The sequence below is a fragment of the Spinacia oleracea genome, chromosome 6 (genome assembly GCF_020520425.1).
Source record: "Spinacia oleracea cultivar Varoflay chromosome 6, BTI_SOV_V1, whole genome shotgun sequence".
NCBI lineage: Eukaryota > Viridiplantae > Streptophyta > Magnoliopsida > Caryophyllales > Amaranthaceae > Spinacia > Spinacia oleracea.
Window position 1 is genome coordinate 41,791,068 of NC_079492.1, and position 72,089 is coordinate 41,863,156.

General features: G+C 37.1%; 3 protein-coding genes, 1 long non-coding RNA gene and 1 other non-coding gene across 7 annotated transcripts; 3 read left to right on the top strand and 2 right to left on the bottom strand.

Moving 5' to 3' along the window:
- Positions 1-22,313: 22,313 nt before the first annotated feature.
- Positions 22,314-24,078, bottom strand: LOC110796846 (uncharacterized). Its single transcript, XR_002535685.2, has 3 exons — positions 23,567-24,078; positions 23,175-23,247; positions 22,314-22,583 (listed from the first exon to the last, which is right to left on the bottom strand). It is a non-coding gene; the product is annotated as an uncharacterized lncRNA (long non-coding RNA).
- A 1,338-nt stretch (positions 24,079-25,416) lies between these two features.
- Positions 25,417-35,513, top strand: LOC110796840 (general transcription and DNA repair factor IIH subunit TFB2). 3 transcript variants are annotated; one of them, XM_022001927.2, is made up of 15 exons: positions 25,421-25,737; positions 26,657-26,824; positions 28,692-28,760; positions 29,593-29,683; positions 29,887-29,987; positions 30,497-30,542; positions 30,624-30,683; positions 31,624-31,692; positions 31,933-32,016; positions 32,098-32,181; positions 32,512-32,597; positions 32,892-32,982; positions 34,366-34,446; positions 34,880-34,954; positions 35,040-35,513. In XM_022001927.2, exons 1-15 carry the CDS (start codon positions 25,625-25,627, stop codon positions 35,175-35,177), a joined length of 1,356 nt encoding a protein of 451 aa, XP_021857619.1. In that variant the 5' UTR covers positions 25,421-25,624; the 3' UTR covers positions 35,178-35,513. The 3 variants fall into 3 exon arrangements, with proteins under 3 accessions (XP_056689593.1, XP_021857619.1, XP_056689592.1); XM_056833614.1 differs by lacking the exon at positions 25,421-25,737 and adding an exon at positions 27,137-28,597 and having other exon boundaries at positions 26,707-26,824; XM_056833615.1 differs by lacking the exons at positions 34,880-34,954; positions 35,040-35,513 and having other exon boundaries at positions 25,417-25,737; positions 32,892-33,052.
- Positions 35,514-36,273: 760 nt separating this feature from the next.
- LOC110796842 (tetraspanin-19) lies at positions 36,274-38,701 on the top strand. The gene is made up of 5 exons (XM_022001929.2): positions 36,274-36,504; positions 37,219-37,318; positions 37,419-37,499; positions 37,581-37,685; positions 38,284-38,701. The coding sequence occupies exons 1-5, from the start codon at positions 36,326-36,328 to the stop codon at positions 38,551-38,553; spliced, it is 735 nt and encodes a 244-aa protein (XP_021857621.1). The 5' UTR covers positions 36,274-36,325; the 3' UTR covers positions 38,554-38,701.
- A 1,367-nt stretch (positions 38,702-40,068) lies between these two features.
- Positions 40,069-58,110, bottom strand: LOC130463097 (uncharacterized). Its single transcript, XM_056832134.1, has 14 exons — positions 56,136-58,110; positions 50,530-50,836; positions 50,205-50,435; positions 49,799-50,098; positions 49,252-49,674; positions 48,874-49,149; positions 48,562-48,774; positions 48,129-48,475; positions 47,839-48,042; positions 47,639-47,746; positions 47,480-47,561; positions 47,295-47,396; positions 47,045-47,189; positions 40,069-40,475 (listed from the first exon to the last, which is right to left on the bottom strand). Exons 1-13 carry the CDS (start codon positions 56,402-56,404, stop codon positions 47,091-47,093), a joined length of 2,961 nt encoding a protein of 986 aa, XP_056688112.1. The 5' UTR covers positions 56,405-58,110; the 3' UTR covers positions 40,069-40,475; positions 47,045-47,090.
- A 13,398-nt stretch (positions 58,111-71,508) lies between these two features.
- On the top strand, positions 71,509-71,611 carry LOC130464690 (small nucleolar RNA R71). The gene has a single exon (XR_008925048.1). It is a non-coding gene; the product is annotated as a small nucleolar RNA R71 (small nucleolar RNA).
- Positions 71,612-72,089: the final 478 nt, after the last annotated feature.

Here is a 72,089-nt window from a genome sequence, read left to right on the forward strand (position 1 = left end):
CAAGTACCTTGTCACGGAGTTTATCCTAAAGTTTATTCCCGAAAATTGGAGAGGGAGGTTCATTACTTTTGAGCCTCATTCTCTCCTAAGTCGCCTTGGGGATAGATGTCGTGCGGGGTTTCAACCCAAGGGCCAAACTGGTGGCAAAAGGGTTGATGAATTGGCTAATTCAATGAGCAATCTCAAACTCATTACCCCCACACAGGTCGTGTCTAGAGAACGAGCTTCTAGAGGCACAAAAGCGCATTTACTCAACTAACATGGACAGAAACACACCAATTCGGTCTCATGTGGATATGATATATGGATTATTTTTCACAATTGAGAGACTTGGTGGTTCTGTCAAAGAGTCGATAGCTATTGCACTAGTGCTGAATTCTCTTCATAGGGATTATGAAGGGTTTAAGATGCATTATCTCTTTAATCAGAAAGAGAGCAAATTCTGTGAACTTGTGGAATTGCTCGAGAAATTCGAGAGAATGCTTAAGTTCAAACAAGACCCTTTGAATGTGAGGTGCACTAAATTCAAGAAAGTATGCAAGGGGAAGAAAAGCAAGGCTGGATCTCCATCCACTCCCGGAGGGCAACTGGCGTCTTCCAAGAGCAAGATGAAGAAATATGCTTATCCTTCAACATCGCAATGCTTCAATTGTAATGAAATTGGTCATTATAAGCGAGATAGCCCCAAACTAAAGGAAGAGAAGAAGGACGGAAACGTTGCTTCTCCTTCAGGTATGTATGTTATACATTGTAATCTTGCTAATTCTACTTCTTGGGTATTAGATACTGGTTGTAGCTCACACTTACGTTCCAATTCGCAGGGACTAAGGAGAAGTAGAAGGCTTGATAAAGGCGAGATGGATCTACGCGTGGGAAATGGAGAATGGATTGCTGCATTAGCCATAGGATCTTATTTTATTTCTTTGCCTAGTGGTTTTGTTTTGGAACTAGAAAACTGTTACTATGTTCCTAGTATCACCAGAAGCATTATTTCCGTTTCAAGTTTGGATTCTAAAGGTTTTAGTTTTCAATTTAAAGACAATAGTTGTTCTTTTACTTTGAATGGAATGTTTTATGGTTCAGCACAACAAGAAAATGGTCTATGTGTGCTAGATACGAGCAATCACATTTATAACATAAATACTAAAAAGGCTAAAACTAGTGATTCCGATCTCACATTTCTGTGGCATTGTCGATTAGGCCATATAAACACAAAGCGCGTGGAATTACTTCAACGGAAGGGAATTCTAGAATCATTCGACTTAGAGAAGATTGATCAATGCGAATCTTGTTTACTTGGCAAAATGACAAAGCAACCTTTCTCAAAGGTGGGAGAAAGAGCAAGCGAACTACTAGGGCTAATACATACAGACGTGTGTGGGCCTATGAGTACGAAAGCTAGAGGTGATTTCAGCTATTTCATAACGTTTACGGAAGATTTCAGTAGATATGGCTATATTTACTTAATGAAACATAAGTCTGAATCGTTTGAGAAATTCCGAGAATTTCAAAATGAAGTAGAGAATCAACATGGCAAGAAAATCAAAGCTCTAAGATCAGATCGAGGAGGTGAATATCTTAGCCACGAGTTTGATGACCATCTAAAAGAATGCGGTATTCTTTCTGAATTGACTGCTCCGGGGACACCTCAATGGAATGGAGTGTCGGAACGGAGAAACAGGACCTTACTCGATATGGTCAGGTCAATGATGGGTCAAGCCGAACTTCCTTTACAATTTTAGGGACATGCGTTACAAACAGCAGCGCGCACTCACACTGAATCGTGCTCCGTCAAAAGCTGTTGAAAAGACTCAATACGAATTATGGACTGGGTAACTTCCAAAGTTGTATTTTCTAAAGATTTGGGGTTGCGAAGCATGTGTCAAGCGATTAATTTCGGACAAGCTCGAACCAAAAATCTTACAAATGTTTCTTCGTTGGGTATCCAAAAGAAACAAAGGCCTTGTACAACAAGTCAGACAACAAGGTATTCGTTGCTCGTGACGGTGTCTTTTTTGGAAAGAAATCATATTTCCAAATTGACAAGTGGGAGAATAATAGACCTCGAAGAGATTCGAGACGAACAACGAACAAAGAACTCTTTAGAAGCAGTTCAGGATGAAGAACCTCCAAGGTCTTTAGAAGATCTAGTGGGAGTAGTTCCTCAAAATGTTGTTGCCACTCGTAAGTCAAATAGAACTAAGGTTCAGCCGGACGGATGGACAGGCGTCCTCTTGAGTGAAAACTTAGACGTTCTCATATTAGATAGTGACGAACCTATGACTTACAAGCAATATATGACGAACCCAAGCTGTAATACCTCGTATTTTTATAATATTTATAAGTATATTTTATTATATTTATAAAGCATTTTACGATTTATTAGCATTTAAATAATATTTAAATGTATTTTATTTACCGTATTTCAATTAATTAGAATATTTATTATTTTAATTAATTACGAAACGAATTTAATTCTTGAGTCGCGAAATTAAATGGGTTGCAAATGATTTTTAAAGGTTTCGGGTTTTAAATGAAAAGTCCAATTCGTTTTATTAAACGAGCCCAATCTAAAGAATTTAATTCAAGTCCTAAGCTAGCCCAATCATTTAATTCCCTAAGCCCAATTCAAATTCCCTAAGCCTAGCCCATTAGAAATAGGGAGCCTATAAATAGGACTCCCCCATCATTAAATGAACCCCTAAAATCTCATAAACCCTCCCTTTTATTTCTTGCACCTCACTCCTCTCCTCTCTTTTCTCGGCTCACACACGACCGCCCAGCACTTGGGTGCTCGTGCCGTGTGCTCGCCTTCGCCTTCCCTCGTGCCCTCGCGCCCTCGCGTGCTGTGTACCTTGCTGTCCCTCTTGCTCGCTGCTGCTCGTGCTCCTCGCACGGCACAGCCCTTCGCCCCCGGCCCCCTTGTTCCTTCCTTGCGTCGAGTGTGTGTGTGTGCCGTGTGGTGTGTTGCTGCCCCTGGCACACCCACACCCTTGCTCTCTGCTGCGTCGAGTGCTGTGTGCCGTGTGGTGTGCTGCTTCTCCTCGCACACCCACACTCTCCTTCTCGTCTCTCGCGCACACGCTGCGCCCAGCCCGCGCGCGGCCCTGCCGTGTCCCCCTTCGTCGCTGCGCACACACGCACACGAGTTGTGCGTTGTGTGTGTGTGTGTGTTCGTTCTTGTTCAATCTTTCGCCCAATCACTCTAATTCTTGGTTGTTCCGTGCTATAGGCCGGATTGGTATAATTCTCTTCTTCCTTACCTATTCTATTTAAATTCCGTATTTTAAATTATAATATTAATATTGTTTTGAGTAATTAAAATGCTGGGAACCGGTTATGAATACCGTGGTTTGAGGATTTGCGTGTTGTGATTCATTAGGCTTGTTTTAATTATCAAAGGATGAATTTTCAGATTTGTTTATTGAATAAAGAATTGATTTTTATGATAATAAATTAGTTTTATTGGGATTTTCAAGTTAGGGTTTTAACCTAGACCTAATGAGTCAATTGATTAGCATAATTACGTGATGATTTTAATTATGATAATCAATTATAATTTCAAATTTGAATAAAGGCTTAAAGTGTTGATTTTTATTGATTTTAAAGGCGGAAAAAGTATATTTTCGTACTAGGGATTGATTTTGCAAATTGAGACGATTATATTATTGAAAAACGATTGAATTCTAAAGTTTAAATGAGGTTTTAAATTTTATAAAGTTGCTGGAAATTTAATGAACATGGAAATTATTTAAGTTTCATTATTTTGATGATAGGAGGTGATTTCTAGTTGAGTGCTCGTTATTGCAAAGTGGCCCCTACGCTTAGGTATTCAAGGTACGTACAAGTCTAGGGCGACCACACCAATTGTCAAGAGAATTCCATGATTGTTGTTGATGTGAATTATATTATGTGGAATCATGTTTATTTTGGTGAACGAGCATGTGATTTATGATGTTGGATTTATTGGATTAATTGTTGAACAAGCATGTTGAAATTATTATGAGCAAGGATTTCATTGTCAATCATGTTATGCATGTATGGTTTGGTTCACATACAAGGGATGGATTATTTATTTGTATGCTATCGTACGGGATATCTAGCATACTTTGAGCCAATTATTCGTACCTCGTTGTACTATTTATTTTACCACATGTGAAGGGTTAGCTCGTGTAAGCCACCGCACATGTAGGGTTCAGTTGGGAATATTATGTATGAAATGAATTAGGATTTGTCGTGCAAGGGCACAACCCTCATATTAATGTGCATGATGTGGAGTCTCGCTTTGGTGAGGAGGAACATGGTATTAATTTCACAAGAGTCTTGCTTGGTTGATCACAAGTCCTAAAGCATTAAAATAAATTACTTTGGTTGTCGTTTATTAATTGTATGTGTGTACATTGTTGAGTCTTGAGTTCACCTTTAATAAAATATTAATAAACGTAAAGTGCAACCAGAACAAGCTTCAAAACTCTTGGAACGTATATACCTTGAGTATGAACAATGGGGGGAGTCTTGCCGGAAAGCTCGTACTCCTACTAATGATACAAGACGTTGTTTCATTTATAATATGCGCGACACTCGGTATGGACCGAATTTATTATTTATTATTTGGTGTATGGTTGGCTCCCATCACCTTTTTCCTTTATGGAATATTCTTTTGGCCCGTTCGAAGCTTATTCTAATTTAATTGTGAGTCAAGAGTCGAGTCAAAGGTCGAGTCTTGTATTCATGATTGATTGTTATTATTATATGGCTTTTCCATGATGGTTAGTACTTAGAGAGTTATGCATGTTTTAGTTTCATTCACTCTATTCTTGTAAGTACTCAGCTTTTGCTGACCATGTGCTTTGTGTGTTTTTGGTCATGGCCTTTGCCTTAATGACCCTATGATGATCTATTATTTGCACTTGCATTGATGGGGAGTAGAATAATATAGCAGGTTGGTAGATCGGAATCATGTGGCTTGGGATGATCGAGAGAGTTGCACGTTTTCGTATTTTGAACTATTTAATAATACTTTAATTATGTTTGAAAGGTTTGAATTATTTATACTTTGGGTTTTGGGCCATTATGGTTCCAAATTGTAGGAGGCCTCGACATTTCATTAATTATGTTTTTAAAAGTTAGTTGACATTAAATTCCGCTGCGTAATTCTGGTAATAGCCTTAACCGTTATCACGGTGGCGGTAATGCTTTAGTAATTCCTTTATTTTAAAGTTGGAAAATGGTTTTATAAAAGCAAGGAATTATTAGGGTGTTACAAAGTGGTATACTAGAGCTTAGTTTCATTCCTTCTTTGTAGTAATCAATACTACAAAGTGGTAATCGGAGACAAATGCGGAACTTTAGGATTTTTAAATATTATTTTCCTAAAGTCAAAACGTATTATTTTGAGTACTCAATATTTTAAAGATCAAATATCAATTATTTTGGGTCGTTTGAAATGAGTTGAAAATTTGGGTTATTATTTAATTAAATTAAATTTTCCGAAATAATTTTTTTTATTTCACTCGAAAATTTCGAACTAAATTCGAATAAATTTCATTATTTTTGGATTTTCTTTAAATATCCGAATTATTTATTTATTTTATTTTATTATTTATTTATTTATTATTATTCGAATATCTTTTTTTTCGAATTTATATTTTAAATTTTTTTTTCGGATTTCTTTTTTATTTTTAATTATCCGAAATTTATTTATTTATTTAATTAATCAATAATTCTTATTAATTTTCGATTTTAATTTAAATAATTTCAACTATGTTAGGAGTTATTTCTTAATTAATTTCAAAAATTAATTTTATTTTCACGTAAGAAATGGGTAGACTAAGAAGGGCATATTAGCTTAAGTATGCATTTTATGTGATTATGTGGATTATTAATTGCCATGTATATGTTCTAACCATGTTTTATCTTGCTTTATGTGATTAAGTGCATCATATTTCATGTTGAGCATATATTTGTGCATTGAAAATTGTATGGCTCCACGAACTATTTATTGTATCCTTTTGGGGTTGGAATTTCTATGGAAACGCGTTAGTAAGACTTTTGAGTTGTGAATTTTCAGGAATTAAGGATGCTACCTTCTAAGTTCACCAGTCTAGGATACTTAGAGAAAATGGATAATGAGACTCCTCGCATGTATGTTCAGAAGATCGTGTTTGCTTGTGACTATTTGGCTTCGACCAAGAATATGCCCCACCTTAGGCACAAAGATATGATGGCTAGTATGGTTATTCATTGTTTGCCCCATAAGAACCCTTACATAGACCTCAAGAACAAGTTCAGTGACATGCATTTTGGTGATGGTACCCCTAATTGGTACAAATATGGGACTAGTGATGGTAGGTGGAAGTATGATTCTGAGGTTCTTGCTACTATCTTAGAGGTTGCGAAAAATAGCTATGAGGATGGGAAGTATTCTGCGGGTCTAGGTATGGGCTATGGAGGAATAGAAAGTGATGGTGAGGATGGCATGATCCATGATGAGCAAGCTAGTGAGGTTGAGGAGGATAGTGATGATGATGTGGTAGAGATTAAAAATCCTAACCCTATAGTTCCTGAACCAACCATTGAGATATCCAGTGGATCTGAAGATGAGCTTGAAGAGAACAATGTGGTTGATAGTGAGCCACAGCAAATTGATGAGGCTATGGATGAAGACTCGGATCCGGAAGAAGACTTAGATGATCCTAATGATCAAGACTTTACTCCAGAGCAATACAAGGAAAGAAATGATCGTCGTGATGACATTAGTCTTTAAAGAACTGTAATCCTTAGTTATTTATTTTGTTGATTAATAAAGTAGCAAAGCTACTATTTATGGTTATTAGTCCAATTATGGTTTGGAGAAATAAAAGCAAAGTTATTGATGGATGTAAGGCCTTTTCATTGAAGTATTAGTAAAAGCTTCAAATTTCCTTTTCGTTATCTCTTAAGTTCAACTCTCAATTCTAAGTCTTGTGGGCATCGCAAAGGGATTAATTGTTATTTCTTCATTGAAATTTTATGTGCAAGGTGGTCTAGTAGCAACCATCTAAATTTACTTGCATCAAATAGTGGGGTGATAAGGCCCAAAAATGGCGCCAACTCTTCCCCTAGGGTGCGCCTAAACGTGTTCTTGTTGTGAGTAGGTTCGTTGTCGAACTAGTGCCTTAGTAATGTCATGTCCAACCAATATTAAAGTTAACCTTTTTATTTTATTCGGGAGAAGGGATATGGCTAACCAAGAGATTTCTGAAGTGGTTAGACAACTAGCTGAGGTAGTTCGAGACCTAGCTCAAACTAGAGCCAACCCAATGCATAATCCGGCTGGGGAAATGTTTAAGAAAATATCTCAAAGCAAGCCTCCACTGTATAGCCGAGAGATTGAACCAAGTGTGCTTGAAAACTGGTTGAGAGAGTTTGATAAGCTCATTGTAGCCGTGAATTGCCCCGAAAACCTTAGGGTGAACAGTGCTGTGTATTACCTGAGAGGTGAAGCTGATTTATGGTGGCAACGATGTGAGAATACCCTTAGGGCCACACTTAACTTTGGGTGGGAAGCATTCAAAACTGCACTAAGGAACAAGTTTTATCCACCTTATCTGAAGAAGCAAAAGGCGTCGGAGTTCATTGAACTCAAAATGGGGGGTCTGTCTGTGACGGAATACTATTCTAAGTTTATAGAGTTGTCTAGGTTTGCACCTAAAGTGGTGGCAACGGAAGAGCTCAAGGCTCAAATATTTGAGAATGGTTTGACCATGGACTTACAGCTGTTGTTGTCTGGAGAGACCTTTACCTCATTAGACACCCTGTACGGAAAAGCTGCTCACCTGTATGGGTTACAACAAAGGAAGATTGGTAGTGCTGAAAAGAGAAAGGATGGCGGAAGCTCGAATCAAGGGAATAACCATCAGAATCAGGGGAATTTTAAGAAGCACAAAGGAAATGGGAATTTCCAGTTTAGGGCTAACAATGGGGTAATCGCAACAACCAAGGTGGTGGAAATCGGTCTGGAAGAAATGGAGTACGGACCTACGACTGTAGGCGCTGTAACATGAATCACCCTGGAAAGGATTGTGATGGAAACTTAGTGACTTGTAGATTCTGCCAGAAGTTAGGCTATAGGGAGTATGAATGCTATTCTAAGAATGGGAAGCCTAACCAAGGTAACCAACAAGGCAATAATCGGAACAGTCAGAACCGAAATGGGGGAAATGGAGGTGGAAACCAAAGGAACCACCAAGGTGGTACCAATGGCAACAGCAATGGCAACCACTAGAACCATGGAAAGCCTGGAGGAAACCAACAGCAGAATGAGAACCGAAACAACAATGGGAACACCAATGGAGGTGGCTATAACAAAGGAGTTGCCCAAGGAAAGTTGAATGTGATATCTAGGCAAGAAGCGGAAACTTCCTCTGACTTCATAGCGGGTACTTTTTCTATTAATTCCGTTTTAGTTAAAGTTCTATTTGATTCTGGTGCGACTTATTCTTTTATATCAGTAAATGCTTTGGGGAAACTAGGGTTGAAAGAGCCTGAAACAATTGAAGTACCTATAGTCATACCTACTGGTAGTATAGTGAAGTGTACCAAAATCCATAGAGATGTGCCTTTGACCATAGCCAAGACCGTGTTCTTATCTAACCTAATCGATTTTGAGTTAGGAGAGCTAGATATAATTCTAGGAATGGATTGGTTGGCCATGTTCAAAGCCAAAATAGATTGTGAGAAGCAGAAGGTTCACTTGAGGTCTAGCCTAGGCAAAGTAGTGTCATATCGTCGTTTTGGTAAGCCTAAGAACATAGGAATCATCACGGCAATGGAACTCGTGAAGCTAGTCGGTAAAGGGAACCCAGCCTTCTTATGTAATGTGAGAAACCTAGAGCATGTGGTCAAGGATCAGCCTGAAGATATTGCAGTAGTCAATGAATTCCTTGATGTATTTCCAGAAGAGATCCCGGGGATGCCTCCCAATCGACCTATTGACTTTACCATAGATTTAGTGCCTGGAACCGCCCCTATTTCAAAAGAACCTTATCGAATGGCTCCAGCAGAAATGAATGAGTTAAAAGGCCAACTAGAGGATCTATTGGAGAAAGGTTACATTAGGCCAAGTGCATCGCCTTGGGGAGCACCAGTTTTGTTTTTGAAGAAAAAGGATGGAAGTATGAGGCTCTGTATAGACTACAGGGAGCTCAATAAGGTCACGATCAAGAACAAGTATCCTTTACCTAGGATAGAAGACCTATTTGACCAACTGAAAGGAGCTGGAATCTTTTCAAAGATCGATTTGCGTTCGGGTTATCATCAATTGAGAATCGCTGATCACGACATACCAAAGACCGCATTCAGGACTAGATACGGACATTATGAGTTCATTGTTATGACTTTTGGGTTAACCAATTCCCCTGCAATATTTATGGACTTAATGAACCGTGTATTCCATGCCTATTTGGACAAGTTTGTAGTGGTTTTCATAGATGACATCCTAGTGTATTCAAGGAGTGAAGAGGATCACGCGGAACACTTGAGATCTGTGTTGAGTACCTTGAGAGATAACTAGTTGTATGCCAAGTTCTCAAAGTGTGAGTTTGGTTGGAAAGAGTTGCATTTTTGGGACATTTTGTATCTAAAGAAGGAGTGGTAGTTGACCTTGCTAAGATCAAAGCTGTTAGTGAATGGCCTACACCCAAGAGTGTGACTGACATTCGTAGTTTCTGGGATTAGCTGGCTACTATAGGCGCTTTGTGCAAGACTTCTCTAGGATATCCAAGCCCATGAATACCTTGATGAAGAAGGAAGCAAAGTTTGAATGGAGTGACCATTGTGAGGAAGCATTCCAAGCCTTAAAGACGCGATTGACAACCGCGCCAGTGTTAACCTTACCAGATGAGAGTGGTGCATATGATGTGTATAGTGATGCCTCTAAGAATGGTTTAGGGTGTGTATTGATGCAGAACGGGAAGGTTATTGCATATGCGTCAAGGCAATTGAAGCCATATGAATCCAATTACCCTACCCATGATTTAGAGCTAGCTGCTATAGTGTTTGCATTGAAGATATGGAGACACTATCTGTATGGTGTGAAGTGTAGGATATTTACGGATCACAAGAGTTTAAAGTACATCTTCATACAGAAGGACCTAAATATGCGCCAACGAAGGTGGTTGGAGTTAATTAAGGACTATGATTTGGATATCCAGTACCATAAAGGAAAATCCAATGTAGTCGCGGATGCTTTGAGTAGGAAATCAAGTCATAGTGTTAATGCGTTAGTAGTTGCTAACGAGTTGTGTAAGGATATGTAGCGTTTGAACCTTGAAATAGTGAGTGGTGAAAGCCTTGAGGGAATGATGAATGCCTTAACCATCCAGCCGTCAATATTTGATGAGATTAGGGAGAATCAAGCTGGTGATGTAAAATTGGAGCGAATCAAGGAAAAGATTTCGCAAGGTAAGGAGTTAGAATTCCGAATCCATGATGATGGAAGTTTGAGGTACAAAGGCAGGTGGTGCGTACCTCAAAAGTGTGGAGAATTGAAAGAGAAATTGATGAAAGAAGGGCATAATACGCCATATTCTATGCACCCAGGTGGTGACAAGTTGTATAAGGTCTATTGGTGGCAAAGGATGAAGAACGAAGTGGCTGAATTTGTGGCTAGATGTCTGACTTGTCAGAAGGTTAAAAAAGAGCACAGGAGACCTCAAGGAAAGGTCCAACCTTTAGTGATTCCAAGCTGGAAATGGGACTGTATTTCTATGGACTTCGTCACTTGTTTACCTAAGTCAAAGACTGGGAATGATACAATTTGGGTTGTGGTAGATAGGTTGACTAAGTCAGCAGTGTTTATACCAATGAAGGAAACCTGGAAAATGGAACAACTTGCTAAAGCTTACATTAAGAATGTTGTGAGGTTACATGGAGTTCCTAAGGATATCGTGTCAGATAGGGATTCAAGGTTTCTTTCGAATTTCTGGAAAAGTGTGCAGAAGAGCTTTAGTACGACATTGAAAATGAGTACAGCCTTCCACCTAGCCACAGATGGACAAACCGAAAGGACTATCCAAACCCTGGAGGACAAGCTTCGGGCATGCGTTATTGATTTCCAAGGAAGTTGGGAAGATAGCCTAGATTTGATTGAGTTTTCCTATAACAATAGCTATCATGCTAGCATTGGAATGGCACCATTTGAGGCTTTGTATGGACGAAAGTGTAGAAGTCCACTTTGCTGGAACGTTATTAGTGAAACCGTAGTGTTGGGACCTCAAATGATAGAAGACACCATGAACCAAATCCGAACCATCCAATCGAAGATTCAAGGTGCGCAAGATCGCCAAAAGAGTTATGCAGACTTGAAACGTAGGGATGAAGAGTTCAATATAGGTGATAAAGTGTTACTCAAAGTGTCACCAATGAAAGGTGTCATGAGATTTGGAAAGAAAGGGAAGTTAAGCCCTAAGTACATAGGCCCATATGAAATCTTAGAAAGAATCGGAAAGGTAGCTTATAGACTAGCCTTGCCTATGGACTTGCATAGAGTGCATAATGTGTTCCACATATCTCAGTTAAGGAAATATATCCCGGACCAAATCGCATGTGTTGCAACCGGAGACCATAGAATTAGACCAAAGTCTAACCTTTGAGGAAAGACCTGTCAAAATCCTTGATAGCAAAGTGCGTAGTACGCGTACTAAAGATGTGAAAATTGTCAAAGTGTTGTGGTCTAATCAAGAATCTGAGGAAGCTACTTGGGAAGCGGAGGACGAAATGAGAAAGAAATATCCCGAGCTTTTTCCCGAGGTTAGTTGAGTTACGGGGTCGTAACTCGTGTCTTTTAAGGGGGGTAGAGTGCGGTAGAATTTCGCGCTTTTTACCTTGTTTTCCCCTATTTTATGCTCAATTTAGTGCTTTCTATTGAATTTGCATTTATTATTGTCCTGTTTAATCATGTAAAGAGTACAGCAACTTAAAATTTTTGCAAATGAACGCATTGAAAGTCACGTGAAGTCTCAAGTTTTGAGTTGAATTTTGATTTCCGAACCCAAGTTTCGGGACGAAACTTCTTTTGAGGGTAGACTGTAATACCTCGTATTTTTATAATATTTTTAAGTATATTTTATTATATTTATAAAGCATTTTACAATTAATTAGCATTTAAATAATATTTAAATGTATTTTATTTAACGTATTTCAATTAATTAGAATATTTATTATTTTAATTAATTACGAAACGAATTTAATTCTTGAGTCGGGAAATTAAATGGGTTGCAAATGATTTTTAAAGGTTTCGGGTTTTAAATGAAAAGTCCAATTCGTTTTATTAAACGAGCCCAATCTAAAGAATTTAATTCAAGTCCTAAGCTAGCCCAATCATTTCATTCCCTAAGCCCAACTCAAATTCCCTAACCCTAGCCCATTAGAAATAGGGAGCCTATAAATAGGACTCCCCCATCATTAAATGAACCCCTAAAATCTTATAAACCCTCCCTTTGATTTCTTGCACCTCACTCCTCTCCTCTCTTTGCCCGGCTCACACACGACCGCCCAGCACTCGGGTGCTCGTGCCGTGTGCTCGCCGTCGCCTTCCCTCGTGCCCTCGCGCCCTCGCGCGCTGTGTGCCTTGCTGTCCCTCTTGCTCGCTGCTGCTCGTGCTCCTCGCACGGCACAGTCCTTCGCCCCCCCTTGTTCCTTCCTTGCATCGAGTGTGTGTGTGTGCCGTGTGGTGTGTTGCTGCCCCTCGCACACCCACACCCTTGCCCTTTGCTGCGTCGAGTGTTGTGTGCCGTATGGTGTGCTGCTGCTCCTCGCACACCCACACTCTCCTTCTCGTCTCTCGCGCACACGCTGCGCCCAGCCCGGGCGCGACCCTGTTGCGTCCCCCTTCGTCGCTGCGCACACACGCACACGAGTTGTGCGTTGTGTGTGTGTGTTCGTTCTTGTTCAATCTTTCGCCCAATCACTCTAATTCGTGGTTGTTCCGTGCTATAGGCCGGATTGGTATAATTCTCTTCTTCCTTACCTATTCTATTTAAATTCCGTATTTTAAATTATAATATTAATATTGTTTTGAGTAATTAAAATGCTGGGAACCGGTTATGAATACCGTGGTTTGAGGATTTGCGTGTTGTGATTCATTAGGCTTGTTTTAATTATTAAAGGATGAATTTTCAGATTTGTTTATTGAATAAAGAATTGATTTTTATGATAATAAATTAGTTTTATTGGGATTTTCAAGTTAGGGTTTTAACCTAGACCTAATGAGTCAATTGATTAGCATAATTAGGTGATGATTTTAGTTATGATAATCAATTATAATTTCAAATTTGAATAAAGGCTTAAAGTGTTGATTTTTATTGATTTTAAAGGCGGAAAAAATATGTTTTTGTACTAGGGATTGATTTTGCAAATTGAGACGATTATATTATTGAAAAACGATTGAATTCTAAAGTTTAAATGAGGTTTTAAATTTTATAAAGTTGCTGGAAATTTAATGAACATGGAAATTATTTAAGTTTCATTATTTTGATGATAGGAGGTGATTTCTAGTTGAGTGCTCGTTATTGCAAAGTGGCCCCTACGCTTAGGTATTCAAGGTACGTACAAGTCTAGGGCGACCACACCAATTGTCAAGAGAATTCTATGATTGTTATTGATGTGAATTATATTATGTGGAATCATGTTTATTTTGGTGAACGAGCATGTGATTTATGATGTTGGATTTATTGGATTAATTGTTGAACAAGCATGTTGAAATTATTATGAGCATGGATTTCATTGTCAATCATGTTATGCATGTATGGTTTGGTTCACATGAAAGGGATGGATTATTTATTTGTATGCTATCATACGGGATGTCTAGCATACTTTGAGCCAATTATTCGTACCTCGTTGTACTATTTATTTTACCACATGTGAAGGGTTAGCTCGTGTAAGCCACCGCACATGTAGGGTTCAGTTGGGAATATTATGTATGAAATGAATTAGGATTTGTCGTGCTAGGGCACAACCCTCATATTAATGTGCATGATGTGGAGTCTCACTTTGGTGAGGAGGAACATGGTATTAATTTCACAAGAGTCTTGCTTGGTTGCTCACAAGTCCTAAAGCATTAAAATAAGATTATTTTGGTTGTCGTTTATTAATTGTATGTGTGTACATTGTTGAGTCTTGAGTTCACCTTTAATAACATATTAATAAACGTAAAGTGCAACCAGAACAAGCTTCAAAACTCTTGGAACGTATATACCTTGAGTATGAACAATGGGGGGAGTCTTGCCAGAAATCTCGTACTCCTACTAATGATACAAGACGTTGTTTCATTTATAATATGCGCAGGAATTCCGTCGGTATGGCCCGACACTCGGTATGGCCCGAATTTATTATTTATTATTTGGTGTATGGTTGGCTCCCATCACATTTTTCCTTTATGGAATATTCTTTTGGCCCGTTCGAAGCTTATTCTAATTTAATTGTGAGTCAAGACTCGAGTCAAAGGTCGAGTCTTGTATTCATGATTGATTGTTATTATTATATGGCTTTTGCATGATGGTTAGTACTTAGTGAGTGATGCATGTTTTAGTTGTATTCACTCTATTCTTGTAAGTACTCAGCTTTGGTTGACTATGTGCTTTGTGTGTTTTTGGTCATGGCCTTTGCCTTAATGACCCTATGATGATCTATTATTTGCACTTGCATTGATGGAGAGTAGAATAATATAGCAGGTTGGTAGATCGGAATCATGTGGCTTGGGATGATCGAGAGAGTTGCATGTTTTCGTATTTTGAACTATTTAATAATACTTTAATTATGTTTGAAAGGTTTGAATTATTTATACTTTGGGTTTTGGGCCATTATGGTTCCAAATTGTAGGAGGCCTCGACATTTCATTAATTATGTTTTTAAAAGTTAGTTGACATTAAATTCCGCTGCGTAACTCTGGTAATAGCCTTAACCGTTATCACGGTGGCGGTAATGCTTTAGTAATTCCTTTATTTTAAAGTTGGAAAATGGTTATATAAAAGCAAGGAATTATTAGGGTGTTACACAAGCTCCACTAAATGGTTAGAGGCCATGAAACCTGAGATAGACTCCATGTCTGAAAATCAAGTCTGGGATTTGGTAGATTTGCCGGATGAGTTCACACCTATGGGATGCAAATGGGTCTTCAAATTGAAGAAAGACAAAGATGGAATTTTATACATATACAAGGCTAGAGTGGTAGCAAAAGGTTACATGCAAGTTCACGGCGTTGACTACGATGAAACCTTTTCTCCAATCGCGATGCTCAAGTCTATTCGGATAATCCTTGCGATTGCCGCGTTTCATGACTATGAAATATGGAAAATGGATGTCAAAACTGCCTTTTTGAATGGTGTTCTAGAAGATATTGTGTTTATGAAGCAGCCGGAGGATTTTGTCGACCAAAAGAATCAAGGAAAGGTATGCAAGCTTAAGAAATCAATTTATGGATTAAAGTAAGCATCAAGGAGTTGGAATAAACGATTTGATGAAGTAGTCAATAAGTTTGGCTTCATCAAGAATGAGAAATAATCTTGTGTATACAAGAAGGTCAGTGGGAGTATAATTGCATTCCTAGTCTTGTATGTAGATGACATGCATACTACTTATTGGAAACGACATTCCTATGTTGGAGTCTGTAAAGACTTGGCTTGGAAAGTGTTTCTCAATGAAGGACTTAGGAGAAGCACAATACATATTGGGCATCAAGATCTATAGGGATAGATCTAAGAGGATGATTGGACTAAGCCAGAGAACTTACATTGACAAAGTGCTAGTTAGGTTCAATATGATGGAAGCCAAGAGAGGCCATCTACCCATGTCACATGGCACATATCTAAGCAAGACTCAGTGTCCCAAAACATCTGATGAGCGTAGAAAGATGAGTGGAATTCCATACACTTCGGCTATTACATCCATCATGTATGTTATAATTTGTACAAGGCCAGATGTTTCGTTCGCACTCAGTGCAATGAGCAGGTACCAGTCAGAACCAGGTGAGGCACATTAGACTGCTGCCAAGAATATCCTAAAGTACCTGAAAAGGACTAAGGATCATTTTCTGGTTTATGGTGGTACAGATGAGTTGATTGGTAAGGGCTATACGGACGCAAGCTTTCAAATCGACAGAGAAGATTTCAGATCACAGTCTGGGTTTGTGTTCTGCCTTAATGGCAGAGCAATAAGCTGGAAAAGTGCTAAGCAAAGCACTGTTGCGGATTCTACAATTGAAGTCGAGTACATTGCTGCCTCAGAAGCAGCAAAGGAAACTGTTTGGATTCGGAAGTTCATCGAAGAACTTGGGGTTGTCCCCTCCATTAAAGAACCAGTGGCTTTGTATTGCGACAATAGCGGAGCCATTGCCCAGGCAAAGGAGCCTAGGAGCCACCAGAAGTCCAAGCACGTACTGCGGCGATTTCATATACTTCGAGAAATAGTTAAAAGGAAAGAAATTGAGATTTTCAAGGTTGGAACTAACGACAACGTCGCGGATCCATTGACTAAACCGTTGCCATAAGCGAAGCACAACGCACATGTAGCAACCATGGGAATCAAGCATATTGGAGGATGGCTTTGATTTTTTAAGTTTTGTTTTAGAACATCTGTTAGATCTATGTTTAAAACAATTGGTTAAACCATTTCACATTTATGAAATTTATTATTTCATATTCATTTAATTTTGGTTTAGTATTAAATGATAAGTCCATGTGATTCAAAACATTCAAATGGGATGTCAAGATGGATTCTTCGACAAAGAAACACCTATAAGTGAACTTGAATATTGAAGTCACAAAGGATCCCTAATCCAGGTCATTGAAAGGTGGACGACCAATGACTAATGAAGATTAGATTGCAAGTAGATTTGTAGTTCGGTTTCTTGAACTAGATTGACTGGATGTCAGAATCTTTTGCATAGATACTTATTGGATCTTTTATCGGATTGACCATGAGAACACTTTAAGAGATTAAAGTCATGTCATAAGTAGTTCTCATTAATGGTGATTAGAACCATTCCTCAGAACATGAGTGATTATGTCTGCTCGTTTGAGAATTAGTTCACTTTGATACTAGCTAAACGTCGCACCGTAAAAGGAGGCTATCAAAGCAGTTATTGGGCGTACTATGAATCAAAGTGAGTGTTTATAGATTGCAATAATGGATTGTTCTCCTATCTTTGATAGGATATGGTGTTGTTGTGTAACAAGGCCTCTCGGAGAGTTAGATACTGTGAAAATGCATGGTCGTGAGAATGGTTAAGGCTTAACCTTATGTAAAAGTTTAATAGTTGAGCTCTGTAATCCGAGAAACACTTCTGGACCTAATAAGGATGGCTTGGATCTTACCTTATGTTCAGCAAGTAAGACTAAGCGACAAAGGAATGTGAATGCACACTTGTCTGAATGACAAGTGGGAGACTGAAGGAAATATGTCCTTCACCCAAGGTGCATTAAGTCTAATACCAAGGTTCAGATTAATTGCGAACAATTAATTCAGTAAGATAAAGTGATCGGAACAGCTAGCTGGAGCAATGCTTCCGATCAGTGAGTTCTAATCTATATTAGGCTCACAACTTACTCTTGACTGAACTTATAAGGTCACACCAATGGCATGTAACAGATCATTGGATTAAATGAATCGGAAATTCATTCAATAGCTTTTCGGGAATTAGTTTGGAAAATGTATTATACGATACGACCTTGCGTCGGAATCGTAAATCGTATCGCGAATATTCGTAATCTGGGCAAAAAAAATAATCGTAACGTACGACGGTGATTCGTCGTATACGATACAATAAATAATAGCCGTAAGGCGTTCGTCGCGAATACGAGCCGTATCGGAGTTGCCGGCCCGTCGAGCCAAGCGCGCAAGCGCGCAAGGCCCAACGAGCCAGCGAGCTCGCAACGCAGCAAGCAAGCCAGCCCGGGGCGTGGCAGCATGCATCACCGCACAGCAACATAGCAGCGAGCACGCAAGGCCCACGGCCCATGTTGCTCGGCTGCGCACGCTGTGGGATTCGGCCTTCAGTGTGTTGGCTGGGCGCGGGGCTTGTGCTCGTGTGGGATGTGGCTGGTCAAGGCCTTTTGGTCTTGGCCGGTTACATTAATAATATAATTAGGTTATTATATTTTACACACACACACACAATCAGTTTTCCAAGTTAACCTAAACCTAATTCCTAAATTACGTTCTTCAGTTTTTCTCTCTGAAAAATAGTTCATCCCGAAAAGCAAAAATCTTGTGTGTTGTCTAAGCTACAATAATCAAGACAGATCTGAACGTGTCGGTGAACCAAATAGAGGAACGACAAGTGGAGTTCTTTGTTCGTGTTCGTTGATACAATACTCGGGAAAACACGCTTCAAATGTAAGTACGCTTGAACTGTGATTTATACATGTTTTCTGGCTTTGGGGATGTTTCGCACATGTTATGTATGTTTAACTGTATTCCCCTACAATTACTCTATCATATTTCCTTTTCTTAACGAGTTGTGAAGCTATCTAAGTTAGCATAATTTTCATAAAATGTGATACCCTCTTCAAAAGTATCGAACCACATTCCAACAAATGGCTTAGTATCAGCTAAGCAAAAGGAAAACCACTCTTTTTTATGATTAGGAGTGGGATGATGAGTTAGACTCCTCACCACATATGTATCTACAAAAATTAACGAATTAGTTAGTATTAGGTAATAACACAAAACCACCATTACCTATCTATCAATAAACTCACACCAAACCAACTTAAGAAAGTATGTGTACCTATATTTATAAGTGAGCTAATATGAGAAACGTCAAAGTTCATAGTAGACAAATTGGTGGAAAATTCTTCCATTAATTCTGGTACACACACATATATGAACAGTTATGTCAAAATTATATGCATATTTATGTCAAAATATATGCGCATTTATGTCAAAATATATGCACAGTTATGTCAAAATATATGCACAGTTATGTCAAAATATATGCACAGTACCTAAAAGCATATGCATAGTTGAGTAAAACTATATGCACCTGTAAAACAAAATATATGCACATTTATGTCAAAACACATGCCATTTAAGTTCAAAGTACATCAACAACTAAATAAAGAATATCTGCAGATATAAAAATCTTTGAAAAAATATCATTCAATAGAAGACAATAAAAGGTTTATCAATGAACATAAAATTTAAATTGCAAGAAATTGAACCTAAAATTATATTGAACCTAAATTTGAAATTAATATCATGGGCTCAAAGTAAAATTAAACCTAAAGTCTCAAAAACCGAAGGAAAAATTGACATAAATAATCCCAACTTTCACACATCTTCTAAAAATAATCCCAACTTTGGATTATTTCAGAATAATCCAAACTTTAGGGGTTACTTTTTCAAATAAATAATCCGAAATCTTTTTTTCTTGTCATTACTAATCCATTTTGGGTCTATTGTACATAAGCAAATTGATAGTTTGGATTATTTTGAGAAGATAACCTCTAAAGTTTAGATTATTCTAAAATATTCCAAAGTTGGGATTATTTTGAGAAGATGAGTGAAATATGGGATTATTTATGTCAATTTTTCAAACATCACAAAATCAATTAAAATTGAGCTAAAACTTATGGGATTGTAAATTATTTTGTGCAGAAAATTATATGATGTTAACCTAAATTTTTTTAATCCAATTTTACAAAAATTACCTGTACTGCGACAATTGAAGAATCAATACTTGGGAGAAGAATCAATGCAGGAGGATTTTGACGCATCGATTAGCTTGCTTGATTGGCTTGGATGCAACAATGAAATCGCAAAACAGTCACATAATAATGAAATCGAGGGAAGCTTTCAAAAATTTTAGTTTTTTTAGGATTTTTTTTGGTATTTACGACGTGATATATTCTCCTAAAAGATATGAGCGTATAACGACCTCAGATTCTGTGCGATCAAACGGCTATAATTGTGGTTCTCACCTTAAGTCGTTTCTCACCGGAACTATATATATATATATATATATATATATATATATATATATATATATATATATATATATATATATATATATATATATATATATATATATATATATATATAAATGAACCATCTAAATCAAGGGTCAAGATTAATCTGAGGTTTCTTCAATTTTTTTTCTTCTGGTTTACGATCTTCTTCCTCTCAACTCCCAACTTCTAGTAGACTCAAGCTCTTCATATTTCTCTCTCCTCCCCTCATCCCAAACAACCACCGCATCACCGACCAGCCACCGCAACACCATCACCGTAATTCCTCTAAACCAGCCTATAGACGCCTACATTTGTCCCTAGGCCCGAAGCGGTGTGTTCGATGATGAAACTATAACCCGCTCTCCAACAAAGCACTCTGATTAGCTGAAGAATGACCCTCAACTGGCTGAAAAGACCATCCAAAACAGAACCTATTAAATATAGTAACTTCCATAAATAGAAAGCTTCCTGAAATAGACTGGACACATATTTAGTCGCATTCGCATCCCGATACGGCTTAATATGTGGTTGCATCGATAGAAAGATAGAATATGGTTGTCCGCATTACAGCACACTTGTACGGGCCACAATGTTCTAATGCTTGCCTTCAGGCTCTAGAATAACATAGCTTGAACAATAGCACTTCTCAAACTCATACTTATTAGGCACAATACATGTAAATGTTAACCCAAGTTACTTAAAAAGGTTTACGAGTGCCTAGAATACGCTCGTTAACCCGTTTAGCAACCATTACTTATAAGTGGATCTTTAGAAAAAAAATTGAAATCATGTGGATCCATTGACAAGTATAAGGCCAGGATTGTGGTAAGGGGTTTTAGCTAAAAACATGGCATTGATTATTGATTGAAATGAATGCCCGATCCAAAAGCATATTCTCCTGTAACTAAAATTGCAACCATTAGAACTTTAATTTCTCTTACATGCATTCATGATCTTGTTGTGCATCAAATGGATGTGAAAACTGTATTTTTGAATGGTGATTTAGATGAAGATATTTATATGGTTCAACCTGAAGGTTTTATTGTCCCAGGTCAAGAGAACAAAGTTTGTAAATTGGTCAAGTCATTGTATGGGCTTAAGCAAGCCCCTAGGCAATGGCATGCCAAGTTTGACAAGATATTGACTGATAATGGCTATCATGTAAATGTAGGTGACTCTTGCTTTTATTCAAAATATGATTCATTTGGTTGTGTGATTATTTGTCTTTATGTCGATGATATGCTAATTTTTGGTACTGGTTTGGATCGAGTGAATGAAACAAAGGAATTTTAAGTTCAAAATTTGAAATGAAAGACATGGGTGAGGAAGATGTGATTTTGGGAGTAAAAATTATTAGAAATAGAAATGGCATATGTTTTAGTCAAGCTCACTACGTTGAAAAACTTCTTAAAAAGTTTGATTCATTCAATGTCGATCCAATCAAGACCCCCTATGATATAAGCATCCATTTGAAGAAAAATAAAGGTGATCATGTTTGTCAATCTGAGTATGCTAATATTATTGGTAGTTTCATGTTTCTTATGAATTACATTAGACCTGACATTTCTTATTTTGTGAGTTGGTTGAGCAGGTACACTCATAACCCAAGCAGTGAGCATTGGGGGTGCTTTGAGGTGGTTTCTTAGGTACCTAAGGGGTACTATGGATTGGGGATTGCACTACTCCAAGTTTCAAGGAGCGTTGGAGGGATTTTATGATGCCAACTGGGAATACTACAATGATTAAGTCAACTACACTAGTGGTCATGTCTTCACCCTAGTGGGTGGAGCTGTTTCTTGGAAATCCTGTAAGCAATCTTGTACTGCTATGTCTACTATGAAATATGAGCTATTGCTCTTGAATTGGCAGGTCATGAGGCAGAATGGTTGAGGAACGTGTTTGCAAATATTCCACCGTGGGGGAAGCCAGCTCCTTCAGTTGCACATCATTGTGATTCGCAATCTGCTATTGTCGTGGAAAACAACCATGCCTACAATGGGAAGAATAGACACATTCGTAGGCACAATGCTGTCGAATAATTGTTGTCAAGTGGAGTGATATAACTAGACTATGTTAACGAAATGCCTATATAAGAAACTAGTTTTGGAAACGTCGGAGGGGATGGGCTTAAGGCCCATTGGAGGAATTGTAAGGTAATAAACTCCTACTCACTATGAGTTCAAAGGGGAACATCATGTAAAAATTCAGAAGCACAAATTTTTGTTTTTGTCCATCCCTTAGATATTTTTTATGTGCTTGCTATTGTTTGGAACGAGGTTGAGCACATGGCTCTTAATGAACTCATATCCATATTGTAACGCCCCGACCTCTAACTCAAGTAATTAAGCAGCGGAATTACCCTAATTCGGTCGGGACATTACCGCCGTAACTCCCTCTTGGGAATTACAAGGCTATTATCCTCATAATACTTTTATAAAACTAATATAACTATGTTCTATATTAATATTCAAAAATGACTTACATAACTTAGTAGAAATTTCTTACTTGAAGTTATTACAAATTAAGCTTAAACTAGGTGAACCCTAATAAGACGAAATCCTTGCCACTATTCGCATCCGTCGTCCCGGTCGGCACCTAAAACATAAAACAAAACGGTGAGCCGAAGACTCAGTAACGTACTATTCTAGCAATGTAAAATCATTTTAACTCATTTTAGTTACTAAAATAGGGAGAATAGAATTGCATAAAACATTTAATAAAAACATCATATTAGTTTATTCATAACCTTTTCTTTTATTAACATGCTAGTTGTTGGCAAGTATAAACTGGTGGAACGTCTTCCACGATGGACGGTGTCCATAAGAGCCTGTGCTCAACTGTGGGCCTGTGCCCCTGGGTACATGCATGACCGAAACTGTAAACTGTGAACTGATACTGCCAACAAAGCTAGGTCTTTCACTTTTATTTATCATGTTTTAATGAGTTTTATAATTCTCAACCTCTGTACTTCAGTTGAAGTAAAATAACTCTTTAGATCAGGTGATCAATAAAACATAATTGTTTCATGGTTCTCATAAATATCATATAAATATGAAATAGTTTTCTCAAAGCATACTTCTTTCCCACAAATCATAAAACACGATAAAAATGATTAAATAAAATGTAACGTCGTAATTTTATAATCTCATTTAGAAGGGACTTGCGGGCATTAGCAATAGCCGTTACCTCAATTTCCTGCTTGACTAGGCTTTTCCTCTAGTCTTGATTATCGTCCTTCCTGAACTCCGAGGGTCGAGATCTTTATGAAAATAAGTACGGTTAACTTATTACTTTCTTTTAGTAATAATAATAATAATAATAATAATAATGATAATAATAATAATAATAATAATAATAATAATAATAATAATAATTTAAACACCTTTCATTTTTAAAAGAATAATAATATGCAAATTTGCTTTTAAATTATCAATAATAGTACACAATGTTAATAATCCCCTTTTTGGAAGTCAACTATGAAAATTAAATCCAATAGAATATTTTAATGAAAACCCAAGCCCATTATCTTTACCAAAATAAGTGACTAGATTTTGGAGTTTCAGTAAGAGAATACTTACGGTTTGCAAAGCCGAAGGACAGAGGAGCCGAAGAACAGAGAAGGGAGAAAAAGAAATCGGCCGCTAGCGGGGTGTACGGCTTCTGGTCGGGACCCACACACAAGAGTTGGCCGGATTACTAGGCGAAGGTGGGTGGTGGCAGGTCGATGGCGGCAACTTCGGTGATGGTTGCTCGCGGTGGTCTCAGTTGTTTGAACAGAAAAATTAAGAACTTATGATTTTTAATTGTGAATTGAAGGTAATCTGATTTGTATTGCATTTGGGGATGAATTAACAGCTATTTATAGAAGCTTGGGTGCTCCATTGAGGATACAAGTCAGCTTGTTTGCAGAGACAAGTGTAGGAGATTTGAGCTAATACATTGGTGATTAGGATTATCTGGTCTAGTTTTAGGTAAGTAGGTTTGATGAATTAGCAAGGAGAATGAATTATAGTAGAGACACATGGATAGTCATGGGTTTGAGCTTCATTGAAATGGTGACACGAAAGAGGGAGAAGAAGGGGAGTTTGAGAACCTGGTTTTCCAATTCTGTGAATCACATAGGGTATTTTAGTAAATATATTTTTAATTCTCCTTTTTCTGAAAATTAACTAATAAAACCAAGTTTTAACATAATCATAAAACATGAAAATAATACTTATCATTAAAGAATTTTAATTTTCAAAATAAAATATTCATTAATCAGGTTAAAGCTTAATTAGAAAGGCTAATTAAAATAATTAGCATAATTAATCAAGTTTAAAAATCTGGGGTATTACACATATTTTTGGTGGTGTGATGTAGCTCACACTTGATGGGATTCACCTACTTAGGTGTGGAAGTGAGGCCGCTTCCTATGAGAATTGCATGGGCTATTCTCTAGAGCACCTATGAGCATTCATGTTATGGACGTATGACCAGTATAATGCGTCACTTTTATTGCCTGAGATTCAGAATATTATACATGTTCAATTGTGTGCTTTGAGTATCGGGTTTCTAACTTCCTATTAAGTTCAAAACGAAAGTCACTCTGTAGGAAAGAGATCCTAGCTTGAATGGCACTAAGTGTTACTTCAAGTCGCAAGACATTGACACTTATTCAATTGTTTGTTTTGCCCTGAATTTGAATTCTTTCATTTCTTTCCTTTTTCTTCTCATCTTCGAACATGTAGGGGATTGTTGGAAGTTCTTGTGAAAGTACAAAAGAAAAAGAGAGGAAAAAGTGAGAAAGTGAAAAGTCCCACATTGAAAAAATACTAACTTCATTATTTACAATACTTGTTTAAGAAATCATGAGAGTGTCATGGGTGGACACACAACACACGCGCGTGCCGGGCGGACGGGTTGGGCTCGGGCCGTGGGCCTTGGGACCTACTTGGTACTTGGCGAAAAATGTCAAATGATAGTGTTAGTCAACAAAAGGTCTTGCGCGCACAAGGTGTACAATAAATTTATTGTACACCAAGATAACTTTAACCCATTTTTTTATAACTTTAACTTAGTTTTGATTAACTTTTATATTAGTAACAAAAAGTTGATAGATAAACATTTTAAATAATTAAATAATTAATTTTATACATTATTAGTGATTTTGAAAAAATAAGTTTTACTAAAATGAAAAAATTTATCACTAAAAAATAAATAACTTTTACCTATATAAGCATAACTTTTAAGCATTTTGAGTTAACTTTTATTCCGGTGTGCAATAATTATTGTACAACTATTATAAATAAGAATTTGTGGTTAGTCAAACAAACCAAACTTATAAGGTAGTAAAATATAAAAAATATAACAATTTATAGACCACCAAACAAAGGTAGTGTTTCACCAAATTTTGTTAGAAATATTATAACCTAACATTATAGTAAGATCAATAGAATACACTCAGATTTCTTGAATCAGACCTCAAACCTTTCCCCACCAAATAATCAAAGTTGAACACTCGAACAGTCGAACCCAGACGCTTTCGGAGTGGCTTCTCTGATCAACGGCTCCGACAAGTAATTTCAACCTAAAATCTATTCACAAATTCAGCCTCCGAATTGCAGATTTTGTTGCTATTCAATTACAAATTCACCATGCCGCAAGTTAAAATTATAGCCAAGAATTTCATAGACATGGTTGCATCTTTGCCTGCCGTCAAGCTCGATATGCTTTACGCTAACCCCTTCATATGTGAAGCCATTCTCAGGTAATTACCCAATTTATAGCTTCTAATTTTTTTTCTTCAAAGTTATTAAATTGAGTTGTTTGATTATTTTTGTTTGTTGTTTTTAGTCATCATTTAATTTCTGCTGAAAAATTTGATTAGTGATAACGGAAAATGTTTGGTTGTTCCTGATGGTCACTATCCTGTCACCCGAGTGAGTGACAATCATTTATTACCACCTACCAAACGACGAGCCGTTATGATCAATGCATTATTGACCTAAGGATAATAGTTATGTTTAGGGAATGTGGTGTTGATGAAGTATTAGTGAACATGTTTCTCATGGTTTCTGTAGTGTTACTAAATTCACTAATCCCCTATGAGCGACGAATTAGGAAAAGACGGATCAATACATGAAAGTGGTGCAACTTTGCCTAATTTACAAAAATAGGCAGTGAATTGCGTTTCCATATCAATCTTGTAGTAGTGGATAAGTAACACTTATCACTAGTATGGAAACATTGGTTGATTTTTACTTTTGTATTTGATGTTGAATTTGATACAAGTACAAAGTCTATGCTTTGCATTTTGAGTTATGGGAAATATTTGTGTTCCTAAAGAAATGAAATTAAAGTTTGTAGTTGATTGTTTAAACATACAGATATCGGTAATCATCAATATTTCGTAGTTCCTCCCTCAATTGTATACTTGTAGATTGACACTAGTGTTTTGTAGAGGAAAGTTTGTAATCCGACAAAACATTACTCTAACCACATACACATTCCTTAGTTATCATTGCCAAGGTCATCAAGGAAGTAAGTATAATGAGTATTAGTTCTGCAAGTAGCTTACTAATGACAAGGGACGTTGGAATGATTGATGTGGCAGTGAACACGTGAAACCATGGCTATGAGATGCCTTAATTTTACTAACACGTTTGCTGCTGTGGTTTGTGGCTCAGGTCCTTACCGCCTTTGGCAAAGAAGTATGTATTGCAGATGATGTACATTGATGCTCCGATACCTGCCAAGTCCTTGGAAGAGTGGGTTCTTCCGGATGGACTCTCGAAACATAGAGTTGCTATCGATCGATTGATTCAACTGAGGGTGCTTTCTGAAACTGTTGACAGGTTAGCATGTATTTGGAGTTGGAGTCTAGGATGTGATTTTTTAGAGTATTTTTAGAGGTGAACTTTGACCTTTTCATTTGGGAATAAGCAAGCCTTTGAACCTTAAGTTGCTCTATAATTTTTTTCATTATTGTTTTGTTTAGTTTGTTAACTTAATTTTGCATTATTAATCTGGCACTCTTTTTATTACATATCCTGCAAAACATTTACACCTATTTAGGCTTGGATATATCTGGGGAAGATTGACACTGATTGGTTAACAAACTTATTTAACAAGATCTGGAAGACTAATAGGATACCACAAGATTGCAGGAAAAGCACATTGGTACCGATTTGTAAGAACAAAAGGGATGCTCAAACTATCGAGGGATTGAGCTCATGATTCAGACCATCAAATAGTGGGTGAGAGTGATAGAGCATGGATGGAGGAAATGTACAAGTACCATTTTGAGTTTACGTGTGCGAGGTCTATTATGGAACCTATACATCTGATAAGGAAAATGCTGGAATATTATAGGGTGATGAAGACAGATGAATGCATGATTTTCAATAACTTGAAGAACTCTTATGCCAAGGTGCTGAGAGGCTTATGCTGGTGGATAATGGCTAAGAAGGGTATTCCTCGTAAACATTTTGATCTGGTTAGTATGTAAAAACAAATGTAAGGCTTGTGGTGGAGACGTGGAACAACAACGGATTTTTTTGTTACGATTGACTACACCTAGGATCTATATTGAGTTGTTTCCTCTTTGCGACAATATTGGATGGATTAATAAGGTCTCTATCCAGTATGAGATACCATAGTGTATGTTGTTTGCTGATGATATTGTACTGTTGGGCAAGATTAGAGTTGGGGCTAATACTAAATTGGAGCAATGGAGGCAACAACTCGAATCTCAAGATTTTAGACAAGTCAGCAAAACAGAGTACATCAAATGCCGTTTTAGCACTAGTAGCACTGGATGGTAAAAAGTTGCCTAAGAGTGAGTGTGTTGAGTCCATTGGGTCTATTCTCCAGAGGAATAGAGGAATTGACCAGGAGGTGACTCATAAGATTAAGTTGGGTGGCCCAAATGGAGAGCAACATTGGGGATATTGTGTGACTATAGTGTACCTTTGAAGGTAAAGGGAAAATTCTGCCTGACATTTTTATATGGGTTAGAATGTTAGGCATTTAGGAAACATCATATTAGGAAATAGGAGTAGCAGGTAGGTGTGGGGGAAGACCTTAAAGATAATATTAGAAATGTAGACCAATGTATTAAAAAGCTCAAGGCGCACTAAGTTGATAGGTGTCTTGCTGTGCGGCCTGCGCCTCATTTAAGTGAGGTGCACTGTATAAATCTATTTTAAATTTACTTGTGCACCTTATATGGGCCTCGGGTGTGCCTCTTTGAATGCACCTCGCCCTAGAGCAAAAAAAAACTTGACCCAATGATCTAGCGCCTTGGCGCGCCTTTTCATATGCTGATGTAGATATTAGGAGGAAAGTTGGAGTTGCGGATATTGAGGATAAAATAAGGGAAAGCCAATAGTGGTGGTTTGGGCATGTGAGTCAGAGATTAGAAGATGTGCGGGTAAGGAAAGTAAAAGGTTGGTATCAAAGGGATGTTAGAACAAGCTGATGGATACCAGAGATGACTTGGATGGAAGGAGTTAGGAATGATAAGCAGAAGTTGGGTTTACAGGAGCATATAACACTTGATAAAAGGGAATGGAGGCCTAGGATCATGGTTGACCGTTCATGTTGCTGATCACATCATTGGGATTAAGGTTTTGATATTGTTGTTCACCAATAGTCTTCTGTACATATTTGTAGTTATGAATATTAGGCTATTGATGTTAGCTATCTATGTTTTCTTTGCAGGAAAAAGGAGACCAGCTATGAAATGAATAAAAAGTTTCAGATTAACCTTCAGAAGCAGCTAATACATGGGTAATTTCAGTCCTGTATCAGAAATTCTTCTGATCCTGTTTTTGGTTGTCTTCTATGAATTGCAATCTGTTTCTGTGTTGATTGAGTACTAGGATAGAAAGAGAAGGTGGTCATAATGCCGTAAATTTTGATAGCATTGTTGGCGGTTTCATTTTTATTTTTCTAATTTATAAAACGTAATTATTATAAGTTTGTATGGCTTTTCATGAGGTTTTGTTATCTTCGGAGTTATTGTGGGACAAGGTCACATATTAATTATCTTTATAGGCTAAGGCATGTCGGGCTTTCAAGAGTTACTCAGTTGGGGAAATACAAAGGAATTGGGGAAATCTGTAATTTTGTTTTCCAGATTAGAGGACAGCTTATCCTCATTGTTTGTTCTCCTCCTTTCCAACTGTTGATAATCTCTTTTCTTATCAAAATAAATAAATATAAGTGTGTGGCTAGTCACCGTTTAAAAGCAATGGGCTTCATGGAACTTCAAGGCTTAATGTATTAGCTTTTCATCCATATGAAATTATGAATAACCCCGTGTCGTTTATTTCTTAGTGCAGATTTCTTGAGCTTTATAACTTGAATGGGCTGATCTGGATCTTTACTATTCAAACTTTCCCGTCTTGTTATAATTAAAAGCATTAAAATATGGTAATCTGATTTTCTCGTTGAATCACTGAGTGAAGACATGATTTTCTATCCAATATGTGTTTGCTATGGCCTTTATGTGATTTTAGAAAAAACTCTAATTTGTTCCATGTAAATCTCCACTTCACCCGAAATTTCAAGTAAAGTTCTAATCGATCTGTGTGTATAATCTTTTAAATTCACTGTGCAGTGGAATATTACCAAGGGAACCAATGGCTTCAAGTTCTGTGATTCTTCCAAGCTCGGAGGAACTAGAAATCTATGCTCTTGAACAGTGGGAGGTGTGTAGTTTGTACCTCATATTCCTGCTAAAGAGCATCTTATTACTTTTCTTGTTCTTGGAGATCTCGTGGCTCTTGTTATCCTGGCGATCTCACTTGTAGGCTATGTTATGATTTTATCTAGGTGTGCCCTTGGTCATAATTTTAGATGTTCATGTTATGTGTATCTTTAATTTGCGCTAACATCTAATTTTGGGTTTCAGCATTTCCTGCTGCATCTTATCAGCTCAAACCAATCGGAAAAGCTAACAAACTTCAGTTCTTCAATGATGAAGGTTTTCCAACGTGGCCTCTTGAGTCAAAGGTTCTTTTACCTCATTATTCTAATTATGGCCTTGTTTGGTAAATGGCTTTTTTTTTTTGGCTTTTTCATTTGGTCAAACAACCAAAAGTTTATGTTTAGTGAATGGCTTTTTCAACCAGCTAAAAAGCTGGATTTCTACCAAAATTAAAAAGATGCTTAGAGTAGCTTTTTAATTTGGGTACAAAAGTTGTTAATAACATCCAACAGCCATTTAACCAAGCATGTTTTTAAACAAATAAAAGGTAAAACAACCAACAAAAAAGCCAATACAGATAGTCGGTCAAACAAGCCAGGTGACTCAGCTGACAACCAATAGCCAAGCGAGGTCTATGAGGAGTTATGTATTGAAAAAAATCTTTTATTGATACGGAAGCTGTTTTTGTTTTATATCTGACAATAAAAAGAAAAAATACCACTCAGAGCTTTGTTTGTACGCCCACTATCAAGGTTGAAGGTAATACTCTGTCTTACATGTTATTTCATTATGCATCTACATTTTGTATTATCAGAGATAAAGAAGCTTCAAGGTTGACTGAGTATGGCTTCCAGTTCCTGGTATGTCCATGGAAATATGTTTTTTTCCCTGATATTTTATGTAAGATGTTGCACCAATATCATAGTCTGTGATTGTGACAGCTGATGGAAACAAATGCACAACTTTGGTATATCATCAGGGAATATATTGCCAACGCTGAGGTAAGGACCACATTGCCTGTCGTGCTCGCTGTTTCAATAGACTGCTGCACATTCTTTCCTTGGACAGTCATAAATTCATGATCATACAATATGTTAAGCTAGGCTTGGTTTCATATCTTGTATCAAATAGGAAAGCAAAGTTAGATTGGTTTATGGAAGAGTGAAGCTAGTTTTCTACGGCTCATCAATAGGCATATGCAACTATATAGCTTGTATTTCATTAGACTCTATGGAGGGGCTTTGATATGAACATTTGAGGTTGATGATCACTTGTTATAACCACAGTAAAAGACATGATTCTACCGCACTAATGTGGATCAGTGTGTATGGATTTTACACAAAACATACTCAGCTTCTACTATTATTATGCATCTCTAATGGAGTCAAAGTTTCATTATTATATGGTCTTTGGATTACAATTTACTATATTATAGGGCTCATTAAAATGTCTCTGCTCCTCTACTGTGTTGTGAAGTAACGTATTTGACGATCATTGCATATTTAATCAAGGCCTCAAGAGTTAATTGCAAACAACCTCTTTTTGGTCACTAACAGGTGTAAGGCTTCATAGATCTAATCCCCTTTATCCTGTCCTAGGCAGGAGCCTGATTATAGGGATTAGGGTAATGTTGATGTGCATGCAGCTTTTTATTGTTTGGTGTTCTGCACATACTCAGTCCCTGAGAATTTATATTTATTTGTTTTTTCATCAAAACATATCCCTTATCTTACTGTTCCTTTCTGAAAGTTGAACTGGCGATCTAGCTACAGATATACAGTACATACGGTGGGGGTGGGAGGTGGGGGCTGTTGGGAGAGAAGGCTTTACCATCAAGCCGACCACTGGACAAGGATCTTATTTCATTGTTTGGTATCAAATAATTTGCCGTGTATTGGGTGGCAACCTTAATTATCATTCCATTTGCTGAATTTTCTGTAGGAACGTGGCGTAGATCCAGCAAATATAATTTCTTTTCTGCTGGAGCTTAGTTTTCACGAGACAGGACAGGTATGCAAACTGTTCATGTTGAATATCCTTACCAGTTTTTTGAAAGCATTGATGTCTGTATAGAGTTTGTGTCCTAGGACTTGCTCCAGAGTACTTATCCTTGGTTTTTAGTTTATGTCTAATAGATTTGTGAAGTTTTCTGCATTCTTACTCTACTCTAGATTTCTAGACTCTGTTATATGTTTTAAGATAAAGCTGGTAAAATCGGTGTTTATCTCACTCTGGGCTGATAATTGGCAGGCATACAACATCAACACATTGAATGAAGTTCAGCTTAATACAATCAAGGACCTTAGTGATTTGGGATTAGTCAAACTTCAGCAGGTTTTTCTGTTTATCTGTACTTGCAATGCATAATTTAGGTATTACATGCTCCAGATATTTGATATACATGTGATTTTGCAGGGAAGGAAGGAGAGTTGGTTCCTTCCGACAAAGTTGGCTACCACCCTTTCAGTCAGCCTATCAGATACAGCAACTAGGAAACAGGTATTTTGCTGAACCTTAACCGTAGGGTTCCCCCTTACCTCTCTTTGGACATATATGCTTAATATGTTTCGTTTTATGATATTGGATGATTTGTACCTCCATGTTGTCCTGTCCCAAGTTCCCAGCCCCTAAACTTTTTGTTCCACTGCAATCTGATGGCCATTAGTCTTACTTTTTCTTTGTTGTTTTTATTCTACCCATCCATCTCAGATTCTCAAATTATTTTTTTCTACATTTTGTTATTTCCCTAGGTACTGATCTATGTTCTTAAAGGGCAATAAATTTCACCTTTGGCCTATTATTAAGCATTAACGACTTTTCTTTTATCAGGGTTATGTGGTAGTGGAGACAAACTTCAAGATGTATGCTTATTCTACGTCCAAACTACACTGTGAAATTATGCGTCTTTTTGCAAGGTATTTGCGGTTTATTCCTGTGTAAACGATTCTGTTGTTTGTCCCATCAGGCTGCTGCTGGTGAAACAAGCTTGTTTCCAATTGTTTCAGTATTCACATATTGTGGTTTATGATCTAATTTGTTTTCTTTCTGTTGATGATTCACGTTCTTGTGCTTGCCCTCTGATATTTAACATTTTTATCCACATTAACCTTAGCTATTTCTTGTTATTTTGCCATTCATTCTGGAGATTGCTTAGTTAAGCTCAGGATTTTTTCTCTCGTCTAATCAAACATAGTTCTTCTTTTTTGCAGGATAGAATACGAACTTCCTAATCTCATCGTGGGGGCAATTAATAAAGAAAGCTTGTATAATGCCTTTGATAATGGCATTACTTCAGACCAGGCAAGATTTTTTTTCTGGATAATCTAAGAACCCTGACGAATGAAACCCCAGTGCTTTTCTTTACTTTGAGGTGGGACTTTAAAACTTGCAAGTTAAACATTTTGTTTCTTTCTAAAAATTTGGCTTTTTTTGAGAGAATCTTACATTTGGCATGGTTACAGCCTGAGTTGTGAGCTTGAAACTTTCGCCCCACAGCAAGCAATTGCAGGATAATTTCTCTTTTGACCCCTTTATAAACCTTGTGAGCCTTCGGGAGCTGGGAGAGTTATTTGCGTATAGGATTTTCCTTAGAGATTATACAAAAGCACTGCATAAGATCAAATGCATTGGTCATGGACTCATTGTAATCTCCTACATACGCCTATACACGCTTTCAGGATCATGAATAGAGAATGGTTCATTTACTTGGATATTGCAATGTCCAAGAATGCTCATGTGTGAAACTGAATGCCAGTTTTGTAAATTCCACATGATTCCACAGATTATAATGTAGAAGGTTGTTCAGTCATTGATATACAAGTTATGATGTAAAAGGTTGTTCAGTCATTGATATGCACTAAACTATTCATCTGCTTCTTTGCATTAAAATTCATCCACAAAATCTTTATCCTTTGCTGCATTGGCTCTTTACCAGGACCACGTGCTGTAGATATTGTAGATATGGTTCTGGTATAGATTAAATTGTAGTGTAAGATCTCTACAAAGTTTTTTGGGTGAATATGGTTTGAGAATATTTCCAGGATTCTCTCTGATAAATCCTTTTCTGTTTGCCATTTGGCTTTCGGACCATTTGGATCATGCGTCTCTTTGGAATCGGGTTGGAGGTGCTTAAAGAGACGTTGGGGTTCTCTTAGCAAGATCGAATAAAATCGAGTGGCCCCGTTTGAATAACAAATAAATTGTGTGTTTGTACATTTACTCTGATCCTGTTTTTCTTATCTTCTTTTTTTGTTCTTTTCTGTTCTAGGAGAATTAAAAGAATCAGGTTGTGGTGCTTGGTGCTTTTTGTTTCATTTTAAATACTTATGTCCCATAGAAATGGCAAACACTTCCATATTTGGTATCCGAAGACATAACTGATGCTGTATATTAAAATTGAGGGTGCATATCAATGACTGAACAACCTTTTACATCATAATCTGTGATTAGAGAAGTCCCCTTATTTCTCTTAATTACAAAGTTTTACCAACGTTTTTGGATGGAGGTGATCTCGCATCTGAATCACTTTGTACGAGGGAGAATAAATCAATGAGAGAACTAGAAACAGAAGTTTGTTAAGATATCACTTACACCCTCGCAGTATATAAGTGGAATGGACGAAAATTTATTTCTTTAGATTTTTGATTTGGATGTGCCCTAATGAAATTCATTTGTATTTTCCAGATAGTTTCATTTCTTCAACAAAATGCACATCCTCGTGTAGCTGAGAAAGTACCAACTGTTCCAGAAAATGTCACTGATCAGGTTTCTTTAGTTTCTGTCTTTTTTCTTGACATTGACATGTTATTGCTATGTTTCTGGATGCTTTACACCATTAGTTTTCAACTTTATTTGCCATCGCTTTTGTGAATGATTCATAGTGTGAGGTGCTTCGGTCTCACAGCCTGTTTCGTATGAGATAATAAATTAAGAAGGGGATGATAATGTTTATTTTGTTTGATTTGGCAAGGAAGTTCCAACTTAGACATCTGATGTAATGTATTTCCACTAGCCGACGTGCTTTTACTTCATTATATTCTCATTACTACTAGTTAATAGATTTACTGCCACCTAATTGTTTGCCAAAATTACTATTCCCTTGATTTTATTATCTCATATCGACCGAGCCACCAATTTGAGATAGATGCTAAAGATTGGACTGACGATATCTGAAGTTGAAACCTGTACTGTTTGACAGATTAGGCTTTGGGAATCAGATTTAAACAGAGTTGAAATGGCACCTGCTCAATTTTATGACGAATTTCCGTCTAAGGTGAAGACTACGGCCCCAGTTAGACGATCTAGCAAGCTCTTTGCATTTGTTTGTTTATTAATTTGTGTTCCTCTATTTTGTGTAGGATCTATTTGAGGCTGTTTGCGACTTTGCACGGGAATATGGAGCTCTGTTGTGGGATGATTCGAAAAAGATGCAGCTTGTAGTAAAAGGCGAGCTGCATAATGAAATGCGTGAATTTCTCCGCCGCCAGAAACAATAGTCACATTACATACATGAGAACATGGGAAGTGATGAATTGCACTGATGCAGCCTATTATTGTGGATTCAATCGATGATATGATTTGATGCAGTGCCAAGAGATTGTGTCTTAATCTATTGAACTAGTCCATTGTTGTCATTCGGCCAATATCATCCCACTCCCCTGAAAATTTTAAGAGAAACAAATCAGTTCCAAGATCGAGAACGAGTTGTATCTTGTGCCAATTAGATTTAGTTGCAAAACTTGGTAGTTTGTAGATATGTGATTTAGCTAAAAGATGGTTATATTTAAAGGTGATACGAGTGGAACCGAGCTTCCCCCCATTCTGATCTTTCACTTGGGCACAAACTATGAAACAATACCTCAACTATTATCAAGTGTTTTTGTCATATCATATTCCCGAGGAAACAGTAACATCCCCGCTAGAGATGGCCAATGTGGCGGGTTGGGTGGGTTGTGGGTGGGTTTGGTGGGTCGTAGGTCGGGGGGATTGACACACAACCTGCTTCAGTTAAACTTGGGTGGGATGAGTCGTGGGTTGTGTCGAAAAAAATAGACACAGTACTTGATGGGTCGTGGGTCGAGGTGGGTTGTGTGGGTCGGGTGGGTCTGATGGGTTTTGTGGGTTACGACAGATGTGATTACGATGGGTCAGGTGGGTTTACATGAGTTGTAGGAACTAATTTAGGTCAGGTGAGTTTGAACGATTAATAAAGCGTTAAGCTGTTAATAAACTTAATTTAATTAAATTTTATGTTATTTACTTACTCACAAAAATGTGATTAATGTATGTTTATACAATAAATAGTTTCGCGGGTTGGGTTGGATGGGTCGGGTGTACCGTATCGGGGTGGGATGGGTTAAAATGGGCTGTGTTTGAAAAACTTCAACCCACAACAAATCAAAAATATCAAGAAGATATTAACTGAACAATTTCTAAGAAATTTCCCTCTTTTAACATGTTCGAAAAATCCAAAAAAAAAAAGGAAATTTCTAAGAAAATGAGAAACTTTAACTTATACAACAATTTTGGTGATTATTATCCATAAAACAGAAAACTACAACAATAACACTCCGTATATAACATCTAATAATAATAATATATATAGGATACCACCAAAAAACCTTTAGCTAGCTCATTGATTAAAATGTCAACCGTAAAGTACCCTAGACTACTTACCATGGACAAAGCTGCCGAGAACTGCATCAAAACAACACTTAAGCTCGCAAATTCGATCATGGCGATAGCCGGTATCGCGATTCTTATGTATTCTGTGTGGATGATAGTTGTATGCCTACGCGAATATTATAAATATCCTTTCTCATGGTATATTTCTTTTCTTAAATTCATTTCACAATAAGCATTTCATGTTTTTTTTTTAAAATTTAATTATTGGTGCATTATAGTTTTTCATAAAAAAAACTTCTATGTATTATGTTGTCATAAATTCCTCCTAGATTTTTCTTCACATCATGTTGTATATATCTAACTTTCTTGATCAAATGTATAAAAATAAGGAGAAATATTCAACGATCTTGTCTGAATTTTTTAAGGTCCAGTCTAATTTAGTCTTGTTTCACTTTATACATTAGGGTTTAGTCATGTCTAATTTAATTTGATTATTTCTATTCTGATACTTTTACGGGTCATAACTTTCTCCCGTTTCTTGATAGATGTATCATTTGACTTTTCACACTATTTATTAATTTGTTAAATTTGACCACATATAGAAATGACAAATTTTGCATTTTTAATTGTTGTTGGTATATATATATGATCTCAATATATATAACTTTCATAAATTCTTTTAATATATAATTAATATATAGATGGTCAAAGTTAGTATATAAATAGTGTAGAAAGTCAACATGATGCGCGCATCTGTAAAGTGACAAAAGTATGTTTTATGAGAAAGTTTGAACATTTGGCCTTATTATTTTTATTTTTATTTCTATACTAGCCAGTTCGCCATACTTTAGTCTGGTTTGATCTGATTTGCTTTTTTTTAACTACATACTTATTATTTTGGCGAACTTGCAGGTTTTTATGGGGTTCTATTGGAACTGGAATCATATTTTGTTTCTTAGCATGCATTGGGCATATTGCAGCTTCTACTAAGAACAACCATTTGCTTTCTTCGGTAACCTTCTTATAAAAAATTACAATTCATAAACATATTCTTTAATCTTTTCTTCACCAATTAATTAATTAATAATTTATTAAAATCTTAATTACTGCAGTATATTGTGTTTATGTTCCTGGTTATTTTGGTGGAGTGTTTGATCACAGCAGATATATGCCTAAATGACGACTGGGATAAGGTTTGTAAGTAGGCCTTATACGAGATTTTACCTTTTCCAATAGTGCGCGTTTCACTAATACTTATTGTTTTGATGAAACAGGACTTCCCTAAGGATCACACAAAAAGGTTTAACCACTTCATGCATTTTGTGGATAACAACATCGACAACTTCAGATGTTTATGTGTGCTGATAGCATTCTCCCAGGTAATATTTCGACATTTTTTATTCTATGTTACTACACCTTGTTTCGAGTCAATGATTTTCATTAGGGGCCGCTTTTGTCAACTCACGATCAATTGACTTATGAAGTACTTGTACTATTTTTATTGAAAATGAATACAATTATATACGTTATGTTCGGCTTATTTTGACTTATTCTAGAAAAAATAATCTCAGATAAGATAAGTTAGATAACCTTTTTCTTATAGGAAAAGTTAAGATAACTTAAGCAGTGGCAGATCTAGAAAAAAACGTTTAGTGTGCAAAATCAAAATTATAGATTTTAGTGGGTTCAACTAATTAATTTTATAACAAAATTTGAAGAAAATCGTAAGAAGTATAAAGAAAATTTCTGAAATTTCACAATGCAAGTGGGGTCAATTGACCCCATTTATTTGTACATTGGTTCCACCCATGAACTTAACATAAGATAATTTCAGGAGGGAAAAAAAATTCCAATACATTTTATACAAAATAAGTTTTTTCAGATAAAACAAGATAAGTTCAGATAAGATAAGTTGAATATATAGAACGAAACCTACATCCACGTAGTATGTATGATTTGGATTGAATATTATTGCAGGGAATTTCATTCTTCCTAGCCATGGTACTTCGAACAATGCACCCCAATCCACGGCGGAGTATTGAAGATGAGGAAGCCAAACATCCTTTCTTAGATCATAACAGTCAACCTCCTTCACCTCTACCTTATGCTCTTGGTCACCCTGATCCATATTATTATCCATCACCACCACCCTATGTCCATGGTTATGGCTACACACCCGATGTACCCGTGATCGACAAGGGCGAACACGTAGCTCCTACTCTAAAAGCTCCTTCTAAGGATTGTTAATGGAACTACACTTCCACATGTGATTTATGTGAATTTTGCAATATTTATTCTAGTTATTATTTGTTAAAAGTATATGTAGTACTTGCTCGGAGTATTAATGTATTATTGTTGTCGTTTGATCTTGTTATAAAATACATAATCGGGTACATATATATGTCTTTTTCATTTCACTTTTTAATCATTTTGTTTAGGTGCCGAATTGAATGAGCCATAATATATTATATATAAGAGCATTATAAGATATAAATGAGAAAGGGGATTCAAATATGTGACTTATTTTATAAATTAATTAAGTGTGGCTCATTTTTAACTTTCATCTTCCCGCAAACCTTCAATTTTGTAACGGATTTTTCATGAAATGATCATGAGATTTGTCTTAATGCACCAAATAACCTAAACTTTCTAGAATGCACCAAATATCCCCGAGATTTTAAAAAATAACACAAAATGCCCTTAATGAGCATTTTCCGTCCATTTCGTTAACTCTATATTCTATAACTCTATTTTTTTTTCTAACACCAAATAACCCTTAATGATTCATCAACCAATTAAAATCTAACCAATCTACCAATCCCACAATTAACCCCCTAATCAACCCACCCATCTACTAACCCAAACTAAGCCACCCATTTCTTTTCCTTTTCCTCTTTTCTCTTTCTCAATGCCCTTTCCTTCTTCACGGTCCTCCATGAAAGCCACCGTCGACCTCCTTCCCTCTCCTTCCTCCTCGCTGGTCGTACCAGGCACCTCCACAATTCCAACACCCACAGAAATACTAAGACCACTGAAACAAATTAACGTGTCAATTTCTCCATTATCTTCCATTCGACCCCTCAAATCAAAACCCATAAAAGACCCGAAAATCTACCAAAAGATGAATGAAGAACACCAAATTCAACCCAAAACCCCAATTACTCGAGCACCACTCCTCAACAATACTACACTCAACAAGGCATCAAAACTCAAATTGGGCGATTATTCCAAAACTCTATTAAAAAAACTAAAAAGTGAAAAAATAAACTATAAAAAAAACAAATTGCAGCAGCAACAACAGAGAGTCCGGGAATGAAGAAGAGAAGGTCGATAGATATAGAACCCTAGTAGTATATCAACTACCCACAAGGATCACCTCTAAGACAATCAACCAAACAATACAACTCTAATACACCACAAATAATTCACCAAACACTAGTGGAAAAAATACCTGTTGAGGGGGGCATTTTGGGTTTATTGAGGCGAACAAGGCCCGCTGCGACAGACGTAGCTTCAACAGCTCAGTGATCTGTTGAGGCGGGCTTTGTTCGCCTCAACAGGTGATCTGTTGTGGGGGGCTTTCAAAAGCCCGCCTCAAAAACCTCTACAGAAAGCGCGAAAATAAGGACCTGTTGAGGGGGGCATTTAAGAAGCCCGCCTCAACAGCCTCCTCTGTTGAGGCTCACTTCTTAAATGCCCCCCTCAACAGGTCCTTATTTTTGCGCCAAAAGTTCATATGTTGTTGAGGCGTACATTAAAAGCCCCCTTCAACAACATTAATTTTTTTTTTTCCAAATTCTTTTAAAATATAAAATAGGCGGCAATAACCACAACTAGATATATACTCCATTGAGTATTGAAACCTGTACCCAATCAACACCAAAATAGCAAAGGTATGAATCTGCTTATCTTTGATAAATAAATCATTACATTAACTTCATTTATATTAACCCAACAGAGCAAAGCGTATATATAGTACGTATGTTTACAATTTTTAAACACCTAGCTAGTCTAACAAATTACAACTAATATTAACAACTAAAGACAAAAGGCTAGAGAGCTAATCTAACAAATGTCTCTAATCCAGCCACTTAGGTCCCTTTAGATCATGCATTACAAACCTTAAGTAAGGTCGTGTTGACTTTCTTCCAATCGACTCGATCCCTAGCCTGCAAGTTGCATGGAAGGAAAATATATATGAGTACCAAAGTTTACACTCACGATATTGTCTTTACATTCCATTGAAGCATAAAATTAAAAGATATAGTTGCAGACTATAGAGATAATTAAGTACGTTGTTGACCTATAACGACCCAATGAGCCTTAAATGTGCATACGTAGATTAGAATGAGTTTTAGAAAGTTAAAGCTATGTATATTAGTAATGTAATAAGAATCAAATGAGTCCTTAGGTTCTTTAGTTCAAAGTTGGGAGCGGAAATGTCATTTTAGCTCTAAACATGACCTATAACGACCTAATGAGCCTTAAATGTGCATAAATAGATTCGAATGAGTTTTAGAAAGTTAAAACTATGTATATTAGTCATGTAATAAGAATCAAATGAGTCCTTAGGTTTTTTAGTTCAAAGTTGGGAGCGGAAATGTCATTTTAGCTCTAAACATGACCTATAACGACCTAATGAGCCTTAAATGTGCATAAATAGATTCGAATGAGTTTTAGAAAGTTAAAACTATGTATATTAGTCATGTAATAAGAATCAAATGAGTCCTTAGGTTCTTTAGTTCAAAGTTGGGAGCGGAAATGTCATTTTAGCTCTAAACATGACCTATAACGACCTAATGAGCCTTAAATGTGCATAAATAGATTCGAATGAGTTTTAGAAAGTTAAAACTATGTATATTAGTCATGTAATAAGAATCAAATGAGTCCTTAGGTTCTTTAGTTCAAAGTTGGGAGCGGAAATGTCATTTTAGCTCTAAACATGACCTATAACGACCTAATGAGCCTTAAATGTGCATAAATAGATTCGAATGAGTTTTAGAAAGTTTTAACTATGCATATTAGACATGTAATAAGAATCAAATGAGTCCTTAGGTTTTTTAGTTCGAAGTTGGGAGCGGAAATGTCATTTTAGCTCTAAACATGACCTATAACGACCTAATGAGCCTTAAATGTGCATAAATAGATTCGAATGAGTTTTAGAAAGTTAAAACTATGCATATTAATCATGTAATAAGAATCAAATGAGTCCTTAGGTTCTTTAGTTCAAAGTTGGGAGCGGAAATGTCATTTTAGCTCTAAACATGACCTATAACGACCTAATGAGCCTTAAATGTGCATAAATAGATTCGAATGAGTTTTAGAAAGTTTTAACTATGCATATTAGACATGTAATAAGAATCAAATGAGTCCTTAGGTTCTTTAGTTCAAAGTTGGGAGCGGAAATGTCATTTTAGCTCTAAACATGACCTATAACGACCTAATGAGCCTTAAATGTGCATAAATAGATTCGAATGAGTTTTAGAAAGTTAAAACTATGTATATTAGTCATGTAATAAGAATCAAATGAGTCCTTAGGTTCTTTAGTTCAAAGTTGGGAGCGGAAATGTCATTTTAGCTCTAAACATGACCTATAACGACCTAATGAGCCTTAAATGTGCATAAATAGATTCGAATGAGTTTTAGAAAGTTTTAACTATGCATATTAGACATGTAATAAGAATCAAATGAGTCCTTAGGTTTTTTAGTTCGAAGTTGGGAGCGGAAATGTCATTTTAGCTCTAAACATGACCTATAACGACCTAATGAGCCTTAAATGTGCATAAATAGATTCGAATGAGTTTTAGAAAGTTAAAACTATGCATATTAATCATGTAATAAGAATCAAATGAGTCCTTAGGTTCTTTAGTTCAAAGTTGGGAGCGGAAATGTCATTTTAGCTCTAAACATGACCTATAACGACCTAATGAGCCTTAAATGTGCATAAATAGATTCGAATGAGTTTTAGAAAGTTTTAACTATGCATATTAGACATGTAATAAGAATCAAATGAGTCCTTAGGTTCTTTAGTTCAAAGTTGGGAGCGGAAATGTCATTTTAGCTCTAAACATGACCTATAACGACCTAATGAGCCTTAAATGTGCATAAATAGATTCGAATGAGTTTTAGAAAGTTAAAACTATGTATATTAGTCATGTAATAAGAATCAAATGAGTCCTTAGGTTCTTTAGTTCAAAGTTGGGAGCGGAAATGTCATTTTAGCTCTAAACATGACCTATAACGACCTAATGAGCCTTAAATGTGCATAAATAGATTCGAATGAGTTTTAGAAAGTTAAAATTATGTATATTAGTCATGTAATAAGAATCAAATGAGTCCTTAGGTTCTTTAGTTCAAAGTTGGGAGCGGAAATGTCATTTTAGCTCTAAACATGACCTATAACGACCTAATGAGCCTTAAATGTGCATAAATAGATTCGAATGAGTTTTAGAAAGTTAAAACTATGCATATTAATCATGTAATAAGAATCAAATGAGTCCTTAGGTTCTTTAGTTCAAAGTTGGGAGCGGAAATGTCATTTTAGCTCTAAACATGACCTATAACGACCTAATGAGCCTTAAATGTGCATAAATAGATTCGAATGAGTTTTAGAAAGTTAAAACTATGCATATTAATCATGTAATAAGAATCAAATGAGTCCTTAGGTTCTTTAGTTCAAAGTTGGGAGCGGAAATGTCATTTTAGCTCTAAACATGACCTATAACGACCTAATGAGCCTTAAATGTGCATAAATAGATTCGAATGAGTTTTAGAAAGTTAAAACTATGCATATTAATCATGTAATAAGAATCAAATGAGTCCTTAGGTTCTTTAGTTCAAAGGTGGGAGCGGAAATGTCATTTTAGCTCTAAACATGACCTATAACGACCTAATGAGCCTTAAATGTGCATAAATAGATTCGAATGAGTTTTAGAAAGTTTTAACTATGCATATTAGACATGTAATAAGAATCAAATGAGTCCTTAGGTTCTTTAGTTCAAAGTTGGGAGCGGAAATGTCATTTTAGCTCTAAACATGACCTATAACGACCTAATGAGCCTTAAATGTGCATAAATAGATTCGAATGAGTTTTAGAAAGTTAAAACTATGCATATTAATCATGTAATAAGAATCAAATGAGTCCTTAGGTTCTTTAGTTCAAAGTTGGGAGCGGAAATGTCATTTTAGCTCTAAACATGACCTATAACGACCTAATGAGCCTTAAATGTGCATAAATAGATTCGAATGAGTTTTAGATAGTTAAAACTATGCATATTAATCATGTAATAAGAATCAAATGAGTCCTTAGGTTCTTTAGTTCAAAGTTGGGAGCGGAAATGTCATTTTAGCTCTAAACATGACCTATAACGACCTAATGAGCCTTAAATGTGCATAAATAGATTCGAATGAGTTTTAGAAAGTTTTAACTATGCATATTAGTCATGTAATAAGAATCAAATGAGTCCTTAGGTTCTTTAGTTCAAAGTTGGGAGCGGAAATGTCATTTTAGCTCTAAACATGACCTATAACGACCTAATGAGCCTTAAATGTGCATAAATAGATTCGAATGAGTTTTAGAAAGTTTTAACTATGCATATTAGACATGTAATAAGAATCAAATGAGTCCTTAGGTTCTTTAGTTCAAAGTTGGGAGCGGAAATGTCATTTTAGCTCTAAACATGACCTATAACGACCTAATGAGCCTTAAATGTGCATAAATAGATTCGAATGAGTTTTAGAAAGTTAAAACTATGCATATTAATCATGTAATAAGAATCAAATGAGTCCTTAGGTTCTTTAGTTCAAAGTTGGGAGCGGAAATGTCATTTTAGCTCTAAACATGACCTATAACGACCTAATGAGCCTTAAATGTGCATAAATAGATTCGAATGAGTTTTAGAAAGTTAAAACTATGCATATTAGACATGTAATAAGAATCAAATGAGTCCTTAGGTTCTTTAGTTCAAAGTTGGGAGCGGAAATGTCATTTTAGCTCTAAACATGACCTATAACGACCTAATGAGCCTTAAATGTGCATAAATAGATTCGAATGAGTTTTAGAAAGTTAAAACTATGCATATTAATCATGTAATAAGAATCAAATGAGTCCTTAGGTTCTTTAGTTCAAAGTTGGGAGCGGAAATGTCATTTTAGCTCTAAACATGACCTATAACGACCTAATGAGCCTTAAATGTGCATAAATAGATTCGAATGAGTTTTAGAAAGTTAAAACTATGCATATTAGACATGTAATAAGAATCAAATGAGTCCTTAGGTTCTTTAGTTCAAAGTTGGGAGCGGAAATGTCATTTTAGCTCTAAACATGACCTATAACGACCTAATGAGCCTTAAATGTGCATAAATAGATTCGAATGAGTTTTAGAAAGTTTTAACTATGCATATTAGACATGTAATAAGAATCAAATGAGTCCTTAGGTTCTTTAGTTCAAAGTTGGGAGCGGAAATGTCATTTTAGCTCTAAACATGACCTATAACGACCTAATGAGCCTTAAATGTGCATAAATAGATTCGAATGAGTTTTAGAAAGTTAAAACTATGCATATTAATCATGTAATAAGAATCAAATGAGTCATTAGGTTCTTTAGTTCAAAGTTGGGAGCGGAAATGTCATTTTAGCTCTAAACATGACCTATAACGACCTAATGAGCCTTAAATGTGCATAAATAGATTCGAATGAGTTTTAGAAAGTTAAAACTATGCATATTAGACATGTAATAAGAATCAAATGAGTCCTTAGGTTCTTTAGTTCAAAGTTGGGAGCGGAAATGTCATTTTAGCTCTAAACATGACCTATAACGACCTAATGAGCCTTAAATGTGCATAAATAGATTCGAATGAGTTTTAGAAAGTTAAAACTATGCATATTAATCATGTAATAAGAATCAAATGAGTCCTTAGGTTCTTTAGTTCAAAGTTGGGAGCGGAAATGTCATTTTAGCTCTAAACATGACCTATAACGACCTAATGAGCCTTAAATGTGCATAAATAGATTCGAATGAGTTTTAGAAAGTTAAAACTATGCATATTAGACATGTAATAAGAATCAAATGAGTCCTTAGGTTCTTTAGTTCAAAGTTGGGAGCGGAAATGTCATTTTAGCTCTAAACATGACCTATAACGACCTAATGAGCCTTAAATGTGCATAAATAGATTCGAATGAGTTTTAGAAAGTTAAAACTATGCATATTAATCATGTAATAAGAATCAAATGAGTCCTTAGGTTCTTTAGTTCAAAGTTGGGAGCGGAAATGTCATTTTAGCTCTAAACATGACCTATAACGACCTAATGAGCCTTAAATGTGCATAAATAGATTCGAATGAGTTTTAGAAAGTTAAAACTATGCATATTAGACATGTAATAAGAATCAAATGAGTCCTTAGGTTCTTTAGTTCAAAGTTGGGAGCGGAAATGTCATTTTAGCTCTAAACATGACCTATAACGACCTAATGAGCCTTAAATGTGCATAAATAGATTCGAATGAGTTTTAGAAAGTTTTAACTATGCATATTAGACATGTAATAAGAATCAAATGAGTCCTTAGGTTCTTTAGTTCAAAGTTGGGAGCGGAAATGTCATTTTAGCTCTAAACATGACCTATAACGACCTAATGAGCCTTAAATGTGCATAAATAGATTCGAATGAGTTTTAGAAAGTTAAAACTATGCATATTAATCATGTAATAAGAATCAAATGAGTCCTTAGGTTCTTTAGTTCAAAGTTGGGAGCGGAAATGTCATTTTAGCTCTAAACATGACCTATAACGACCTAATGAGCCTTAAATGTGCATAAATAGATTCGAATGAGTTTTAGAAAGTTAAAACTATGCATATTAGACATGTAATAAGAATCAAATGAGTCCTTAGGTTCTTTAGTTCAAAGTTGGGAGCGGAAATGTCATTTTAGCTCTAAACATGACCTATAACGACCTAATGAGCCTTAAATGTGCATAAATAGATTCGAATGAGTTTTAGAAAGTTAAAACTATGCATATTAATCATGTAATAAGAATCAAATGAGTCCTTAGGTTCTTTAGTTCAAAGTTGGGAGCGGAAATGTCATTTTAGCTCTAAACATGACCTATAACGACCTAATGAGCCTTAAATGTGCATAAATAGATTCGAATGAGTTTTAGAAAGTTAAAACTATGCATATTAGACATGTAATAAGAATCAAATGAGTCCTTAGGTTCTTTAGTTCAAAGTTGGGAGCGGAAATGTCATTTTAGCTCTAAACATGACCTATAACGACCTAATGAGCCTTAAATGTGCATAAATAGATTCGAATGAGTTTTAGAAAGTTTTAACTATGCATATTAGACATGTAATAAGAATCAAATGAGTCCTTAGGTTCTTTAGTTCAAAGTTGGGAGCGGAAATGTCATTTTAGCTCTAAACATGACCTATAACGACCTAATGAGCCTTAAATGTGCATAAATAGATTCGAATGAGTTTTAGAAAGTTAAAACTATGTATATTAGTCATGTAATAAGAATCAAATGAGTCCTTAGGTTCTTTAGTTCAAAGTTGGGAGCGGAAATGTCATTTTAGCTCTAAACAGAAGCAAACAGAGGAGAAACACACAGATGGAAGTGAAATTCTAAAGACCACCAGATCAGAATTCACATGCAACAGCAGCAAGACCAGCAGATTAGTATTCAAAGCAATAAATTAGCAAATCCAGCAGACTTGTAATTATGGAAAAATTAAAGAACTTTACCAAATCCATGAAGATATAAACGCTTCCATCTTTGTGTCTAAACAACCTAAGTAAATAAATACTCGGTTGTAAAAAACTTAGCCCATTGCTCACGAACCACATCTATTTCCTCATCGGTATAAGGCGCATTTCTTGGAGTGTAAGCCTGAAATAAGTAACATGATAAGTAATGCTACTTGTAAATTAAGAATTCTACTACGTAAAAGTACTAGTATTAGTAGTTCAACTAACATATGGTAAAAGAACGAACATTGTCTAACCGCTCATCAGTGTTATGGTGTAACGTGACTATTTCATGCATGAACTTCATAACGTAATAGCCACACTCGTGGGCGCCGACTTGTTGAGCACACTGATTTGGAGATAAATCATAAATTATATATCCAAGTAGTTACCCAAAAAAAAAAGTAAAGCTAATTAGTAAGCATGATATACCTTTACATGGAAGCCTTTCAACCCCTGCATAGTCGCTCTATTCGGACAAATCCCATCATTAAACTTGTACACTTGGTATGCCCTGCAAGTTGAGTAAAACTTCATGAATCTGATTCGGCACGAAAAGAAATAACTTAAAAAGAATTGAAAGTAACTTACAAACACAAGATTCCCCATGCACTATTTTCTCGGTTGGAACCTATCGCAGAGTCGAAAATATACGCACAACCTCTACGTAGGTCTAACACGTACAAAATCCAATGATTTCTGCATTATATATAAATGTTATTGCAACCTTATGCATGAAAATAACAATAACATAGCTATTTACCAAATATCGATCAATCTCTAACACTTACTCTTGATGGTATGGGATCAAAAACCACTTGGTAATGTTAGGATCACCCTTCTTCTCCTTTTCAATTTCAGCATTGAAAACTACTTTCAAATACATTGATGCAGCCTGAGGGTTGGCCTTGATTCTAGAGCTTGACATTGCCTCGGGACAAACAAACCCAATCTGAGAGTTGTCAAATGCAAAGGTGTGTTCGTGGAATAAACACCTACAAAGTAAATGTATAATGCAAAAATTTCAAAAACTATTATAGTTGACAAAACCAAAAACAAAAATATCGATGGAAAAGTTTACATCATATAGACTTGGATCACTGAAATGTTGAGGCACGCCCCTCTAAGGAACTCTTCAACGTCAACCTCATTTACATAAGTTTGTCGATCTTCGTCATAATGCCAAACCGAAGCGGGCAATGGGATTGAAGTATTTTTATATACATCACCGGGCGCCGTATTGATGATAAACTTCAAATAATTGCATGATGGGCCAAGACCTTGAATTGTGTCGTCTGCCAAATTTTGCTTCTTACTTTTGGCGGCTGATTCTTCAGTTTTACGATCACAACTACCTACCATCTCTTTGGCCGTCTTAGAGTTCTTCGACTTCGATTTCGACTCCAACTTATTTGAGCATGAATTTCCCTGTAACAATAATGTTAAGCTAGCATGAAAAGTTCAGTTTTGATTTCAGTGTTGAAGCACAGGGGAGTGGGAAGCATATGGTTTACCTTGGCCGTTAACTTCAGTGTTGTCTTCTCTTTGGACCCTAAATCAAGTGTTGCCTTCTCTTTGACAATTAATTCTGTTGTCTTATCTTTGACAACTAATTCTGTTGTCTTCTCTTTGACAATTAATTCGTTTTTCTTCCCTTTGGAGCTACCAACCACCTCTTCAAAAATCTGACTCCTGGACTTCTTTGTTGGGCGTGGAGTAGAGTACTCCTAAACAGAGGTAGAAACCAAAGGAGTTCAAGGCTCTGAATCTAATTCTAAACAGATGCATAACGCAATGAATGACAATTAATAATAAAAAAGTTATACCTCGTCTTCTTCGAAAATCACCAAGTGAATTGGCCATTGCACAAAACTAGCAAGAGCCCTGCCTAAGTTATTGAATCCATCTCCAGTAGGTACCGGAAGAGTGTCATCATCATGTCCGTCGTAAATACAATCAACTTGGACCTTATAATGACTAGGCTTCATCGATCTAAAGTGTTGGTGCAACGAACCATCCAATGGGTACGCCATACCATCTGCCACTATCACTTTGTTACCCAAAACTTTATCCTCAAGGGCAAGACGACATGGAGTTATGGCCTTCACAAATAAATTTACAAAATTTCAGAAATCACTACAAAGTACAATATTAAAAACCTAGCTAGGGGTGTTTTGAGTGTATGCAATATAGAGAATATATACCTTCAGCTCGCGTGGTTGCTGCGATGAACTCGAACAACAGGTTACGAGTGCACGGTTAACATCAAACTCATCACTTACAAGAGCAGAATCAAGTGCGGGGGTAGAGAGGGTGTGTAGTTGACCGGTTGCTTTCAATGTGGCTAGTTGGTTTTGGAGGGCCTCCGCCACCTTTCTCTCTAATTGATCTTCAAACTCCCTTCTCACCGAAGCTCTGATTGATTCGATAGCCTCCGGTGATGGTTCAATATGGCCACATCTACTACTTCGGTCTATTGGACCGAAAGCAACTTTGTAACCGACATTAACTCCACCTGTTGCCTTGACACGCCCACGGTGATCCTTTTTTCCCATAGCCTTGGTGAGGGCATCTTCTCCCTGGGTGAATGAAATATTTCCTTTTCCCTCTTCTTCTATGTACTCCAACTATAAGAATTAGGAAAGTAAAAATTAGATGGTATACATGATGGAAAGGAGAAGCAATCTTAGCAATAGAACTAGGAATTAGGAAAGAAAAGGATATAGAACGTAAAATTTCATATGCACTTACAGCCATCTTAGCAATATTTACGGCTTCTTTATCATTCGGGTCAACTTCCCACTTTCCCTCTTTGTTTTTAACTTGATGAGCCAAGATCCACTCTACTGATCTAAACTTCTTAAATCTATCTGGCGCTGTGGTGAGTGATGAGGTCACTGAGGAGGAGCCACTTGAGAGGGTTAAAGCTGCCTCTGGCGGTAGTCGCCCATCATTTATCCACTCTGGTCTCTTTCTAACATAACCCTTTTGGCCTGTGCGATGTGGGTGCTTGTTTTGTAATGCACTTTTACTTGCTTTTTCTCTACGAACCTGTCAAAAAACACATAAAGAACATGTCGAACATTTAAAGATGGCAACAACAAACTAATCATATAATTATATAAAAAAATATCTAGCAAAGTAAATTCATTATTACCAACATCTCCGGCTTGTTTCGTTCTATCACAAATGTTTTCCAATCATCCTCTGTGATTTGATGGTAGATGTCCCAAGGCATGTCATTTGTCTGATGTTTCGGCATTTTTTCTTTCTTAGTTATCCAACGCCGCGTTAACCTGGACTTGAAAGCTCCAAAGCGTTTCGCCACACACATATGAAAATATTTTTCTCTCCTTTTAGCCGGATCATCAATAATGTGGAACAGAAGCTGTTAATTTTATGGATAAGAGATTGTTAGAAACGTATGCTACACAAATAGATAATCTAGGAGAATACAAATCAAGTTTTTATTCAATGTTTACCTTGGTCTCCTCCCAAAACCCCTTCTTTGTGTGTTCATCTAACGTTGAATATTCTTTCACATTAATGTTAATTCTAGCAGCACAAGACCCAACTTGCTTCCCGTATTCTCCTGACCATTCTCCATCGGGGATTCCATATTGATTATACTGAAGATGCATAGGCTTTTTGGCTTGAACTCCTTTTGACGGACCACGGAATTTGGTCTTTTTACTAGTGTTGGTACCTTGTGATTCCCCCGTAGGATGACTAGCTCCATCAATTCCCTGTATTTCATTATCACGATGATCATCCATGGTAGCTACGGTCCTGCAACAAAGAAAAGAGAGCAATACTTAGTAAAGGGAGCAATACTTAGAAAAGAGAGCAAAATGCTACAATTGGCCATTTACAAAGCTATACCTAAAATAATGGCCTTATGGTATTACACCTAACATGCAAAACAATCCCAAATCAAACCTCACCTAAAAAAACAACCCAAAAAAAAAATCATAACTCACCAGTTCTACGCACTGATCTGCACAGCTCAGATCAGAACTGTGCAGATCAATGCATAGAACTGATCAGAACTGACCAGTTCTGTGCACTGATCTGCACAGTTCTGATCTGAACTGTGCAGATCAATGCACAGAACTGATCAGAACTGACCAGTTCTGTGCACTGATCTGCACAGTTCTGATCTGAGCTGTGCAGATCAGTGCACAGAACTGATCAGAACTGACCAGTTCTGTGCACTGATCTGCACAGTTCTGATCTGAGCTGTGCAGATCAGTGCACAGAACTGATCAGAACTGACCAGTTCTGTGCACTGATCTGCACAGTTCTGATCTGAGCTGTGCAGATCAGTGCACAGAACTGCACAGTTCTGTGCACTGATCTGCACAGTTCTGATCTGAGCTGTGCAGATCAGTGCACATAACTGCACAGTTCTGATCAGTGCATATTCCTTGTGCTACTTGCAGTTCTCGTGGATTGATAAAATGCAATATATGTCAAATTTGATTCCTGGTCTAATTTGATGATTCTGGAGTTCAAATCTTCACCTTCAAACATGTAAATTACACCATACTGTAAGCAAAGTATCAAATTGTAAACAAAGTCATCTTCAAAACGGTTTTTATGTACTTATCCATCATCAACCACCAGAAAGCAAACATCAGAAACTAAGTTACCAATCACAAAGCCATGCAAACAAGAACAGGTAATTGATATTATTAGACAAAATGTACTGAAAACTAACCAGATAAAGTTAGTCAAGTTATTAGAAGTATCAGACTCTCAGTAACTTAAATAGGAGGGATAAAGTAGGAGACTATCACTGCAATTCCTCTTCACAATACAAGTGGCAATTGATTGGGGTTGAATTTTTAGAAAAAAAATATGAATTAATATCCACAAGTATCCTTCACTATTCAAATTTAAGTAGTCAAGATAACAAAAATTCCAAGGCGCACAGGCTTTCAGATATGAATAGAAAGAACAAAGTCAAAAACTTCAACAATGCATCAGAAGTGAAGCCCGAACTTACACATGTATGTTTCAATTACGATTCGTAACCCATATTCCTTCCGTATGATCTGTACGCATATGATTAGTATTATTTGCATCCTCCTCTTCTGGCAATGGTTGAACAACCATTGGTAACGGAGGTGTGTCATCATACTCATCATACTCATCTTCATCTACAACATCATCAATACCCAAAATATGTCTTTTTCCTTGGGCAACAACACGCCATCTAGGATCAATATTGTCAACCACATAAAAAACTTGCTTAGCTAGTGATGCTAGAATGAATGGCTCGTCACTGTCACTTAGTCGATCAAAATTCACCAAGGTTAAACCCGGGAAAATTTCATCTCGCTTCACACCATTTTGGTTGTTAGCCCACTGACACCGAAAAACAGGGATCACAAAATAGGTATAATCAAGCTCCCATATTTCTTCGATAACACCATAATATGATTGTGTTGAATCAACCGGCCTTTTATCCTTAGCGCTTGCATAGACCCTAGATGATGCAACAACCTTTACTCCACTATTTTGCACTACACTCTTTTCATCTTGCCTTCTAGTGTAGAATGTGAACCCATTGATATCATATCCTTCAAAAGATCGAACACATAGTCGAGGACCTCGAGATAACCACTTGATCGTATCAGAAACATCATGGTCTTGTTTCTTTCCAACTTCCTTCTTAAACCATTCAATAAATGTGCGATTATGTTCCCGCATCAACGCTCTTTCCTTCAACTTAGGATTACAATGTTGCAATTCAAGCAGATGCTTTTCTAAATAAGGATGAACCTCTGTAAGATGCTGCAACACACAAAGATGTGCCTTCTTCTTCCTCTCCGATGGAGGAGATATCACATTTTTACCAATTACTCCCTCCCCTGCGAGCCTACCAACATGTCGAGATTTTGGAAGTCCTATTGGTTCAAGGCTTGACAAAAACTCAGCTAGATATCCAGAAATCTCTTCTTTAAGGACTCCCCGAATGATACTACCCTCTGGATTAGCCGGATTCCTTGCTTTGTCCTTTAAAGTCTTAAAAAATCTCTCAAAAGGATACATCCATCTTAAGAACACCGGACCACATAACTTGACTTCGCGAACTAAATGGACAATCAAATGCACCATTATATCAAAGAAAGAAGGCGGAAAATACATTTCAAATCGACATAGAGTTTCAACAACATCATTGTGCAAAGCATCCAAAGTCTCCGGATCAATCACCTTAGCACATATGGAATTGAAAAACAAACAAAGTTTTGTTATAACATGTCTCACGTGTTTCGGCAATATCCCACGAAGTGCAATTGGCAAAAATACATTAATCAGTGCATGACAATCATGAGACTTCATACCAATCAACCTAAGGTCCGAGAGAGACACTAGGCGCTTAACATTCGACGAATATCCCGAGGGAACCTTAATGCCATGTAAGCACTCACAAAACTTCTTCTTCTCCTTTCTCGACATTGTGTAACACGCTGGAGGCAGAAAGGTCTTTGTACCATCCTTTTTTTTAACAGGCCACAAATCTGGTCGAATATTCTTCTTTTTCATATCTTTCCGCACATTCTCATTGTCCTTGGTCTTTCCTGGTATGTTTAGCAAAGTCCCGATGATAGCATCGCACACATTTTTCTCAATGTGCATTACATCGAGACAATGCCTAACCGACAAATCTTTCCAGTAGGGAAGATCCCATAATGGAGACACTTTCTTCCATAAAACACCCTTTTTAGACTTGGACTTGAAGCACTTACCGTATTTGGTTTCAACATTTTTGATACGTTCATAAACTTGTGATCCTGTCAAAGGTGTACGAGCTACTCCTTCCTCGGTGAACCCATTGAATTCCTTCTTCTTCTTACGATAAGGATGATATCGACTAAGGTGCTTCCTGAAATCTGGGTAGATATTTTTCTTGAAATGATCCAACCGTGTGGGCTTCATGTCCTCTTCACATATAGGGCATGCTTGTTCTCCTTTGGTTTTGTACCCAGACAAGTTTCCATAGGCCGGAAAATCATTTATGGTACAGAAAACCATTGCCCGCAATGTAAAGTTTGAGTTGGTGTGAGCATCGAACATTGGAACACCTTCATTCCACAACAATTTCAAATCATCTATGAGTGGAGCGAGATACACATCTATATCATGTCCTGGCTGCTTAGGCCCTGAGATGAGGAGTGACAACATGATATACTTGCGTTTCATACACAACCATGGAGGAAGATTGTAAATTGCAAGAAGAACCGGCCAAGTGCTATGCTGACTACTCAGAGAGCCGTATGGATTCATCCCATCTGTACATAGAGCAAGTCTCAGATTTCTAACCTCCTTGCCAAATTCAGGATACTTCTTATCAATAGTTCTCCATTGAGGAGAATCAGCCGGATGTCTAAGGAATTCATCTTTCTTCCTCCCTTCCGCATGCCACCTCAGATACTTAGCATTCTTCTTTACGGAGAACAAGCGCTCAAACCTAGGTATGATCGGAAGATACCACAATACCTTGGCGGGCGGTCCCCTCTTAGCTGAATTGGCCCCTTTACGCTTGTAACGCGACATAGAACACGTTGGACACTTATCCAAATTTTCATACTCTTTTCTGTAAAGAATACAATCATTTGGGCAAGCATCTATCTTGACGGCCTCTAAGCCTAAGGGATTCGTCAATTTGTTGGCATAATAGGCAGAGGTGGGAATGTCATTGCCATCGGGAAACCAAAGACCTAGTCGTTTCAATAATTTCGTGAAACTTTCTTCGGTCCAACCACTCTCCGCTTTCAAGTTGGAAAGTGATGCCACACATTCTAACAATTTGAATTTTGTACACCCAGGGTACAAAGGCGTCTCAGCAGCCTTTAATACCTGCTCGAGTATGTGAGGTCGTTCATTCAAGTGATCTTTCACCGCATCCATCATTTCATTTATTTCATTATCTTCTTGCTCATCATCATCCATCTCATTATTCTCAGAAATATCAGAATCACTCTCATCACTCTCATCACTCTCTGCCAGAACATCAAATTCATTCACACTAGAACTTGGACGATCAAGTATTTTCTCACCATGCCAAAACCAGACATGGTAATCTTGCTTAAACCCACGACGAAATAAATGATCCTCAATTTCATCAATATCAGCTAACCGCCTTACATTGTTACAATCACGGCAAAGACAATAGATCTTTGCGGCTTTCGTATTCCGTTGGTGTGCTAAAGCACATCTAAGGAACTCCTCAACCCCACTCAAGTATTCCACCGTAGTATGGTCACCGTACATCCAACGACGACTCATTTCTAATAACACAAGGTTTTACACAGAATTAGATAAATCAAGCCACAAATTCTTAATTTTGACACAAGAACTATACTAGCTTGGCATAAGATCTTAGTTCTCTAATGATGCAATCTTAATTTTGACACACGAACTATACTAGCTTAGTTTCTGATGTTTGCTTTCTGGTGGTTGATGATGGATAAGTACATAAAAACCGTTTTGAAGATGACTTTGTTTACAATTTGATACTTTGCTTACAGTATGGTGTAATTTACATGTTTGAAGGTGTAATTTACATGCATGAAGTACTGTTTTAGCTTCTCAGTGCACTGATCAGTTCTGTTCTGTGCACTGATCTGCACTGCCCAGATCAGAACTGTGCAGATCAGTGGACAAAACTGATCAGAACTGTGCAGTTATGTGCACTGATCTGCACAGCTCAGATCAGAACTGTGCAGATCAGTGCACAGAACTGGTCAGTTCTGATCAGTTCTGTGCACTGATCTGCACAGCTCAGATCAGAACTGTGCAGATCAGTGCACAGAACTGGTCAGTTCTGATCAGTTCTGTGCACTGATCTGCACAGCTCAGATCAGAACTGTGCAGATCAGTGCACAAAACTGGTCAGTTCTGATCAGTTCTGTGCATTGATCTGCACAGCTCAGATCAGAACTGTGCAGATCAGTGCACAGAACTGGTCAGTTCTGATCAGTTCTGTGCATTGATCTGCACAGTTCTGATCTGAGCTGTGCAGATCAGTGCGTAGAACTGGTGAGTTAAAAAAAACTAAGATTTGGTTTTAAGTCCAAACCTTGGTCTGATGGCTGATTCTTCTATTGCAAAATGAGGAATAGATGGATATAAGGAAGACAGGGTTGAATAGCTTGGTCTGAAGTTCCTCGAGAACTGGCACCAAGAAGCATAAAACAGAACATCTACACAGTCCTGATTGAGGTTGTACACCAAATGCAGCGCTTTTTGCAATGATGCTTCATCTCCCTTGAAAATTAGAAGTAAGCAAATGCTATTAGATTTAGTTGAAAAGTAACAGAAAGGAAAAAGCTCCACATAAAATAACATAGCTATAGAATCTCCTAATTTGGTTATTAAAGTCCTTTCTTAAGTTAAATATCAAACCACAGTTTGTTTCCATGCAACAGGATGGATAACTGAATGAGCCCCTATGCATGCAACTATGCAAGAGTTAAGCTACAAGCACCTGGCACTACTCATACTCAGCCATAGTCAAAAGCCTTGTAAGTAGAACTAGTTAATATGAGACTGGTCCTCGGCAAAGGAAGAGGCACGGAGGTTTGCTGCGGACTGTGCATACATTTTCAAATTTTGACAGGTGCTCGACGACCTGGCTTGATTAAATTTTTAACCAAGAAACAAAAAAAGACTAAAAAAATCTCTAGGGGGGCAGACTAGTTTTTTTCACACCGTTAACATAATACTTGCAATAAAGAAGTGTTTACAATCTGCGTTATTATCAGATACTGTAGCAGGCTATATCAGGTACACCAGCTGGTTGCATCAGGTACACCAGCTGGTTGAGCTGCTGCGAGCCCAAACCACAGACCGATAAATCCAACCTTGACCGAAAATGCCATAACAACTAGTACAGGCAATGCAACCAAGTAGAAGGTGACAAAGTTTATTGTTGCACCTATTTTAGTCCTTGTTGAACCTGTCAAAGCCCCACAGGCAGCTGTCTATGGACAGTTTCCGATCTCACAAAACCCCAGAATAGGAACTCAACAATAGCAAGAGCAATATTGTAGCATAATAAAAATGGAACTAAAAGAACTTGAAAATCAAAGCAGCAGCAACAACAGTCTCCACTGTCATACATCAGAATATTGTAGATAAGCGTGTACAAAAAACATCACAATATACTATAGTGAATACATCAAGCTATGGTAATTTTAGAGCCTATAAAGCTACAATCCAATATCAACGATTAGTTTACATCATTAATAAACTATCAATATTACAATGAACACATGAGTATATTTTATGCAGACATATTTTCAACAGATTCATATCGATTCGCTCCACTTAAAAGTTCAAACACTTCATTTCATCTGCATACTTTGGATCGAGCTACTCACATAGCTTACATAAACCATCACCATAAAAGAGACCTTCATCATTTAGACACAAAACCCATATCACTAACTTCTATTTTGTAACTGAACTAGAAAAATTTAACCTAACATCTATTTTGTAACTGAACTAGAAAAACCACAAATATCAAACCCTAATTTGTAAATTCATCCAATATTGAAACATTAGCCTAAATTCTCTGCATAATCAACTCATTATGCTCAACTAATTGAAGAGAAACTGAATTTTAAGACCAAGCAAAACAAGAATCAATTATAACCTAACCTTGATATATTGCGGCACTGTGTGAAACAGAATCAACCGAGATAGGGAAGACGACGGTGGGGAAACTCTCCTTCAGATGGTGGTGGTGGAGCCGCGCGGTGAGGAAGGTGGTGGTGGTGGTTATGGTGGTGGTGGAGTCGCGCGGTGAAGAGAAGAGATGTGAAGAGAAGAGATGTGAAGAGAAGAGAAGCTTATCGATCTGTTTGGCGGTGGTTTTATTTTTTTAAAATATAATGTAGCCTATTGAGGCGGGCAATTAAAAGCCCCCTTCAACAGATAGACCCTATTGAGGCGGGCAATTAAAAGCCCCCTTCAACAGCTTCTATCTATTGAGGCGGGCAAGGAAAGCCCCCTTCAACAGCTTCTGTAGAAGCGAACACTAAAAAAGCCCGCCTCAACAGAATAGTAAAATATTTGACCCGCGTTGACTAAGTAGCTATTGAGGCGCGCTTATGTATGCCCCCCTCAACAAGGGGGCTACAACAGGGGTTTTTTCCACTAGTGAAACAAATAACCTAGAAATCAACCAATAATGGAAAGCAAGAAACAATCAAATGCGGAAGAAAAAAATCAATCAACACACGTGAATTATACGTGGAAAACCCCTTCGATTTGAAGAGTAAAAACCATGGGACTTATGAGGAGTCCACCCTTGTCACCTTCTCTTATTATGATAAAATTGAGGGAAAAAGAACCCAAATTATACATACAAAGGTTCACAACCCACCAACACTTCCATACATAAGAGATCAACAATTAAGAGACAAGAGATGAAGAATATCACCCAAAAATGTAGGTTCTGTCCATCAGCGACCACAGATAAACCAGATCTCTAAACGACGATCCAACCGTTCAAAATGAGGCCCTATGTATCTTCAACAAGGTGACCAAAAATCAGCACGATTCGACCGTTGAATCTCTGGCCAACGACAGTTTTCTGATGACTACCCTAAAAGCTACGAACCCTCTCTTCTCTTTCTCCCCTCTCCTTTTTGTATGTGATTTTTTTTACAGCTAACCTAACTCCCCTTAGGTCATAATAAACATCAAAAACACTCCAAGGCTTCTAAGATAAGACAACCAATTTAGCCCCAAGTGGACTAAAAACATAACTCAATATTTTGGGCTAACAAACACAAGATACATTAATTACTTGTGCAACAAGTGGGCTGGACCCACAACACGGGGATCACAGCCGCAATTGGAATCACCATTGTTGGAACTATTTAAATTGTCACCGACATTAAATGGAGACCACGAGAAGGTTGCTTTTCTCTCCTCTCTTTCAAATCGAGACCACCATTGTTGTACCTTGAGGAGAGAGAAAATGGTGAGTTTTTTTTGGGAGGGATGAAGGAATTGAAGAAAAGTGATGGTGAGGAGAGAGAAAGGACCAACCAAGGGAAAAAAAAGTGAGATAAGTTTTAATTAGGGATGATGATGGTGGAAGGAGAAGAAGATTGATGGCGTGAAGGGAAGAAGAAGAAAATTAATTAAGATTTTATTTTATTTTTAAAAAAAAATAGTAGTTAATTAATTTTTGGGGGGTTTAATTAATATAATTATGTGTTAATATTAGGATTAGTAGAGAAAATGGTTGAGTAAGGGAAAAAAAGTAAATTCACGCTAACAGAGACTTAACGGAATGGACGTAAAATTCTCATTAAGGGCATTTTGTGTTATTTTTTAAAACCTCAGGGGTATTTGGTGCATTCTGGAAAGTTTAGGGGTATTTGATGCATTAAGACAAACTTTAGAGTCATTTCATGAAAAATCCAATTTTGTAACTATGCACCGTAATTTTGAAGATACCCGATACTCACTTATTTTGCTCACACCTAATACTCTCTCTGTCTCTATTTGTTCTTTCAAGTTTGACCTTTTCCGTCTCACAAAAAGATTCCAAACAGGAAGTACAAAAAAGACGTATGTTATGGAGACTGCATATCTGAAAAATGTGTAAAACATGTGGGGGGGGGGGGGGGGGATGGAGATCCAACAAACCACAATACATATGGTTATGGAGACTGCATATCTAAAAAATGTCAAATTTAAATTAACGGTGAGAATTCTTTGAAACAGTACTTAATACTTGATAAAACATAAGAATACTTAATACTCAAGTTTTTCATGCTCTAAAATAAGGCCCTGTTAGTCCCTTTAAGCACACTATCTTTAATTCTACTCACTCTTCCAGTAGCTTTCGCAATTCCTTTTTCACTTCCTCCATAATTTTCTTCTTAATTTTTGACCTCAACAAATTCAAAACAAGATAAATGTCATGGTTAGACAACGTGAACTTCTAAAGCTTCAAGAGATGGAAGAGATTTTTAAAAGAAACCACAAAGCTCATATACCTTCTCAACATATTCCTCCCTTGTAACAAGACCTGCAATTTCTTTCTTGAATGCAGCCTCTAGCATCTACGACAATAACAAAAAAAGAATTAGGAACATCGACATATTCATCTTACGATAAGTAAATAGTTAGTCAATACAAAAGATTGCCATAGTTTTTTCAAACTCAATTTCGGCATATTTATAAGTGAGGTCAATAGTTCACATTTAAAAGGAATTCATACAGAGAGCTCTAGCTCAACCCAGCTTGACTGAAAGAACTGTCTCAAGCTCAAGCAAGCAGACTATTTGTTGTAACAAAAGAAGGGAACATTAATTGTATATTGAGGAAATACCCAACTTGATCGAAAGAACACAAGCTCAACCCAATTGTGAGAAAAAAAAATGCAACGCTTGGAGACTTGGTTTTTATATGGTACACATAAGAAAGACTTCATACTTTCCTAGACAACATAAAATCAACACAAGAGTCCTAAAGTAGATAGTTGTGAACTTTTAAATCCGGAACCTCGGTTCTGCTTATGACAGTAGGCATACTGTAAACATTAGATTCCAAATTTTGGAACATCATAAAATCTGGTACATGTAAAAGTTAATTATCTATCTGGCCACCATCATTAAGCTGACAAATGTTACATAAAGACAAAACCATTTTAAATCCATCCATCGAGTTTAACAAAGCATTATAGTAAACATTAAAAACCTTTCTCCCAAAGCTCAATTTCCCAAAGGTATCAAGATTACTTTGTATCCACCTCGATATCACAATCTGGTGAGAGTCGGAGACTCAAATATATGACGATCGAAATCTTCATGTTTCAATATTAGTTGATTGCTTTGTGCAACCAGGGATGTATGATTTAGATCATAGAAAAAAATGAAACATGATGCAATAATGACACGAGATTATATGAGAGCATCAGACAAAAATGAAAGATGATGTCGCTTCAAAACATGATCAGCTGATGTAATCTACTCGAAGAAAATAATAAAAATGACGCTTCCACAGAAATTATAACAGTCAGACTTAAATGGATATCAGGAAGAAATATTGATTGTGATCAAGCTTAAAGTTTTTCACGGTGCCAAAACAAAAAATGATTGACATCTTATCTTATGCTTGCCCATTTCTTGCCTTTGAACTAGTATGTTTCCATGGATTTGACCCAATGAACCAAACCCCTACATCCTCACACACACACTGATGCAAGCCTACGCCGATTAATAGTCTTGTACAGATACGAGACCAACCCCTACACCCAGCATACTAACTACGCAATCTATCGTTCCTTGCGTTCACTCCACAAATGAGTTATTCATGCTAATCAACATCTAAACTCCTAAGACTTGTAGAACCTCATGAATTATCTACAATAAATTGATGTGAAAACCGCCTGAGAACTTCCCATTTTATAATGATGTGACTCCTTAGGCACGTGAACATAGATCAGATATAAATTCTAATCAAAATCAGAGAAATAGATATGACAAACAAGAGTTAAACAATAGAAATTCCGAAATCAATAATTGAAATTAAACTGATATTTAAGAAAAACACAAATTAGAAATAAAATCGATATAAAAAACATGAAAACAAATAATTCAGGCCAAAAAAATGAAAGAAAATAGGAAAATGATCAACTGGAAAGCTCAATCTATGACCTTTAAACCATGAAATCAAATTCAGAAAATTATTTTGTAAAAACTAACCAATCAACTGAAGATGGATTCAACCATATGATTCGAACTTTAAATCGAAATTACACTAAAACATTGAATAATAGAGAGAAAGAGGAATAAGCCATGCAACATTAGCATTACATAATCAATATATCTTAATCTACTCATTGAAACAATATATGCATCGTTTAGTAAGTTAGGGTTTTCTCAATTGGTAATTTTAATTACTCAATTCAATTGATTTATGGAATGGGTTAAAGAGCTCACCACTTGATAATGGAGTAAAGTTGATGGTGGATTCACGACCACCGTTGACGGTAGAGGTACGGACTGGAGATGAGAGAGACCGCAAAGACAAGTGAGATGGAGAGTGGAGCTACTGCAACAATTAACCCCACACCAACAATGAACAACTACACATCGACACAAATGTTCGACGATGATCTCCGGCGGTGAGGAAGCGACGGTGGCGACATAGGAGAGAGAAAACGAAGGTGAAGAGGGAGATATATCGGGGAGATAGAAATATGAGGCTGTATGTTTTTTCTTTTTTCGAAAGGCTATATTATTTTTGGACACTTTTTGCGCGGCTCATTTTTAAACAAGCAACACTTGAGTTTAAAGCCCGCACTTGAACTCAAGTGCTGCCAATTTTCTAAAATAGCCCGCACTTGAGAAAATGCTTTTTTTTTTTGGGTGCTTTCAAGTGCTGCCAATTTACTAAATGAGCCGCACTTGAAGGGAAGCACATGGCGATTTTTCCTCTAGTGGTAGTATCTGTTACCCTCTTTCCTACACTAATCACATATCCACATCTATACTATTATTAAATCTCCAAGACAAAGCATATCACGCCGCCATGTGTCATGTATGTTCTCTAAATATGACAAGTCGCCACATCAACAATGACATGTAGGGTGTGCTTTACAATTATAAACAAAATATTTTTATGAGCATTTGAACATGGATACAACAAGAAGTATAGTAGAAAGCTTACCATCTTAGCTAAGTATTAGTTATGTCTTATAATTCTACTTAAATATACTTAAGTTAGATAGGACAAGTGTGTATTTATACTATCAAAATCTTTTACATGTCTCCAGTCTACAGTAAAATACTGTACATCTGACCCTTTCGCGTATCTCACACGTGCGAGACCTTTTTTTTTACAATTCATGTGCAAAAATCAAATAAGCGGAGAGAACGAGCCACGGAGACGAGAGAGAAAGCGACATCGTGCGAGATGAGAGAGAAAAGTCCATGAATCTTCAATCAACTTATGGAGAAATCATCAAATCAATTTAACTTGAGAATTTGTGAAAATCTAATTCATGGTTTTCTACAATAGCAGCGGGAAGTTCGAACTCCAACAAGCATAAAACTCAAAAATCGAACCTATTGTTGAAATCGTCCTCAACAACACGATCATTGAAGACTTAACGTTGGATTTGAGAAACGAAAAAATTGATGGAGACAATAGTATTCCAGTTTCACAATTTAGGGGAAATCAAACCTAAAAGGTAATATTTATCTCAAATCGGTTATTTAATTTTTTCAATTTATTTGTTTGAGTTTAGAATTATTTTTGCAAAATCCATTCATATTAACACGTACAGAAATTGTTCTTTATCCAATTGAAGAAATTGCAGAACACATAGTCTTGAAGGTAATTTTTGAAACAACGTACATATTTTAAAACTTATACGTTCCCCATTATTATCATATAAGTTTACCTTTAGTATCCTATAGGTTTATTAATTTAGAGGATGTAAGAGATTTCTTCATTGCATATTAGTTTGGTGTGTTATTGAGACTTTGTTAGAGGCTTATTATAATTAGTATCTAGGAAAACTTGTATAAATTAATATGCAAACTTGTTAATAATATGGGTAGCATTTTAGATTTATGGTGTTTAAGATATTAGTTGCATTGCAGTGTTCCTTTTTTAAAATTTGAAGGGTAGTGTATGTGACGTAAAATTATTCTACATGGTGTTGTCTATAAACCTATTAGTTTAATTGGTCGAACACTTTGTGTTTGCACAAATAATGTAGCTAGGCTCGAATCCTACATAGGCTCTTGGTTGTATTTTGTATAAGAATCAACACTTATCTATTTAACAATATAGATCTCTTATAAGGTGACTTTTAACTTTTTGTTTTTGGATAGAAGTGTTCCTTGTTCAGGATAAAAGTGTTCCTTGTTCAGGATAAAAGTGTTCCTTCTTCAGCTAGTGTCTAGCCATTGTGTCAGCTAGTGTTCCTTGTTCAGGATAAAAGTGACCCTTGTTAAGGGTAAAAGTGACCCGAAGTTTAGGATAAAAGTGACCACGACTAAGGATAAAAGTGACCCTACTCTAGGACATAAGTGACCATAAGTGAGTAGGACATAAGTGACCTTAACTAAGTAACCAAAGATAAAAATAACCTTGAAAAAAAGCGAGTGACCATAGTCAAGGACAAAAGTGACCTTACTCAAAGGCAAAAGACACCCTAACCAAAGACTAAAATGACCCTTACCAAAGGCGAAAATCCTAAGCAATATATATGCTTTCCCAGTTCTCACAAACCGTAACAATGATCAACACCAACAGTAGAAATATACTAATACCAAGTGTTATGTAGGTTATGCGGGGCTTGAACCCGCACCATGTACACTAGTGTACATTGCTCTACCATTTAAGCTAATAACCTTGAAATTAGACGCTTGCATATCTATCGTAATATCAGCAATATCTCAAACAGACTTTCAAATATTCAATCTTGCCTCACCTTGATTTTAAAGTTATAAAACACACAAATAAAGACAGAAGAAAAAAACAACAACAATAGGTAACATATATCATTAAAAACAACAACTAATACAACAAACAAGGCGAACTTATCGCATGATACATAACATTAGAAATAATTCGTTATAAAAAACAAGGTCACTCAGAACTTCATTAAAGAAAACTAATAATATCAACAAGAGTAACAAACCAGATGCATGTCATTGAGAGTAATTCATATAAAAAAACGGATAACTTATGATTACAACTAACTAATGATAAACAACAGTCTACTTTAAATAAACAACACTAACTGATAGACGGTATTTTCCGCGTCGTTAAACGGAGCGTACCCTATCAAACAAAATTTATAAACACCTCGCTACCAACTATATGAGTTATAGTGGAAGTTCGGGATCGTCCCAAGGAAACGGAGAGTAATGAGCCACTTAGTTAAGCTAGTTTAGAAACGAGATTGAAGTTTTATTATCAACTACAAAGCTATACTACCAAACGAGATGATCAAATAAGGAAAGCGTTAGGGAGTTGGGGATAGACTTAGGGTAATTGGGGAAGGACGAAGAGTAACACACATTGATGATGCAACGACTTGACAAATAGGGGAAAAGAAACGAATGACGCGCTCACCACCTCTCGGATAGAACGCTCTTAGTTCTCTAATCTAGGAAGAGCTCTCGCATGATCCTAAGACTAAACAACTAGCAATTGAAATCAACTCTTCACGTGCAACATCTAAATTCACAATCTCTTGCCAAATCAAAATGAAGCACTCCAATCAATCCTAGTTGAACTAGCATTTGCAACTACCAATTCACTAGTCATGGAATTCCTAGCATCAAATCAAATTTAATCACATCAATAATCATGAATTATCCTTCAATTTCCCCCAATTCAAAACCCTAGTTTCACCCCTTTCCCTAACTAGAAACTACTTACAAATCATAGTTCTAACTAAGGAAATGAAAGATTAATTGAAGGCAATTAGACATTGAATTGAAAAATTGAATTAAAAGAATCAACAACTAAGAATCAAAGTAGAAAATCAATTGAGAATTATGAGATGAAGAAATTCAAGCAAAATATCATCAAAGCATTAAAACATTCAAGAATTTCAAGAAGAGAAGTAAAGCATTAAGAATTGAATTGAAAACATTAAAGAAATTAAGAGTTTAGAGAATTACAAATGAAGCTTCCTCCAATTGATGAGTTTCTCTCTCCTCAAAAGCACAAAACTAAGAACTAAGCTCTCTAGAATTTCTGAAAACTAAATTGGATATTCTAAAATTCTCCCTAAAGTAAAAATCAATAAAGCTATTTATATGTTTCTCCAAATAGAAACTTAAAATTCAAATAAACCCAGCCCGCGTCGACGTTCGGTCGAACGGAGTGAAATCATGTGGGCACACATAATTTGTGTGCGAGCAAACAGAGCGAAGAATATTTTCCTTCGTCATGTTCGACCGCACGAAATTTCTGTGCGATCGAACATACCTGCCTTACCCAAATTCCTCAAAATCTTCAGTGTGGTCGCACAGCAACTTCGTGTGGGCGCACCAATTCTTGTGCGGGCGAGTGATTTCTTGTGCGATCGAATCCAAAATCTGGGGACATTCTGGTTAGAAATTCCATTTTGTGCGGTCGTTGAACAGAACACGACCGCACAAGGGCTCCTTTGTGCGATCGAACAAGAAAGTCGTTCGATCGCACAACACTGCTTCTTCCTTCAGTCCACCATTTCTTCACTGTTCGGGCGCAGAAGACCATGTTCGGTCGCACAGCTCTGCATTTTGCTCCAATCTACTTGGTTTTCCACCATTTTCCACAAGATTCACCTATAATGCACATGATGGAAAGAAAACATAAAAATGCTATAAAAAACTATATAAACTACGAAAATCATAATAAAAATAATACGAAAACCTAAGCTAGGAGCGACATAAATGCCGCTCATCAAACTCCCCCAAGCTAGGCGTTTGCTAGTCTCTAGCAAACTAAGCACGAAATATGGAAGAATGAGCATATTATTAAGATTCTAAAAACTACAAAAAACGAGAACTACAAGAATATACCACCTAACGTACTTTTGTAGGATTCACGGTTGCATTTAAGCGCATGCAACAAGCTCTTTAAACCCCACAATCGCTCATGAGGGCGAGTGGGATCTCGCAAGGGTTTCCAAAGAGAACAATCCATAACTCTTCTAAAAACACAATCAAGGCAAGACCTAAAAGGAAAACAAACCAAGAAAAAGGGAAGAAAAGAAAAAAAAAAGAAAAGAAAAGAAAAAAAAGAAAAGAAAGTAAAATAACACTACAAAATTCAAGAAAAGGGCTTTTATTATAGAACGAGCACGAAAGAATGCTAATTAATATTACTAACCAATAAATGAATGCACGATAACCAATGTCCTAAGTCGAGTGAAGGATTCAAGTGTGAAGCAAAGTGAACTAAGGATTTACACTTATCTATCCCCCTTCAACCGATCTTACCGCGTCAACTCTCTAGATCCCATTCACCCTCAAAGATAGCTTCTTGTGACGTCGTGAAGGCGCCGGAAAAGACAAGAATTGCAAGAGAGGAGAGAAGGTTACTCGACATCTTAGCATGACAATCCTCTTCCATAAATTTGACCAAATCCTCCCTCCACCGACAATGACTCAACTCAAAAGGGTCAAGAGGGATTTTATGGTGTAATGCATAGGCTAGGGGTAAGGGAGTGGAATAAATTTGGAAATTGATGCTCAATCCTAAAGTGAAGCGCAAAATGAACTTTCCTCAAGGAAATCGAACCAAAACAAACTCATACCACTTATTTGGCGAACCCCCAAGCTTATTCAACAACAAAACTAAACTAAAACTCTTTTTGAACTTTTCTTGATTTAATTTTCTCCTTTTTTGTGTTTCAATTGAAACTTTTCTCATTGCCTTGTTTTTCTCTATTTTTTTGGCTTTTTCAAAACTTTCCTTTCTCCTTTCTCTTATGCTTCTTTATTCACTATATACAACATATTTTCCCAAAACTTGCCATTCCAACCAACAACAATCATTCCTCATCATTGCATAATCATTCAAAATCATCAAGCACAACAACACAAAGCTTCACTATCACTTCTAAGGGTGAAAATAAAACAAAGGCTAATAGGCTTGTAATGAGCTTATAAGAAATGAAGGGGCAAGGCTCAAATGGCTAGCAAGGGGGCAAATGCAAACAAAAATATCATGGAAAGAAAATAAAAAATAAAGATGTCCTGGTCTAAAAAGAAAAATAGTCACCGAAAGAAATGCCTCTATCGTCCACTAAAATAGTTCGGTCGCGGTCTCTGGAAGGAAAAAGTCAAATTCGGGATATAAGAAAGTCAAGCCAAGGATTCATGCCACTCAATATATGTATACATGTGTTTGGGCTAAAATAAACATGATCCTCACAAATGGGAGCAAATACTACCCTCTCCGGTTTCAAGTCACTAGAGAGAACGACACCGTCTTACCACAAACCAAGGGTTCAAGACTCATGCTACCCAAAGTTCTAACCGACTTTCTTAACACCTAAATCCTAGAATCGAACCAAGACAATGAAAACCGTGCACACATCTACCAATCAAGAATAAAAGCATTCGAAACTACAAGTTCCATTTTTATTATGCCAGAATCAAGAATAATTCCTAAAAAGCTAGAAAAACTTGCCTTGACAAGAGGAAAGGAAAACAAAGGAAAGGAAATAAAAAGGAAGAAAATAAAATAAGGAAAACAAAAGGAAACAAAAAGAAAACAAAAAGAAACAAAAATCAAAGAAACTAAGCACTAAAGTATATACATGAGCACACAAATGCATGAAATCATTGGCATGAATCACAATAGCAACCACACAATAAAATCTCCCCCCAAGCTTGAATTAGGCCATGTCATCAAGGCCTAAAACAAAACTAGGAGGGGCGCAGCTACCTATCCAACCAATGCCCCACAAGAATAATGCCCGTCCCAAATAATGCATGTGAGATAGAAAGATATTACCGGAGATGCCGTGGGAGCAAGTCCCGCAAAGAACCGGAAAAATCGAACAAACTCACCAAAAGATCAACGGGCAAGGCAATGGTGGATGACAAGAATCCACACCAAAGAAATCACACAAAAATATGCACAAAACCCGCGGGGGTGCCTCCAGGAAGCGCTCGTTTAACGTTATTAGCTTGACGAATCCCCCCAAAACTCACGGGGGGACAAGAGAAAGTACCAATACACATGTTGCCTGCCGGTAGCGCTCGTTTAAACTCCATTAGCTTGACGAATCCCCCCATAATCATGGGGGGTCAAATGCAACCAACTTAGGATCATCACATATCAAAAAGCTCCTTTTTGCCCCTTTGGGCGCAAACAACTTACCTAAGCCACCACTCATTGAGGTAGGATCAAACCAAATCCCCTTCAACTTGTGTTTGCCCCTCTTGGGCTTCTTGACCGGATAATTCTTACTATTAAGAGCCGAAGTTTCCGCTCCAACATCATCTAGACCAATCCCGAAGATCTCGGGGATGGTTATAACATCATCAAAAGAATCACCCAATACCGAGGGGTTCACAAATACCTTCTTCGTCTTGATGTTGTTCCTAGCAAGCTTATCATCAAACTTAGAAATACAAGAGTCGTTAGAAATGTTAGCATAACGATGCTCAATGCAAGCAATAGTGTCTAACTTCATGCAACTCTTCTTCTTGGAACAACATTCATCATCAATAGGAAGCTTGAAACTAGACTTGGCATCTCCCGCCTTCAAGGTGATAAGATCACCTTGAACATCAATGAGATCCCCCGTCGTGGCCAAAAATGGCCTCCCTAAGATGATAGGTGTGTGGGCGTCTTCATCAATGTCCAAGAAAATGAAGTCAACAAGAAAAGTTAACTTTCCTATCACAAGGGGAACATCATCAACCCTACCCAAAGGGAACATAACCGAGCGATCGTCCAGTTGCAAAGACATAGGGGTAGGGGTGAGATCACCAAGACCTAAGCTTCTAATAGATTTTGTATGGAAAAATGCTCACGCTTGCCCCCAAGTCACATAGAGCGTTATCAAATTTTAGCTTTTGGATGCTACAAGGAATCGAGAAACTCCCGGGATCCTTGAGCTTTGGGGGAAGCGAGCTCAAGATCAAGGAACTACAATTCTCCGTGAGATGCACGGTTTCCTTGGGGCCACAAGTTCTTTTGCCACACAAAATGTCTCTCGTGAACCGAGAATAATGTGGCATTTGCTTAAGCGCCTCGGTGAAAGACAATGACACATAAAGCTTACTAATAGTTGTCTAGAAACTTGAAGAATTGGTCATCCAATTTCTTTCCAACAATCTTTTGAGGATAGGTGAGAGGAGGAGCAGGGAGAGGTAGAAGAGTAGCCTCCGTTGGCTTTACACCATCGCTCACGTCATCAACGTGAGACTTCTCTTCCCCCACATCATAGTCCGTAGACTCATTTCCCTTATATCCTTATCCCCTAGAGCAAGGAGTATCAACAAACTTAGCACCATCATCTAAAATCTTCCCACTCCTAGTCATGACCGTATACATTTGCTTAGGACCTTGACCTTGGAGTGGGAGACTAGTATGCACTTGTTGTTCCTTGATAGTGCTAGCAAGTTGTGCCAATTGAGTTTCAATCATTTTCAAATGAGTATTGGATTGCTTGAATCCATCCTCAAACTCAACATTCTTCTTGGCTTGCGCCCCCACAAACGACTCCATAAGAGCCTCAAGGTTAGACTTGAGAGGCGGGATTGGTGGAGGTGCATTGCCATAACCCATAGGATTTTGTGGATATTGATTGCCGTAGGTCCTTGGCCCATTAAATCTGGGAGGAGGAAATTGAGAACTAACATATTGGCCTCCCGGGTTCGACGGATAGCCCCCACTAGAAGCACCCCTATATTGCCCATAAGGATAGTTGTAACCCCCTCCACCTTGGTGGTTAGGGTTATAACTACCTTGATTGTATTGAGTTTGATTGCCAAGGCCATGAGATTGACCATAGGATTCTTGGCCTTGATAGCTTTGCGCCCAATAGTTACCTCGGCTTTGATTATCATACCCCCTCCTTAGAAGGATCCACTTTGGTAATTGGCATGCATAGGAGGGCCTCTACGTGCTTGCCTATTATAGTTATGGTTTGGGGGGCCATCATATCTAGGCCTCTCATTCATAGAATTGGCATATTCCCCATCAAAATCTCCTTCATAAGAAGGGCCATAATCAACATATGAAACATTATGCAATGAATGGCACATGTTAGGGAAATGTCCATGCTCACCACAATTGTCACAAAAGATGTACTCCCTCTGTCCTTTAATACTCGACATGTTTTGACCGGACACACTTGCCGATGCACAACTTTGACCACCAATTTCTTTAACTACATATTATAAAAACTTATTAAAATATTAATATTTTAAAATATTTATTAACATGAAGCCAACAATATATTATATACTAACATTTATTTTCATATACTAGAAATAAAATAGGGTCAAAGTAAATTATATGAATAGTGCAAAAAGTCAAAACATGTCAAGTATTAAGGGAAGGAGGGAGTATCCAATGGCATGGTGTTGTAGGAACTCACCTTGCTCTTCCCTTTAGTGAGAAGAGTAGGTGATGGTGTAGGAATTGTAGATGGTGATGGAGGTTGACTAGGAGCACTCTCAAGCTTCTCGAGCCTTGAGCTAAGCTTCTCAATTATATGCGCTTGCTCCATTGCATAGATTGAACCCTTGCCAACCTCACCTTTGCTCTTGCAATCATAGTTCCTTGTTCCAACATGCCATGCTTGATAGTTTTGCACGTCATCCTCTATGATCTCCTCTATTTGGTCCTCCTTCTTATTCATTATAGGACCACTCGCCCCCGCATCAAGACTTGTTTTGGAGGTTGGGCTCAATCCCAAGTAGAAAGTTTGTAGGAGGAGCCATTTAGGAATCCCGTGGTGAGGGCACTCCCTTTGATATTCCTTGAACCGATCCCAAGCCTCAAATAGAGACTCATCCCGCTTTTTCTCAAATAATTGGATCTTATGACGGTACTCCGCCGTCTTCCCGTGCGAATAGAACTTGCTCAAGAACGCACTTGTCACTTCATTCCAAGTCCGAAGTGAGTTCGGCTTGACCTCCTTGTCAAGCCAATCACTAGCACGCCCCAAGAGGGAGAAGAGGAATAGCATCAACCTTATGTAATCGGAAGTCACTCCATTGTGCTTAATGGTATCACAATAGTGCTCAAATTGTTTGAAGTGTTCATGCGGTGATTCACTACTCTTTCCGCAAAATGGATGACTTTGCACCAAATTAATCAATGCGAGCTTTATTTCAAAATTGTTTGCATTGGTAGTAGGCGCATGAATGCCGCAAGTCGCCTCAAAGGCTCCCAGAATTCCTGGTTCTTAACCGGAAGAGCCATTCTCTCAATGGTTGGACTTGTTGACTCGTGATCCGTAGCTTCACTCAAAGGTTCGAATTTATTATAGCTCGACGAACGGGTCCAGATACGTCTCAAGCTTCGC

Coding starts and splice junctions, on each gene's coding strand:
- LOC110796840 (XM_022001927.2), top strand. CDS start 25,625: ATGCCGCAAGTTAAAATTATAGCCAAGAATTTCATAGACATGGTTGCA. Junction 30,543..30,623: donor AGTATGGCTTCCAGTTCCTG/GTATGTCCATGG, acceptor TGATTGTGACAG/CTGATGGAAACAAATGCACA. Junction 32,017..32,097: donor GATTAGTCAAACTTCAGCAG/GTTTTTCTGTTT, acceptor GTGATTTTGCAG/GGAAGGAAGGAGAGTTGGTT.
- LOC110796842 (XM_022001929.2), top strand. CDS start 36,326: ATGTCAACCGTAAAGTACCCTAGACTACTTACCATGGACAAAGCTGCC. Junction 37,319..37,418: donor ACAACCATTTGCTTTCTTCG/GTAACCTTCTTA, acceptor TAATTACTGCAG/TATATTGTGTTTATGTTCCT. Junction 37,500..37,580: donor TAAATGACGACTGGGATAAG/GTTTGTAAGTAG, acceptor TTGATGAAACAG/GACTTCCCTAAGGATCACAC.
- LOC130463097 (XM_056832134.1), bottom strand. CDS start 56,404: ATGTTATTTTATGTGGAGCTTTTTCCTTTCTGTTACTTTTCAACTAAA. Junction 50,436..50,529: donor GGTTTTGGGAGGAGACCAAG/GTAAACATTGAA, acceptor TAAAATTAACAG/CTTCTGTTCCACATTATTGA. Junction 47,562..47,638: donor GCATGGGGAATCTTGTGTTT/GTAAGTTACTTT, acceptor CTCAACTTGCAG/GGCATACCAAGTGTACAAGT.